The sequence below is a fragment of the Dasypus novemcinctus genome, chromosome 10 (genome assembly GCF_030445035.2).
Source record: "Dasypus novemcinctus isolate mDasNov1 chromosome 10, mDasNov1.1.hap2, whole genome shotgun sequence".
Taxonomy (NCBI): Eukaryota; Metazoa; Chordata; class Mammalia; order Cingulata; family Dasypodidae; genus Dasypus; species Dasypus novemcinctus.
In genome coordinates this window covers 38,649,465-38,721,553 of record NC_080682.1, presented here as the reverse complement: position 1 = coordinate 38,721,553, position 72,089 = coordinate 38,649,465, and the positions used below count along the sequence as shown (strand labels likewise).

General features: G+C 37.9%; 2 protein-coding genes and 1 pseudogene across 2 annotated transcripts; 1 reads left to right on the top strand and 2 right to left on the bottom strand.

The window, feature by feature from the left end:
- Positions 1–31,508: 31,508 nt before the first annotated feature.
- LOC139439926 (olfactory receptor 5I1-like) lies at positions 31,509–32,420 on the top strand (annotated as a pseudogene).
- A 4,900-nt stretch (positions 32,421–37,320) lies between these two features.
- LOC101416341 (olfactory receptor 5AR1-like) lies at positions 37,321–38,259 on the bottom strand. Its single transcript, XM_004483936.3, has one exon. It carries the CDS (start codon positions 38,257–38,259, stop codon positions 37,321–37,323), a length of 939 nt encoding a protein of 312 aa, XP_004483993.3.
- A 21,256-nt stretch (positions 38,260–59,515) lies between these two features.
- Positions 59,516–60,448, bottom strand: LOC101417209 (olfactory receptor 5W2-like). Its single transcript, XM_004483937.3, has one exon. The coding sequence runs from the start codon at positions 60,446–60,448 to the stop codon at positions 59,516–59,518; it is 933 nt and encodes a 310-aa protein (XP_004483994.1).
- Positions 60,449–72,089: the final 11,641 nt, after the last annotated feature.

The following is a 72,089-nucleotide window of genomic DNA, read 5'->3' as shown; positions in this document are numbered from 1 at the left end:
GGGATGCAGAGGTTTGTGGAAATCTCTTTCAACATCTGCATGGCATATGGGCTCCCCAACCCGTCTTCCTTGACTGCCTTTCTAAGGCGTCTAATGTCCTCCGGGTCGTGGGGATACCAGGGGAGTGGGCGCTGCAGGGAGGGAGTGACATTCATGAGGAAGCCGGAGACGGGAGGGGGTAGGGTGCTTGGGGAAGCGCCACCGGCCGGCGGGGGTACCTGTGCTGGGGCGGGAGTGAAAGGGCTGGTGCTCACCACGGTAGCGGGGCGCTGAGGGAGGGCCGTCATTGGCGCCCAGGGATTGGGCGGAGGACCAGCCCAGGGGTCTGCGGGGGGGGCACCCAAGCGGATGTGGGCGCAGGGCCAGCCAGGGCACAAAATGGCCGCTCAGACTCACAAGATGGCCGACCAGGCGCACGCGCACTGAAGGCATCACAAAATGGCTGCTTGGGCTCATAAAATGGCTGACCTGACACATGTGCATTGGTAGCGTCAGAGGGCCAGCCTGCTCTTCCACCCTCGACAGGGAGGGGCGGGTAGAGGGAGGTCACCGCCCTATGGGGCGGGTCTGGTTCCTCCTCAAACGACTTCCTCCTTTCTGGTGGGGAAGAAGGAGGAATTTCGCCATCTTGGCAGGGCTTAAGGTTGGTTTGCTTGGGCGGGTCTAGGTCGAGCGCGTTGTTAAGCTGCTCGACAAGAGACTCTGCGTCGGAGTCCTGGTCTGAGTCGGAGCCAGACCTGGGGCAAGAGGGAGATGCCTTTCCCTCCTTATCGCGCAACTGAGAGGACAGAACCTGCGACGTGGGAGGACGAGAGCCCTGGAGGCAGGAGCGGATGGTAATCAGTGTAGGCACAAGGCCAGGGGGGAAACGCTTCCCTTCGTGCTCCATGGCATTGGTGACCCGGTCGATAAGGTGTTCATAAGTACCGGGGTCCCAAAGGTGGCAAGTCATGAGCCAAGGGTTAAAAGGAAGGAGAAGGTCCCAATAAACTTGCAGTTGGCAAACAGAAACTTTGCACTTGTGGGTGTCTAAGAGTCCGGCAAGGGCACGGACTTGGGGCTCTTGGCAAGATGACAGCCTACCGCCCATTTTAGGCCTAGGGAGCCGGAAGGGATGGGGCCCTACCTAGCGAGTGCGGCGATCGGGTAGTGGCAGCTACCGGGGGTCTCGGACAGGGCGGCGAGCAGGAGGCACCCTACTCAGCGGTAAAGGAAAATGGCAACAACAAAGGCAATGAGAAGGGAGGTAAGGAGGCAGAGAAAGATGGCGGTCGGAGCGGTTGAGCGTGAAAGTGAGGGGCAGTAGTGGTGTAATATGGCGAGGACGGCAAGGAGGATGATCGGGAGCAGGAGAAAGACGGGGAAAAGGGAAAGAAGAGCAGGGTTCATGGGCAGGGAGGGGCCGGCAAGTTATGGAGCGAGGTGGAGTAGGGCCTTACCCGTTCACGGCGGGCAGTGCCCCACGTTGGGCACCAGTTGCGGTTGGTACGTCCTGTCTGGTGGACGACGGGGCAGGAGAGGCCTAGGCTCCTGTGGGGGCTCGCAGGCGTGGAGGGCACGTGGCGGAGAAACCACCACGGAGACAAGGTGAGCACGCAGGTCTAATTTATTAAGGGAAGTACATGTGTTTATATAGGGTTATGGGGGAGTGAGCAGGGGACTGATTGGCTGTGGCCAAAGGGGGATTGGATTGGCGGTGGTGAGCAGTTGGTGGGGGGAAGAGGCAGATTCTAGGTTGGTGAAGGGGCGGTACCGGCGGGAAAGGGGAACGGGGCTGGGAGTGATTGGTAGGGACTAGTTCCTTGCCTTTTATGGTGCGGCTTGTGCTGCGGCTTGACAGTGCGGGAGGGGGGATGTGAGCATAGGCAGCTTCTGCTGGCTATCAGCAAGCCGGTGTCGGTTGCCTGGGCGGGGCCGAGGGCAGTGCACCTGTTCCATGGCTGAGGGCAGTTCACCCGTTCCAGCCACCCTACACCCGAGTGGTGGGCTGCGCATATCCCCCACTGGGCGCAGCTATGCTTGCCAGCCAGACTTCAGCCTGCCTCACCTCACAATGTAGTTTTCATTGACTTCAGGAGCAGAACCAGAGGCTGATATAGCAAATGTTCCTATTTGAGGAGTCAGTGACCAGCCTAACTAATAACTTACATGGAGAAGCAACCTGTAATGTATTCAAGACCTGGCTTGAATGCACAAGAGATTTTGACAATGTTAAAGTTTATCTCTTTTTATATATATATATTAAACATTTTTAATGCAACATATTATATTTCAAATGACTGTTTATTTTTTACACTTTTTTCATGAAGATACTAGCAGGCATTTCACCTTAGCAGTAGAAGGAAAAATCTATTTTTCATTGTTAAAATAAAAATGGAAGATTCCCAATAGAATTAAAGTAACTTTTCATTACCATTTACTTAAATATGCATTTTGCGGTGATCTTCAGAAAGGTTTTATTATCATGAAGTTATTCTTTGCCATCAATAAACTCAGTCCAGGTTTTAGTTAACAATGGCTTCTAGAACTAGAACCATTTAAACATTTTAGTTTGGAAGATGCTTTTACAAACTCTTTATACTTGACCATAACCACATAGACTAGTTACCTTACATTTAAGTAAACTTACTAAATTACAATTACCAACCAAAGAAGTTTACTTTATTTATTTAAGAGAGCATATCTACAATTTTCTTCTTTATCTTAATTTAATTAACAAGAACTTATGATTTTTATTACTCTAAAAATTTTGTATGTAAAATGTTAATTTATTTAATGGGTATTTTATAAACTAAGGGAGATTATACCCAAGCTAAATAAAATTGAATCCATTATAGTTTATGTAAGGAATGTTCTCTTTTTTTTCTTTACAGGTACCTAAAACTTCTTTTCTTTGTTTAAGTTCTGAAACTGAATAATTTTTAAAAGCATACTGATTACCAGGTTTCAAAACACATTACAATTACATAATTTGTTTAATCATAATCCAGGAAAGATCTCTCCATAGTTTTTATGAACTATTCTTACTGAAATTTGGCAACAGAATCACTAACCACCCTTTTTAAGGCTGTTAAAAGATTTAAACTGGGAAATTACAGGGCAAACTAATTTTTAATTCTGTAGTCGAGTAGATGGAAGCTTCCACACCTAGTCCCGCCTTCAAAGCTCTTGCAAAGAGAAGGCCTTTTCCCAATAGGTCTATAATCAGATTTCTATATGACCTTTCCATCCTGCTGAGTCTAATTAGGGGTCCAGGAATATTTATTTACATATAAAACTGCATATTTAATTTTAATAATTTGAATAGAGCTCTTTTAAGAATTTTCATTTGTTAATTTGATATTATCATCCTGATGTATACTGATATACACTGAGCAAATAGGTAGAACAAATAGAGTTAGACACAGAAACCCAACTCATTAATGTTACTTATAATTTGCATTATTTTATATACTGTTTAGCTTAATTTGTGTTTCAGAAATATATACTACTTAACCAACAGCATATTTAACCCCAACAATTTGAGCAAATAAGCAGACATGAATAGTTTGACACAGAAACATAACTTAGTTACTTAAAACTTTCATTTTTACACAATAAGTGTGACTGCAAAACATTTCAAAGACTCCTGAAAGTTTTTCTTAATTTGCACTATGACCATGCAGTTTTGCACAAGAATTTTGTTTCTTAACTAATGGTTTAGAGCCAAAACGTTCCCAGTGCTTTAGCACCATTTTCTTTTGTTTCAGAACTTTAATTTTCACTTTGAATTTAGCAGAATTTTGGATGAGCAACATGACTAATTCTATGTATATTTACCGAGGCTACTGGAGCCTCAGGGAGACTGGTTTCTCTCAAGAATTGCCACTCTTAGGAACCCTGACAGTCAAGGCAGGAGACCTCCTTTATTTTTGCCGGTCCTTGGTGATAATAAAACTCCAGTGGTAATTCAACTCTGAGGGCTAACAATTCTACCAGGCAACAGTTTAGTTTACACTTGGAATCATGAGAGAAAGCAGGGTTACTAATACCAGTAAGACATGAGACAAGGATTTCCCCATGTCCACATTTCCCTGGACTATAGGGGCACAAGCTGTTATGAAATATCCATAATCAAAGGCAAGGGGTGAGGCTAGGCTGAAAGTGACCAATAAACAAAGGTAAGGTTAGTTTAGAATTTACACTTACAATAATAGGTTCAGGCTAAATGAACCCAGTTATAATTTTAGTTATTATCCTACTGCTTTTTTTATAAAACAAATGCATCTATAAATGATCTTAACTCTTAGTTACAGTTTTCATTAAGTTTTAACCTTAAGGTGAATTGGATACCTTTATTAATTAAGCTACAAGAATTTTATTAGTAACAATCCTGTGAAGGTCTACCTTTTCCTAGTAACAGAACAAATTCTTATCTGTGAGGTTGGCATTTAATTCACCATCAAGAGAGTATTGGCATTAAAATATTCATTTTTACTGTGAATTCTTAGGCACCAGCAACTGACAAAGCCAAACAGATTATTTTCCTCTATAGTTTTACAACCTTGATGTTCCCAGCCAGACCATTGAAAAGGCTGTCAAGTGATTAGAGGTCTATTGTTTCAAGCAACAGCCTCCTTTCTTCAGACAAGCTTACAGTTCTAAAACATGTCAAAGCATTTCTACAGTCTCAGAGAGAGAGAGATTCAGAAAAGTAGAAGAACCTGGGCAGAATGCAAATTTATTTTGGCCTTTGACACCCTAGGGAGGGAACTTCACTGCATTTATTTTGATTCTGCTTTTCATCCCCTTCATCTCCTCCCTTCCAGGCAGTCAGGTGCACAGTGATCAAATAGGAATGCTGCTTATGAATAGAAGGCATGGACTCACTGGAAAGGGGCAAGCCACTCCCCCTTTCCAGCTTTATGCTAAAATGGGGAGATAGAACCTACTCAAATTTGGCACCTCTTCTGGGGACCCAGCCACCCTGACTGGGGCAACCCCAACAAATCCGGGTGTGTGGTGAGGACATGGATGGCCCCCAAGCCCCAGCAAAGGGGTGGGCCAGAGATAGCAGAGCATGCACAAACATCCAGACTCTGCAGTTTTGCCCCATAATCAATTCACCTCCTTGCCAATGGCAAGGGAGGGTTACAGCTCAACCAAATTCCACAGCTTTACATAACCACACAACTCCAACACCAGCATTGCACTGACACAGACAGTAGCACAAAGGTCATTAATCTGACCCACAAGTTCTCTCTCTATATTCTTCAGCATGGCTGCCCCCACAGCCATTACAAACTTTAGAAAGACAGAACTCTTAACATTAACATCTAATATGAAGCAAATTCATTTGTAATTCAGCACCACAACAAAAGATTCCATCTAGAGCTTTTTATTGTTTAACTTTACACCCAGACCAAGCTCCACAAAAAAGCCCAATCCAGTCTCTTGTAGCCAAGTTTTTTAAAATCCAGATAAATTTCCAGGATGTTGGGACTCAAACCTATAAACATCTCTTCCTATTATAATCAAGCCTCCACTCCTTCTGCAGAGATAAGACCAGCTACCAGATTCTAACACGCAGTTAGACAAACCCAAAACACCAAGCTTTTTCCCTTTTTTTCAGACCTAGAGAGAATGTCTTCCCCCCAAATTTCTGGAGGTACTGGGGTTCTTTCTTCTCAGGAGGTGATCAGACTCCCACCCTAGCAATTAAAGCTAGCACTTTCCTGATAAATGCTCCTCCAGGGTGTTTTACCTTCCTCTGCATCTGTAGTTATTTTTGTCCCCTGAATTTTCTCTTCAGACCTTCCAATGCCCTTGATTTTTGTTGAGAAGGCTCCGGTGGAGCCCACCTCTTTTTCTGGATTAAATTTAATCCAGGGACACCCAGATTTGGGGTTCACCTGAGTCCTCCCAGCTTCCTCAGGGATTTGAAAGGGACAGCAAAATGCTACCATCTCTGGCCTTTGTTTGCAATCCCAGATGAGCCCCCCAAAATGTTGTAGATTTTGAGAGAGGTTCAATTATTTGTGTATAGAAAGGTCAGGAATCAGGGATAATTTTGGAGAAGTTAAAAAATGATTTACTTATGACCAGCTGGGCTCGGAGCATCTCATTCCAAAATCTGAGCTCTGATCAGGAATTTTGAATTCTTTTACACAGAGAGGAAGGGCCAAAATTTTCTTTTGTTTCAGTGCTCAATAGGCTTGAATTAGCATATATCTTCCACATCCTAGGTAAGCTTTTAGTATGGACTTTATACATTCTAGATAAGCTTTTAGCATGTTTGGTTTGCATTTTCCCTGAATATTTAAAGTTTATAAAGTTTGCATTGATAAACTGTTTCCCAGGCCTGGAATCATTGCCATGGCCAGCAAGGGCAGGACTGCAGCCTTTTACTATCCCACACCCACAAGTCAGGACACAGAGAGCTTAGGTTATCTATGAAGAGATGAACAGTCTCCTACCCATAGCCCACATCATTAGTACTATAAAAATTAAAGGCAGTTCCTCCCAAACGGTAATCAAAAGTTACCTTAGAGGAAATTTGTTTGAAATCAAGAAGGGCTGGAAACCAAATATGGCCACTGAATAATTGGTTAGGATCAGTGAGTTCTTCAGAAATTCCAGCAACTGAACATTGCTTGCATAAGAATTTGTTTTCAGTCTGGTATGGAAGACCTACTGAATAAAGATAGGTTATTGTTGAGGTTACCTAAGATGGATAAATAAAAATTTAAAAATAGCATAGTGCTTCACTTCAGTTTAAACTGCCTAAGAAATAAAACTGAAAGCATTATATTCTAAAAGTTCTTGAAAAATCCCTTAATATACTTTCTTAGTTGTTCTTTAACTCTGAGTTAACTTTGAAATTCTTCAAAGTTTATTCAAAATTTCCTAGAAGTATAATTTGAGAAGTGTACATCAGAGAACAACATCACAGGCAAAATATGGGAGATGATTTTCTAGTTTACAATAATCATGGTCTCTGCTATGACCAACAAAGCCTTGAATTTCACTCTGTTTCAGTAGCTCTAGCCTCCAAACCAGCCAGACATGTATTACTGAAAAATAAAACATCAAAAATTAATACAGATGTTTCTTTGATTTCTACTCTTGTAATAAAAATTTTGAATAGGAATTGTTAAAACATCTGAGCAGAAGATATTAGAAATAGCAATTATTAACAAGGGAATTCCAACTTCAACTCCTTCATTTATGCACCAGATTTCTTCCTGCAACCTTTACTTCATTTTTTTAAGATTTCTTTATTTCTCTCTCCTTCCCCCTCGCCCCAGTTGTCTGTTCTCTGTGTCTATTTGCTGCATCTTTTTTGTCCACTTCTGTTGTTGTCAGCAGCATGGGAATCTGTGTTTCTTTTTGCTGCATCATCTTGTTGTGTCAGCTCTCCATTCCTGGGCAGGCTGCACTTTCTTTCCCGCTGGCGGCTCTCCTTACAGCGGGGAGTCTCTGGCTTCTTGGAATGCTGCAGGAGCAAATGTCTCTTTTGATCTGTAGAGTTTTAAAGGGTTTGTAAATAGTGAAGGTTTCTGTGTCCATCTCCCTCTGATATGCAGGTAGAGGTAGTAAAGATCTCTATCTCCCTTTACTCCTGTCTCTGTGGGGTTCTTTTGTTTAACCTGTGGGAAAGTGCCACATGGGGGTGGGGGTATACCTTTTTCCCAGTGCATATCAGGGGAGACTGTGGTACAGACTGTTAATTATTGCAAACATTTAACAGTATATGAGAAAACAAATACTCCAGAGTTCTTATTTTTCATTTTACTTCACATGTTTTCAATGGCTTACCCAATCTCTACTTTTTTATTACTCTCAGAACCCTGAGATTGTTTGTGCTGGCAGTTCCCATTCTCCTTTGTAACCAGGTTAGTGATGTAACATTGTTGTATCAATGAAACCTAAATGAGAATCTGTTGGTGAATTCTGGAAAGTTTTATTTCCTGATAAACATTTTTGTTCTTTTTTTATCTTTTTTCCTTCTTCTATCCTGAAACATAGACATAAACAGCCATTTTGCAACTATAAGGACAAATACTTCATGAAAAGCATGGTAGAAAAGGGAGCTAGAAGAAGCCTGTCTGTCTGTATTAACCTTAGCTTCTACTATTTTTTCTGGTCTTATTTTTACATTAAAGAAAAACAACACTTATTGTTTGCCTAAGTTCCTAAATTGTTTTCCAATGAGGGTTACCCCAACTAATAAAAACACATTTATGCCTTTTCTTGGGTATTTTTTCTTCCATGTAAAGTTTATGGTTATTTTATTAGAAACAAAAAGTTTGGAATTTTAATAGGTATTGCATTTAATTCATACATTAATTCTTGAAATTGTGCTTTTTATATTAACTCCTCACTCAAACATTTGATAAATGATTATATTTGTCCATGATCATTTTACAGCTTTAAAAAGGTTTAATTTTTCTTCCTTTTGGCCCAAAGTATCTTTTATTAAAATTTACTTGTAAATAACTTTTGGTTTTGTAATGCAATTCTTTGTCTTTTCTAGTTTTGTCCTTCCTTGGTTAGATACAATCTATTTATTGTTTATTTATTTACTTCTATTTTATTTTATAATTTTAATTTTAATTTTTTATTATCTTTTCTTAAATAATACATAGATCACACAAAATGTTACATTAAAAAATATAAGATTTCCCCTGTACCTCCACTCCCCACTCCCCCACATTCCTCCCACATCAGCAACCTCTTTCATCAGTGTGGCACACTCATTGCATTTGATGAATACATTTTGGAACACTGCTACACAGCATCAAATACAGTTTCCTTTGCAGTTTGCACTCTATCCAAGTTCATTCAGTGGATTATGGCAGGATAAATAATGTAATGCCTCTGTCCCTACAATATCATTCAGGACAATTCCAAGTTCTGAAAATGCCCCATATCACACTTCTTCTTCCCTCTCCCTGCCCTCAGTAAGTCCCATGGCCACTGTCTCCACATCAATGATACAGTTTCTTCTATTGCTAGAGTCACAATAATTCTATAGAAAATTGCCAGTAAGTCTACTGTAATCCATATTTTATTCCTCCATCCTGAAGACCGTGGGATGGTGATGTCCACTACACCTCTAAATTGAGAAGGAGCTTAGATCCCACATGGCTGATGGATCAAATTTTCCTGCTTGCAGTTGTAGACTCAGTTCCCTGGTGTCATTGTTGATCCTCCTCACTTTTCTGTTAGTTGAACTGGGTAAGTCCAAAGAACCAGCAAGCAAGTGTTGCAACTCTGCTAAAGCTCAGGGTCCAGCTGGCACATAGACAGTCCAGAGATTCAAGACTTCTGGGCATACACCAAACCCCAGTGCCAACCACAGATTTAGTAAAAATGTCAGAAGAGGCAAGTGTAGAGAGATTACATCTGAGTCTAACTCCATCACACTCAGGAGCACAAGTTCCAAAGTAAGACCCATAATCAGGGCTTTGAACTCCAAAGCCATCTGTCATGACCATAGGGACTGGGTATCTCCATAGCCTTCAGGAGCAGCACCATCTGGGGTTGTATCTACTTTGGCTGTCTCTAAGAGCCTGCTGAGACATGCATAAGTACAACTTCTCTGATGATCTCCCAACTCATTTGGAAGTTTCTTAGCCATATAAACTCATTTTTCTTTACCATTTCCCCCTTTTATTCAAGGTCTTTTTCTAGTTACATCACCAGCTTGATCTTGGTAGTAATCCTTCAGCACCAGGAAAGGTCATCCCTGGGAATCATGTCCCATGCTGGGGGGAAGGTAATGTATTTACATGTTGAGTTTGGTTCAGAGAGCAGCCACATTTGAGCCACATGGAGGCTCATAAGAGTTAACTCCTAAGTACCCTGAAACTCTAGGCCTAGTTGAAATTTCAAGCACACAGCTTTGTAAGCATAGACATCTGCATCAAGGGCCCATTATTAGACCATCCTTCTTCACTGCTCTTTGTTCTTGCACTTGGGGGATTGTTGCTGCTCTACTGGTGAGTGTGACAGGGTTCCCCAGAATGGAAACTCAGCACTTTCTCAGTTGTCATGTGAAACTCTACCCACTATGTCAATACCCAATGAACATCTGAACATATCTATACATCTTATATGCATGCCCTGGAGAACTCCCTCCCAGCCATGCATCCTTCATCAATGACACTCCATCAAAGCACTCCTCCTGTGCCATAGTTAAAATCCTCCATGATACAAAATTTCTTCAAAAATGAAGTCTAATCTATGGCCAGATTCAATTAAAAGGGAAATTAATTAGTAATTATATGTTTAAAGATTAGAAATAGAATACACAATAATTTTTTTAAAGTAAAGTAAAAAATAAGTTGGGGTATTAAAAAATGAAAAATACCATAAAATTTTTTGACATTTTGCTGTTCTTCACTGTAATAGGATGTGGATGAATGGAAACCCTCATCCACTGCTGGTAGGAATGTATAATGATCTGGCCATTGTGGAGGACACTTTGGCAGTTCCTAAAAAACAAAACCAAACAAAAACCTAGCTATATATTTTCCATATGACCCAGCATTTCCACTGCTGGGTTTATATCCAAAAGAACTGAAAACAAGGACATGAAATGATATATGCACATCAATGTTCATAGCAGCATTATTCACTATTGCCAAAAGTTGGAATCAACCCAAATGTCCAACAACAGATGAATGGATAGACAAATGTGGTATATACATACAATGGAATACTACTCAGCTAAAAGAAGGAATACAGTACTAACACATGGGATAATGAGGATGAAACTTGAGGACCTTATATTAAGTGAAGCAAGCTAGGCGTTGAAGGACAAATACTATATGACCTTTCTGACATGAATTAAGCAAATCAAGCTGTCTCAGAGAGCCAGAGACTATAAGACAGGCTTACATGAAATATGGCGGTAGAGGAGGGTTGTGAGCCAATGCCCACACAGGCAAAATCTATGATAAAGTGAAGGTAAGCAGTTGTGCAGTGAAGGTATAAGATGGGGGTATAAGGATACTATTAGGTTGGGCTTTCCAGGCTTGAGGGGGACTACAGTTGAGAGGATAGTTCAAATGGTCCAGGGAACTGGTTGCGGTGGGAGCAGGTGGATATGGGAGATTGTCAGATATTTGGTTGAAACTGTAATTTTCAGAAAGCTCTTTAGAAAATATAATAAGGGTTACTGGTTTAAGGTGTTTGATAGGGAGCATCTGGCACAGGGTGCACCTTGAGCTGGTTTCTAGGGAGTGTGTGAGTGCTCATCATGTTATAGTGTGTTATATCAGTGGGTGGAAATCCATACAATGAGAGGGAAGGTATTATACCCTCATCCTGGGGAGGTCTGATGTTCACAAACAGAAGTGAGTGTATTAGATCCCACATGGCTCTTGAGAGTAGGGGTGGCTTCCAATGGGGGAGGACAGACTAGTGTGTCAAGCCCTCAACATTGTTGCAAGTATCTGTGAATCCCTGTCCTTCAAGTATTGAATGAAGCTTGGTTGTCACTGTGGGCCCTGAGGGGAGGGGGAGAGCGGAATAGAATAGATGGAAGAGGGGACAACTGGGAGGCAATGCAAGTGTTCTGCATGATTCTGCAATAATGGACACAGGCCATGTTAAATTTCACCAAAAATTTATAGAAATATATAGCCTAAAATGTAAACCATAATGGAACAATGGTTACTAGTTATGTTTCAATATCTGTACATCAGTTGCAGCAAATGTAGCACCTATGTGTAAAAAGATCTTTGTTGGGGAAGGGGAAAATGGTTTTTATGTTGGGTATTTGGGAGCCCCCTATATTCTACATGTGACTTTACTGTGACTTAAAACTTTTCTGAAGACATAATAATTAAAAAAAAAAAATGGATGTAGACACTGAGGAAAAATGGAAAAAGATTACCTTGTGACTGTACATACAGAACAATCTATTTATTTTATGCATATATATCTTAGATTTAAATACCCTGCCAATTTCCTGATTAATTATAGACATTTTAATCATATTCTTAAAGATTTTATAGGTTTACTCTCTATCCCCATGTACAAATGAATAAAGTCTCATAGAATGTTCGTGTCCTCATTTAGTAAATGGCAGCAAAATTTTCTCATAACCTCCAATTTGGTGTATGTTCCCCCAAGCCATACTCTCCTCTGGGTTGATTTGAAAAAAGATACATCTGAAATGAACTGTTTCCAAGCTGAACATATAATATCATTATTATATTAAGTTAATTATTTGTGAAACATATAAACATATATAAAATTTCACCAGGAAAACTTCAACTTTAAGGAAATGGGCTACATGCTAAATTGGAATCAAGAAAGGAGTTTTTGAAACTTGTTAGGGAAGTGGGGTTAGGACATTAAACAGGACATTATCTTAGAAGGATAAATGGGGTAACATACTTCTTGTTCCCTGTACTATTTGCACATAATAGATAATTTAGGACACTTGTTGAGGGATAATATCGCAGGCTTCATCCTGTCCTGAGTCCTGTCTCATTCCTAATAGTAAAGTTTCATAATAACAGCTCCCAGCTTAATCTCTGTGAGTATGATAAAAGTATTTTATCTCAAAATTTGAAGCTATTTGTCCCTCTCCAATTCATTGCCTATATAATGATAGATCAATGTCTCTAAAATTTTGGTTTCTTTTGTTACATCCATATTCAGAGAACAACACTTGCTTCTACACTAATACAGCAAGCTTTCCTTAACCTTTTAAGGTCTTAAGTTCCTGTAACATTCTCTAAAATACTTTCAGATATCTTATCAGTAACACTTGTTGGAAACTGAGTCACAGTGGCCTCACAAGGAGAGACATGCTGTCTCCATGGCTATGCTTGCAACCTAAGGAATGCAGTAATTAAGAGTTCCTGGCAAATGGGATGAAGCTGTTAAAGGTTGAAAGAAAAGATGAGCACATACCTTTTGTAGTAAATAGAAACTTAGACCTTCTAACTTGAGGTAAGATTTTTTGAGTTCCTTAGTAATGCTGATAGTTAACTGCATGTTGCTGCTTGTTGTCAATAGACTGGGATATATAGAGAGCCCCTTGTAAACAATAAAGATTTCTGAGGAGTCTCTACTCACAGAACCCCTGATCCCAGCTCGCTCCTTCTTTCTCTTTGTTTCCTTCTCCCTTTTCTCTTTCTTTCATTCCTGATGGGTCCAAATCTCCACAAACACTTAATTGGAACAGCCAAGAAATTGATAGTTATAATATTTTCTGTTTCTCCAAATATTTCTTCAGAGAGTGAGCCACAGCTCCTTGTATTCTTCTTGCCATTTTAATTTAATCTAACAGTCTGTGCATAGACTGGATTTAGACAAAAGATCAGTAAAGAGACAAAGCCCTCTAATTTGGGGCAGGATAATAAACTTGCCTGATACTCTGTTGCTACTCTTCTGATACAAGCATTTATAATATCAGTGTCCCTCAGTTGTGCAAGTTAATTTATAAGACACATACATAGTGTGTAATAGTCTTTATCTTTTCTTTCTCTTTGCCTTTCCTTACTTTGCTTTGTATACATTACATAGCCAATATGTATTTACCAAAATAATAAGTAAAATCACACTAAAGATACAAAATTAGTATAAAAATGAAAGTTACTTTAATTCATATCTAATTGAATGTCACTATTTGAGACTGAAAAGAGAAATAATGGTATGATAGTGACTATTTATTCGATGCTTACCACCTCTTAGATGTGACTCTCAGCATTTTACATGTATTGACTGATAGTACTAACAAAGACCCAATTTTCTTCTTAAAAGCCCTGTTTTGCAAATGAGGGAACCAGACATTTTTTACAATAGGGGTAAATACTAATAATACATGGAAGTTATTTTAAGATATATTTTAATTCTTCCTCTATAATTTTGGTATTGATAAAATAGTTTTCACATCCAAATAATTCTTGGAATTATTTTAGGAACATATTCCCATTTATGTTGCAATCCAAGTTTTCTCACTCGAGAAATTTCTCTCAACACCAGCTTCAAAGTTCTCTCCTATCTCTAGTACCAGTTCACAGAACCAGTCTTATTTCCTTTCTCTTTTACTGTTCACATTATACTGTCCATCTATAATTTATTCTACATTGAATTCTAGGATCCTCTGATATTAAGGTGTTCTAAACCTACACAACATTCCATGCTCTTAATTTCCCTTGTGTACATATCACTTACAGTGTAGCAAAAGGTGAAAAGAGTAGTGAATTTCTACTCTAGTGTATCCCCTTAATCTGAGCCTCCTATTCTTTTCATTTATATTTTTCTTTATCCCTAAAACACATGTCACTTATTTGATTAATCTACCAATTTCCTTTTCTCTAATTAGAGCCCTGCTGAGACCAGCTTAGCAATAGGTCTGCATGAAGGGAAGATGATGCAGAACTGAAGAATACAAGGACAGAAAGAAAGACACAAGAGAGGAAACAAAGATGGGACCAGGGAACTTCACAGCTTTTGAAACCAAGAGCCTCAACCCTAGTTTCCACATCATATTTATTTGGAAGCTAATGAGCAGCTGTTTGCTACAGGAAGCAAATTGCAACATCTTCTACAATAACAGGAAGCAACAAATAAGTAAACCAGTTTCCCACAACATATCCACCTTTCTGTTTTTATAAAAAACCAAGGCAAATTAGGTGGTTTCTTACTGCCTCATACCCTGAAGGACTCATTGTGTTTTTATCATTTAAGTGACAATGTCAAACCAGAGAAGAGCATTTTATACATAATCCATAACTACAGCAGATTACACAAACTTCCAAATAGCAGATGATTTATTTCTCATTGGCTTAAGATTTCCTACCAGCAAGGCTATATTGACCAGTACTCAATTAAAAAATGACCTCATTTTTCCCAGTTTGTATAATGCTCTTAGCATCTTCTCTGAACCTGGGGTCACATCCATTTCACAGGCTGTCAATATCCACCTTCTCCATCTCTTATTGTTTTTTAAAGCAGACTGCTGGAGGTCCTCCTACTCCCATGAAGGACCTTTCCTAATTAACATATCTTAGTGAGGGAAAAAAGATTTTTAGTATTCCAACAATATTACAAATTCTATTAATCATGAGAAAACATTGTACTATATCAATTACAACAGAGAATATAGTTTTATCTTACCCAGTCAAATAACATTTAAGAATTTGATAAAGCAGCAGTGACCTTGCAGACTGTCCCAATTGTTTGCCTATTCCAGGCCCTTAAAATACCATTGTCTCTGTTGTTTTTTTTGTAGGGTCACTGCCACAGGTTTCTTCTATGCAGCCAGATTCTTTGCCACCAGGCCAAAGCAGAAGGTTGAGCTATGCACACAGTCTAAGGAAGACACTGCAAAAGTCCATTGTTGACTTTTCTATAGGTAGGAGAATGTGGGCTGGCTTGACTTGCCCAATGAAATACTAAAGAACAGCTTAGGAAGTTTTAAAGCAAAGTGATAGTGACACAGTTGGGTATTCATTTCTTGCAACAAACTAGCAATATTTGGGAGTGCAGCATACTACAATGGTGTTACTTTAATTTACGATAAGAGGTCATTTCTGTGACACATACTATTTGATACAAAACCTTTTAACACTTTATAGATAGATCCCTTACATCTTACTCAACTTTAACCACAAAAGTTCCTTTTCCACAAACCTTCTGCACTTTCTGTATTCCTTCAGGCTTTTGTCTTACACCCTACTCTTTCTTAATAACCAATCATTCTATTTTAGGAAGAAATTATTTTCTCCTTCTTTAATAATAAAAAAACACTCTATACATCGTACATACATAAGTTACCAAATTGGTTTTGGAAACTGTCTCCAGTCAAACCTCTTACAACATACAATTATAATTAACACTAAACAAACTTGTTAAAATAATAATTCAGTTTAGTTATATGCAAATATAACTTTTATTTATTTCCAATACCTAGTAGAATACAATATTAGAAACTGTCTTTTAGAAACAAATTGGCAGGGGAGGTTGTTTGCCAACAAGTTTTTCTTTTATAAAATTACCTTTTGTTATTATTATCAATTCAGTTTTGTTTTTTTTAAAGATTTTTTTTTTAATTTAATTCCCCCCTCCCCCCGTTGTCTGTTCTCTGTGTCTATTTGCTGCGTCTTGTTTCTTTTTCCCCTTCTGTTGTCATCAGTGGCACAGGAAGTGTGGGCGGTACCATTCCTGGGCAGGCTGCACTTTCTTTCGTGCTGGGCGGCCCTCCTTATAGGCGCACTCCTTGTACGTGGGGCCCCCCCAAGCGGGGACACCCCTGCGTGGCAGGGCACCCCTTGCGTGCATCAGCACTGCACATGGGCCATCCCCACATGGGTCAAGGAGGCCTGGGGTTTGAACCGCGGACCTCCCATGTGGTAGACAGACGCCCCAACCACTGGGCCAAGTCCGCTTCCCATCAATTCAGTTTTTGTTCAACAATGACTTCCTGGATTTAGCCATTTAAACACCTCACTTCAAACAATGCTTCCACAAATGTCTTACAATTATTTATAACCATATAGATGATAATTATATTATTTTAAGATGAATTTCCCCTTTACAGACCACATTCCCTTACTTAACATTACAATACCTTTTACAACTTGCCATTTGCATTCAAGTTTTGTCCTGCATATTTCCATTTTGATTTTATGAAAACTAGCCATATTCTTTTAGGACAAAACATACTTTTACTTTTTTTTTTAAAGCAGACATCAGATTTCAGTCAGCACTCCCATAAACTTTTTACCTTTTTAAATATTCATTTAAGTTTTACATCCTTCATCTTATCCTGTGAAGAAAATGAACTATTCATTTCAATTTGAGCAAGAACTATTCTTTATGCAGAGACTTAAAGAAACTTCACTAATCAAGACTTACAGTTTTTATTATTATAGAGATTAACATTTAAAATTATGTATTAATATAAATGCATATATAATTTTTGGCCATTTGAATAGAGCTCCTTTAGAAATTTTTATTTATTAATTTATTTTTTTATTTTTTTAAAGATTTATCTATTTATTTATCTCTCTCCCCTTCCCCCATTGGTTGTCTGTTCTCTGTGTCTATTTGCTGCATCTTCTTTGTCCGCTTCTGTTGTTGTCAGCGGCACAGGAATCTGTGTTTCTTTTTATTTGCGTCATCTTGTTGTGTCAGCTCTCCATGTGTGCAGCACCATTCCTGGGCAGGCTGTACTTTCATTCATGCTGGGCAGCTGTCCTTATGGGGTGCACTCCTTGCACGTGTGTACTATGCGGGGGACACCCCTGCATGGCAGGGCACTCCTTGCGCGCATCAGCACTGTGCATGGGCCAGCTCCACATGGGCCAGGGAGGCCCAGGGTTTGAACCACAGACCTCCCATGTGTTAGACAGATGCCCTAACCACTGGGCCAAGTCCGCCCCCCTATTTATTAATTTATAACACCATGTGGAGTTATCAAATATATACTGACATTGAACAAACAGACAAATGAAAAACAATTACAACACATCAACGGAAATGTAAAGCTTACTAATTTGACCCATAATTCTTACCCTTTTGATATAGCTGTTTCCAAGCCCTCCATCATTTCACATCTTAGATTTTACTACTTTTAAGATCTCTTCTGGAACCTATGTTGCCTGTAACATGTAAGCTTGTTCTTGGAAACACTTTTATTAGTATGAGTAACCAGTTAGGATAACATGAGCAGTATAAATGCAGTTAAGCTCTTATTTAGCAGTTTAGACAGACAGTACATATTTTTTTTGGATTACTACTTTTTAAGACTACACTGAGACTTGAAGTTCAGAAGTAAGCTATTGATTCAAAATTAAAAATTTCTTTTAACACCTTGATAAAAATTTTCAGTTTGGTTAAATAGGCCCAATCAGAATCAGCATGGAAACAAAACAGAACACCAATGTTGTTGTGTTTTCCTCCTCTTCCAGAGGTTTAATTCTGCTAGCCCCCACTAACCCACAGCCCCATTATCTTTTAGGTAGTAAGGGGTTTGCACAGTTGCTGCCAGAATATTTTCCTTATCTTAGTCAAAACTTTAACAGAGATTTTTCTTACAAGCATGATTTCACTAACAAGGGCCTAATTTAGCACTTTTGCCTATATGGGACATTATATTTATGAGTTAACCTTTCCTTGCATGAATGGTTCAACATCATTTCCCTCCATTCTTGTCTGCAAGATGCCCTGTTGTAAAGCTGACAACTTTGGGTGAGCATCTTCAGGCATTGGAGGGGAGGAGGTGTCGGCAGGTGGAATGTGACTTTCTAAAGTCAGTTCATGAAGGACTTAAAGGGATAACAACTTTAGATTTAGTATCAAAACAGATTTAGTAATAATTCAAGTGAGCCATATAGTAACAGGGAGCAAAATAACATGTACCTGTAAAAATTTTAACTCTTTTTCCTACTCTTTCCTAATCTCCTAATTCTAAACTTTCTATTGCTGGGAACTATAGGCAATATTTTTCTGTAATCTCTAAGAGTTCTGAAATATGAGACTCAGCTCCTATTGCCTTGAGGAGTTGTTTGAGGAGACAGACATACAGGTGATATTTTGCTGAACTGTCTCCATTTCCCATTGTAACCCTGCAAGAATACCCAAGAGTGTCCTTACTCACCGAGGACTAGTAAGGCCTTCTAAACCACTCAAGGCTCTGTGTGGTAACAAGAACTTTAATTTAGCTTGAAGCTCTTCTTTCCCTTGAGTCCCTGTTCAGGCACCAGTTGCTGAGACCAGCTCAGCAAGAGGTCTGTACAAAGGGAAGGCGATGCAGAACTGAATAAATAAAAGAACAGAAAGAAAGACACAAGAGAGGAAACAGCAATGGGGCAAGGGGACTTCACAGTTTTTTAAACTGAGAACCTCAAACCTGGTTTACTAATTGTATTTATTTGGAAGCTAACAAGCAGGTGTTTGTTACAGGAAGCCACTTGCAACATCTACAATAAAAGGAAATAACTTGCAACATATTTTACAATAACAGGAAGCAACTTGCAACATTCACAATAACAGGAAGTAACTTGCAACATCTACAATAAAGTAACATTTACAATAACAGGAAGCAACTTACAACATCTTTTACAATAACAGGAAGCAACATATAGGTAAGCCAGTTTCCCACAACAGAGCCCAATATGTTACACTGAACAGTAATACTATTTTTCTTAATGAATTTTCTAAAATCATAAAAAAGTCTGCCTCATTTTAACATCTTCTGAAGGATATAGATTTAATCATTCATTGCATTTTACATAAATAATGGGAAATTAATATTTAAAACATTTGCACAAGATTGAAGGAAACAGGGAAAACGCACATCTCAATAAAATTAAATCAGCATATTTATGGAGCAAAATATAATTTGTATTATATATGAAAAGTAACTTTCTATTTGAAAATAATACTTGTTTCTTATAATCTGTTGGATTTTTACTTACTGGGAGATGAACTCATGAGATAATTTCCCTTAATTCTGAATCAAAGATGGTATTCAGTGTTAGAATGCAGTCAGAATAGATGTTTAACTTCATTCATAAAGACTAATGAACTTTACTATGCATTAAGGGTAAGTGCTGTGCAGTTCTCAGTTGTAGGACTTCCCTCATTTCTCTGCAGAGGGGAGTGGACTCTAATGTTTTTTGAAATTCAGATGAAACAAAATCATGATTGTCATTTATGCTGAAAAATGTTTTTTTTATTATCTAACCAAATGTTGTATATCTAATATTCTATTTAATTTCCATGTGACATTTAAAGTGGATTATTAGGGAGATTATAACCCTTGGCTGCTTCTGAACACAGATACCTCAACCTGGGCTTCCTAAAAAATGGAAAATGAGCCAAAATTTATAAGTTATTGTTCAATGGTGAAATAAAATGAAAATAAGTTAGCTAAGAAGACATAAAATAATAGTGTGCATTTTTAAAGTGTCCTCTGAAATGGTGTTTATGTGTGATGAATCTGGACTCAGATGGGATCTCCCTTCATAAGACTTTCATGCTAATGTGCTGGAGGTGCAGTTAATGTTGGGGTTTAAGATATATTTAGGGGATTTGAATCTCTGGACTGACAATGTGATAGCCAAATCCTGAGCCTCAACAGACTCCAGCACCTACAATCTGATTTATTGGACTTACCACACTCAGCTAAGATGGAGTTGAAGAAGGACAACCACCACACCATGGAGCCTAGAGTGATTACAACTGAAAATGGGAGGATTGCATCCAGCATCCAGGTGGAATCTGACCCTCCTCTTGACATAGAGGTGCAATGGACACAACCAATCCAATGTCCACATAGAAGAGGTGGCATTGGATTGGGAAAAGTGGACATAATGGACAAAGGGTATGGGGAAAGGCAGGAAGAGATGAGAGGTGGAGGCGTCTTCGGGACATGGAGCTGCCCTGGATGGTGCTTCAGAGGTAATCACCGGACATTGTAAATCCTCACAGGGCCCACTTGATGGAATAGAGGAGAGTATGGGCCATGATGTGAACCAATGTATATGAGGTGCAGAGGTGCCCAAAGATGTACTTACCAAATCCAATGGATGTGTCATGATGATGGGAACGAGTGTTGTTGGGGGGGGGGGGAGAGGGGGGGGTGGGGGGGTGGGGTTGAATGGGACCTCACATATATATTTTTAATGTAATATTATTACAAAGTCAATAAAAAATAAAAAAATTAAAAAAAAAATAAAGTGTCCTCTGTATGATGTCAAGGACAAAAGTTCCCTCCATTTTGCCTGATTGTCTTCTGAGCAACTGTATAAATTACTGTGTCTCAGACAATCCACTTGGAAGGAGAAGATAAACAAATTTCCTACATTTTCTTAACTCCCCTCACATCTGGATTGTGCGTACAGGGCTCTAAGAAGGAGTATCTCACTTATGTTAACAAAAATGCCATGAAAGCAAATGATGAAGGTTTGGGATTTGCAATGACTGTGGAGCCTGGATGGAAAGGATGGAACATACAAACATAAAAACTTTTGATGGTTCCAAAGCTGACATAAAGGAAATGGTTGCATATTTGGCCTTAGGTTGCTAAGGAATGCTATGAAAGTCAGAGCTCTTCTCTTGGAGTTCTGATATTCAGAAGACAAAAAGCAGATCATGCTGCAAATCAGACCTAGAATTTAGTTATGAGGGTAGCAGGGCTTTAGTTTTTAGGGACTCTTATGTGAATAAGAAACCCCTGGAAAATTAGATGCTGAAATCTGGGATAATGACCTTTAAGGTTGAGTCAGAGAACTTTGAACACCCACATTCCTGGGAACCTCTGGGTGAAGAGAATTATCCCCCTCATCTCTTCTAGAAGAAAACAAATTATATTTGTCTGGAAGATGTGCAATAGGAATACAGTATGCTCAATTTTAGTCAATTGTTTTCCTAATTGATATATTGGTTGTATCATTTTTCACTCCATCAGTAATGCATATGATTTCTAATTCTCTAAATCCTTGCAAGCATTTGTTACATTTAGTCTATCCATCTGCTGGCTAATACTTGAAAATCATCCAATAACTTAAGTACGGGGCAACACTGAGTATCAGCCTCACTTATACATACTTTTCTCTGGTAACTTGGCTACTCCAGCCTTGGTTACTTTTTTGGCACTGTGATGCTTCAGTCATTCTACCTCAACTGCCCCAGTTTTTCTGGATGTCCTTGTTAAAAGTTCTGGTCAGATGCAAGTTTTAATAGCAAAAACCATGAATTTATGGGATGCCTCATTCATCATCTTGTTATTAACACAGCACTGAGTCTGATTATCTTATTTCATAGTAAAAGAAATGTGACAGTGCCCACACTATCAAGGAATTCACTTTCTTATCATGTCCCATTACTCTGTAGTAGCTTGTATAACAGAATGGTGGAATACCTTACTATTAAAGATAACACCTTGAAAATCTGGAGCTCAATTTTTAATGAAAATTGGCCAGTATATAATGCTGTTTCTTCCACAACCAGAATAAACTGTTATGGGAATCAAGAGATGTAAGTGCAGGTAACTCCTTTTACGACCAAACTTCAACCCACTTACAAATTTTTGCTTCCTGTCCCACCATTTCTAGATAAGTAAATTTGTAGGTCTTAGATATAAAGGGATTATGCTTTCATTAGGGAACACAGCAGTGATTTTATTGAATTGGTAATTGAAAACAAACCCTGGACATTTGGACTCTTCATACCTCTATTAAACCAACAGAAAAGAAGGGGCAGAGTTCATTAGTACTAATGATCAGGGGAAATTTGTTGGTTGCATCACAAGGAGGGCACAGGTGAACAATATTTTCAATCCATAGAAATCTCTTAAACATCTCTTAAAGAATTCAAGTGAAAAGGTGCGTGTATAATATATTAGATCTGTTGATGAGATTTTAAGAAGATAAAATGAGTGAAGCTTTGCCTACTATTTAGGATAGTTTCAAGCACATAAAAGTGCTCAATAAGTGTAATATAGTTTTTTTGATTAGGAGATTTTTTACCTTTCTCATGTGTTTTTCGAAAGTATGGCAGGCAGAAAGATAAGAAATTTGTAATACTATGAGAAAGGGAAAGTTTATAAGAAATATTCATGTAATTTCAGCATGATATTAGCTGTAGCTCACATATACAATAATGGCATGTAGAATTTCATAAGGCACCAAGAAATTTGGAAGGAGACATTTAGTTTTAAATAGTTGTTACACAAATTACGGTATTTTTAAAAATTCCTCATGATATACCAGAAAGGTCAATTATTATTTGTTTTCTTCTACCATTTATAGAATTACCTTTATTTTTATTTTTTTACTTTCAGCATCCCATAGAGAGACATAAATGTTTGGGTATACTAAAGGGATCTATTTCCCAAGAGCTTAAATTACAGTATAAAGTATTACCGCTATTCTGTACACTTCCTGGAATCTTCAGAACCATTAGGTTTGTTAGTTATATCTAGACTTAGGTTACTTGAAAATGGAAATAAATATATATTATGAGCAAAAAATCCTGTTTTTAAAAAGTATACCTAATTCAGATCACTTCTAATTAAAATCTTTCAGCAGAACACATATTTCTGGACAGTTATGGCTTAGAATACTCCTGTCATGTAGTAATAAGAGATAGTGGATGGGAAATTGAACCAATTTCTTCTCTAATGCCAAATCTATTAGTGCATCTTTTTTACTCTCTTCCCTTTCTTCCTTCTTCCACACCAATATTCTTCATGGAATCTAGTAAAGATGACCATGGAGATGCTCTTTAAATGTTACTCTAATTCTGATGGTTGAATTAATGTGCTTATTACATTTATGGGAAGTCATGAACATGTGAATTATCTCTGCTCAACAAAGGAAAAGTATTCTTTTACCATTTCTAATTGATTTAACATAGTCCGATTTCCTCATATCAGCCTAGAAAATTGGGAAGAACATTTCCAAGTTTATTTTCTTTTTGCTCTGAGGCAGGAAAATAACTCTTTTTTTTTTTTTTTTAGAATACTATGACTAGAGGATGACAATTTATTCATCTTTTTAAATTTAGTTCAACATATGTGGAAATTTTCAGGTTGGGTGTGTTTCTAGTCCAGATTCTCTTCACTTGATTTCCATTACACATCTGTCTATGAAGTCAGGTATGTACACTTTCTGCATCTAAGAGGGAGGATAGAGAGTAAAATTCCTCAATTTCTGTGTACCCTTTCTTTAAAAGTCTGACAGCAACCCTCACTTATATAGAATATACAACATTCCCACATCCTATTCTTTGATATAACTGGGGAGAGCTTTCACTATTTCATTTTGTGTGGGTAAAATATTTATCAATATGGGTTGTAGCCAAATAAAAATGATAGTGTATGTCTTTCTCTATTCAGACATATACAAATGCATCTGCATCAACATCTCCATCTCCATTTATATATCATATCTGCTATTAGGTATCATGTTTGAAATAGCCATCCTCAAAGCAATTTTAATTAGCATAACATTCCATCAAAGATATGGTAAACCACAGCTTAACAATTCCCTCTTTCTATCCTTTAAGGGTTTCTTTCTGTGGATATCATAAATAAAGGTACAATGGCACTTTGACCATGTTTTTATTATAATTTTGTCAATATATTTAAACCATTCTTATACTAGATTATCATAATCTCTCCTCAAAAAATATCACTTAGCTTTTATTGTTTTGGGGGTCAAGGCTTTGAGTATACCTTGCCTAACTACTTTCCAGTTTATACCGAAATGATTGCAAATTCTGAATCATTGTTGGCCTTGACCAATATAGTTAGTAAAATCACTTCATTTATTTGATAAGCAAAAGTGATTGTCTTTTAGTGTGTATTTAACTATCTTTTTTTTCTCATTTTGAATCATACTAATGTACAGACACTTCATCTTCATGAATTTCAAATAAGATCTCACACTTCCCAACAATAAAGTTGTAGAAAACCAATTCATGGTTTTATGTGTTTTTGTGGCTTTATATTTTAGTCGTATTTTGGTTGTTACTCTCTCAGTTACTACTTTTCCACTGCAAGATTTACAATAATAAATTTTAGAAATTTCTATCAAAAATAGAGATAAAGTTTACGTATCATAAAGTATCATGAATATTAAATGAATATCGTATGTTAAATTGTTGGTGTTACTTATGAAATACTGCAATTGATTAGATAATTATCAAACATTGTTACTATGCTTTTAACTTTTTTTTTTTTTGGCTCTTTATTGTTACTTTAATTCTTCATTACCTGAATAAATCATATCTTTGGAGTAGTCACAATCTACATTGTTCTTGTTATTAAGACTTCAGGGACACTCAGTATCTCTTTAGTGTGAATAACTATGTGCCTCTTTATCCTTCTGAGAGATAAACATGTAATCAGTATAAAGACTCATTTTTAGGCTGTTAGGAAACAGACCATCTGTGTTAGATTCAGCTTCACCAAAAGCTTAAAAATACCAGGTTTCTCCTCAGACACAAAGTCGCTTCACAGGTAAGGCCTCCACTTTTCTGAGATTAATGAATCCACACTGATTGCACTTCAAAGAAAGAATATATCTGTTCCTGCTTGCATGTCCTTAATCAATTTTACCATATATATCATATATCAATCACAATTACTCCATTAATTACAAACTATAACAAAAACTTTATTCATAAACTTACTATAGGGGACAATATGCATCCCCAGGTGCCTTGGGAATGGAATCTCCATCTCCCTAGGGGAACCGACCCTTCACCTTTTCCCAGTAGGGATCTGCCTCTGCACAGACTCTGGGATTTGACAAGAATCAACAGCTGCCACAAGAATCACAGTGACTGCTTTCTGGTTCACTCCCCACTGAGCTAGTGAGTCAAATGTGGATTTTGCTTAAAGTATTGGTAAAGAAGAGCTTCTTTCTGCCGAGGCTAATTCTCTGGAATGATTTAAGCAAAATTGGTTTTGTTTCTCTTTGCCAAGAAGAGGAGAGCATCTGCTTCAGAATTAAGTCATTAAAGAAGAAACAAGACTGAGGACTGTCGAAAGAGATGTACTTGATAACATATTTTTTGTACATTTGGATTCTCTGTTAACTAATCTATGTCCAGATTTTAAAGTTATATCAGGAATAAATTCGTATTTTATTTTTGTTCAAGTCATTTAAAAAAGAGTTTGGCATCTGAATTTTCTTTTCAGTCTTCTAGCTTTTCAGTACCTATCACATTTGGATAGACACCAAAGTAAATGTTTCCTACTATTTCATAAAATAGTTGAAACCTACTTTGTTCTGTTAATTTTTAGAAATGCTTTCATGATTTTCATAGATGTGAGGTCTAAATGTTTATTACATGTTTCATGTATAATCACTTCTTAATATTTGTAAATCTCTCATTTATTTTAAGAATAAAATGTCTTTGCTTTTCTGAAAGAAAAAAAAAGAGTTCGGCACCAAAAGATGTCTGATACATTTAAGTATCTTCTTTATCAGAGAATAAAGTTCACTCCCCATGAAAACAAATGCAAGTCCTAATCAGTCTAAAACAAATATATCTCTGCAGACATATATGTATTCATTAGGCAATAGCTATCTCTAAGTTTTATTTTCATATCCGCAAGCATGACACAGAGTTTGCTATCTCCTTGTAATTGCTTTTTTTCTCTCTCTTCTCTTATTCGCTATTCTGTACTTGACAAAATCATTAATGCCCAGGTTAAATCATCCGACTTTTCTATTTTGTATTTAGGACAGTGTTGGGCCCAATATGTTAAGACACACACATATAGGTTGAATGAAGACTTCCTGATCTCTGCTGGCCTTGGATTACAAGAAATCACTTTGAACACAGCTAAAAATATATCATAAAATACAACAGTGATTAGCTTCCTTTCCAATTTGTTCTCTTTAGACATGCTGAGTGACAGGATCTTTTTATCTCTTGATGGTTAGCTAGGTAAATTTTTGTTTTCACCCAGTTTATTTCACCATCCCTTCATATAGAATATTCCAATTCTTCTATAACCGATTATTTTGAGCAGGTTAAATCGAAATAGATAACAAATATTATAATCTAATTTTCTCTGAAAGCCTAGATATATTTCTTTGGGAAACTCTCAAGATGTACAAGAACACACTACATCATTTTGCTTACTGTTTAATCAGCTCCTAAGTAAAACTGTTTAATTGTTTACCCATCTTTTCCCTTTGGAGTTTGGATATTAGTATTTAGGGCCTTGAAATCTGATGTGGCATCATGAGGATGATCTTAACTCTCAAAGCAATGATAAATATATGTTCATTTTCCTAAAGAACCACAGCCTCTCTATGGGAGGCAAAAATTTCTTCTATGAAAAGAAGAGATTTTCCACAAGTAGATTGTGATAATGTTACAAGCAATTTTTTTTTTTTTTTTTTACATTCGTCTCTGTGTTTCAAACTTGAGTTTCTCACTAGAAAATGAACTGAGGCTTTGGACAGTATAGTAAGAAAGTGGATACAAGAGAGGTATCAACCTTGTAAGTAAACTGACAGAATCAGAATAATAGCACTAGGTTTGTGTTTTGAAGGCTCATCTCCTTTATTCGCTTAGTTTACACAGAGAAAACTGATGTCCTGAAGAAAACTGGTGTGACAGGTTGTAAATCCTCGGTAATTGTAATAAAAACAACAAAAACAATCAAACACATTTAACATGTTTTCATTCGGCAACTGTCAGTATTAATGGAGTCTGGTTAGGAATCTGAATCTAAACACAATTCTCATTACCTCTTATTAAAACTAAACTGATTTAAATAATAATCAAGGCTGACTCATTTTTTTATATCATACTATTTATTCTACACTATGGTAATATACTGATGCCAACAATTGACAAACAAGTAAAAGGTCTGGGTTTGGGTTGGAGCCTGGCTTTAAGGAAATAACAAAAGATGAGAACTTGCTGCAGGAGTATATTATTTTGCTGAACGCATTCAGAAACATTTTTTGCAAGCTGACAATTGCATAGAACATTAACTGACATCGCTTTTTTTTCTCAATCTTGGTTTCATTTCATTGTTCTATTTGACTTCTCATATGTCTTTTCTGCATCCTTCAAATTTCTTTCAGTCTTGATGTTTATAACTTCCTTGAAACATCATTACTAGTAATACTCTATATAAATTGTCTAAATGATTTCTTCCCAACATTCAATTCTATGATAAGAAATAAGGGGTTTTGGTGGAAAATACCTTCAACAAAGAGATGGGTGTTCCCCATGTCCCAGGCCCCAAGCTTATTTGAATATTGGTCCTAAAGATGAGCCTCTTTCTTACTGCCTACTTTTTCAAGGTTTGTTCTTCACAATTACCAAAATAGAGAATGGCACAAGAGAGAAGCTCCTCTTTCCACCCCTTACTTTCTGGATACAGAGTATAATTTTATTTCTCTCTTACCTTCACAGCAGTGGCCATTGCTCTGCTCCTGGTCAGTTTTAAGTCTTCAAATAATGTGTTTATAGACAGGAATACATGGGCTTCCAAGTCGATATTTTCTAAGGAGGAGATCATGCATTTCAGCAAAGTATTAACTTTGATCTCAATTATGCTCTCTCTCTCCAGTTAAACCTTTTTATCAGAAAACAGTGCATAATGTAGTTGTTACAAAATTAAATAAATATAACCCACTGAATGGACTGGGAGAGAGTGTACACCACAACATAAACTATATCCATGCTTTGTAGCAATGCTCCAAAATGTACTCCTCAAATGCAATGAATGTACCACACTAATGAAAGAAGTTGTTAATGTGGGAGAGTGGGGGGGGTGTGGGGAGTGGGGTATATGGGAACCTCTTAAATAATTTAATGTAACATTTTATGTGATCTATGTATCTTTTAAAAAAAGATAATAAAAATAAAAGTAACTTAAAAAAAACGAGAAAAAAATTTAAATAAATACTAAAGTCTAGTGAAGTTCTAACTTCGCCCAACCATTGAATAGTAATAGCTATTTTTTTTTGAGCATTTGGTATGTTTCAGGCACTTTTCAAAATAATTCATATGTATTATTAGCTCATTTAATCCTCATCACAACCCTAATGCTACAATAATATACACTTTATGTATCAGAAAAATAAGCAATAGGTTATTAATAATAAGCCCAGGCATTCTACCTCTAGGGTCTATACTTTTAATCACCTCATCATAAGCCACTAGTACTGTGATGAAAGAAATAAACTTGCCTCTTCTTGCCCACATACCCTAAATGAAAATTTAACTTAGTTTATAACTAATATTTCTTATCAAATGAAGCACATTGAGCTGCCAGGAAATAATGACACCTACTTAATCATTTTATATTCTGTTATACCTGTCTCAGTTTCATATTTTAGAAAGACAAGTTTTAGTGGAGATATTTATTATGCCAATGCTATGGTATTTCTAGCTTCTACCCCCTGCAATTTTATAGCAGAACTGTGCAACCCAATGTTATCACCAGTCCACATTTACCTAAAATACACCTATTTTAGCAAGTCAGAAAAGAAACAAAGGTAGAAAAATAAACTGGAATAATATTTCAGAATTCATAATCATTATTGGATTATATTTTATTCTCTGTCCCAGATAATAATTCCTCAAATATTCTGTTTATTTGCTTTAAATTTATAGACAACTTTTTGAATGTTACTGATTCTGGTTTTATTATATATGATTGGTTTTAAAAATGGTAACTGAGGAAATGTATGTGATATATAGACTGATTAAACATATGGAAAATATGTTACAGAAATTAGAAGAACTTGAACAATTATAAACACTGTGAAAGAAATATTACGTGAATTAGCAATATTAATAGGGGCTTTTTGATTTATAAAGAGCCTGTGGCAAATCGGGGTGATTAAGAGTTGGTAATGTTGTAAGATAAGATTTGGGATGGTATAGACAGATGAAAAAGATGAAATAAATATAAATATATCTCATAACTGAAAGTGTTTAAATTCTGAGCTTGAAGGAGACAGAATCACTGAAGGAGTTAAGTAAGACGGTAACGTAATAAAAAATCTGTTTTATACAGGTCTTACTTAGACAGTGGTACATGGATAGATTTTGCTGGATTTTTGGAGGTAGGACGGAGAGAGCCTAGAGGTAATGAGGCCAATTAGGAAGTTCTAATGAGGATAAAGAACTATAGTTAAATAATGGAGTGATAATAAAGAGGAAAGTTTGCATATTTGCCATGTTTACAAGAATGATTCAGTGGTTTCTTGGCTAGGTTTTAGTTAGGAGATGCTTCTTATTTTTACCAGTAGTGTGGGTGGTAGAGCCATATTTCAAGATAGGGATTGCAGAATAGAATAACTTGTAAGAAGTGAAATCTTTTTATATATAAATCTTTTTTTAGATATGCTTTAATTATATGAAATTTGCATGCATCCAAATGGATACTATCATTTAAATATCCCCTGACATAGAGAATATGATTCAGTGAAAATATGAAATTTTTCATTGTACATATGGTACTGTAAGAAAAGACAAAATAAACTAAAGATATTGTACATGGTGAGGAGAGAAGTAGGTAAATAATGAAACCCTGGGAAAGTGCAACCGTCTGGGAAGGAGACTAAGTAAGGATATATTGAACTATAGGGGGAACTCAAGAGAGGTGTTTAGAAGCCAAGAGAGGTATGAATTTAAGACAAAAGGTCCCAAACTATCTTATAGGATGGAGAAATCAAGTGCATTACTTATGAAATAACACTCTTTAAATTTGGCAGCTATGGCGGTTCAAACCCCGGGCCTCCTTGACCCGTGTGGAGCTGGCCCATGCGCAGTGTTGATGCATGCAAGGAGTGCACTGCCATGCAGGGGTGTCCCCTGCATAGGGGAGCCCCACGTGCAAAAAAGTGTGCCCCATAAGGAGAGATGCCCAGCGCGAGAAAAAGTGCAGCCTGTCCAGGAATGGTGCCACACAAATGGAGAGCTGACACAACAAGATGACACAGCAAAAAGAAACACAGATTCCCAGTGCCGCTGACAACAACAGAAGCGGACAAAAGAAGACACAGCAGATAGACACAGAGAACAGACAACTGGGGTGGGGGAAGGGAGGGGAGAGAAATAAATAAATAAATAAATCTTAAAAAAAAATTGGCAGCTATGGCGTAGTTTCAGATATTGAATAAACGGGCTTTAATTAAGTTGGTATTGAAAGTGTGGCATGAACATAATAAAAGTGGGAAGATGTTTTGTCAGAAGAAATTGCATGTGCAAAGGCTCTGAAGGACAGGGTTCATATAACAGCATTATAAAAACGTACTACTGTAGGGGAGGTAATGGGAGTTCAAATCCTATTGTGTTTCACTAGCTGAGTTGATCTCTGTCAAAAAGCTGATATAACTGAATAATGGAATAACTTTTCCTTTGCACAAAACCAACAGTTGGGTGTGGTTGCATCATTCCAGGGGTGGCGACTTTCCTTTAGATCCAGTAGTGCTAATGGAGGCAAGATCTTAATGTGTTAGGAATTTGTGTTACTGGAAGATGGCAAATGTGAGCAAAATGGATTGGATCAGATCAGATTTGGACTTGGGGAAGATCATAAGGAGGGTATGGCAACAGTCTAGGGCGAAGGTGAAGAAAACATTGACTGGTATGATGGTAGGGATTGTGAAGAGTGAATAGAGATGGGATAGCTTAGTTGTGGAATTGTGATGCATTGGATGTGGTGGATAATGCTGAAAAAATTACGGGTTTAGAGTTCAGAAATTTGCTTGATGGTGGTGCCATTTAACATGGAAACAAATAGCTTAAAGAGTAAGTGATGCTAAATTTAGCAGTTTATTTAAAAATTGCATATTTCTACCACTAAAATATTTGAAAACCTATGCATTATCCCACACCAACTATAAACATGCCTTGGTGTTATCTGGATGCCCAGGTGAATTTAGGATTGCTGCTTTATTTCTTTTAACCATTTTTTGTTTGTTTTTGGTCAGTGTCTAGGTTATTACTAATGTCATCATCATTACTCTGCCATAGCTCCAAAAATCCAGGAGCACTGCAGAGATATGGAGGAGGAGAATGGCACTATGAAGACTGAATTCTTTCTCTTGGGATTTAGTGACCACCCAGAACTTCAAAGTCTTCTTTTTGCTGTGTGTTTTTTCCATCTATGCTATGACCCTGATGGGGAACTTTGGGATGATCTTTTTAATCATAACCAGTTCTTACTTGCACACCCCTTTGTACTTTTTCCTCTGCACACTGTCCTTCATTGATACATGTTATTCTTCTGTCATTACTCCCAAATTACTTGTAGACTTGGTTTCTGATAAGACCATTTCTTACAATGGATGTGCTGCACAGTTATATTTTTTCTGTTCTTTGGTTGATACAGAATCTTTCCTTTCGGCAGCCATGGCTTATGACCAGTACATAGCAATATGCAACCCATTACTTTATATTGTTATGTCCAAGAGAGTTTGTTGCCAGCTTGCAATTGGAGCATTTTTGGGGGCACCATGAACACAATTATACACACTATTAACACTTTCCATCTGTATTTCTGTTCCAAAGAAATTAAGCATTTCTTTTGTGATGTCTCTCCATTATTCTCTCTGTCCTGCACTTACACTTACATGCATAACATGGTTCTGGTGGTCTTTGCTCATTTGGTTGAAACTATCTGTCTCTTAACAGTTTTCTCATATCTATATCATCATAGCTATCTGCAAGACAGGCTCTGCTGAGGAAGAAGGAAGGGGTTCTCCACTTACGCTTCCCAACTGATCATTGTCACTTGTTACCATGGTACCTTCATCTTCATTTATTTGTGCCCCAGCACAGGTCACTCACTGGACATTGACAAAGTGACTTCAGTGTTCTATACATTGATCATACCTATGTTGAATCCTCTGATTTATAGTTTAAGGAACAAAGATGTCAATAATGCCTTTAAAAAAGTGATCAGATTGAAATAGCTCTCTTAGGAATGGATAAAACTGGACCTCACAACCTTTTAACAATGTCCATTCCTTGTGTAGTTAGAATTAATGGAAAATTCAGTTTAATGTGAATATTTCCCAAATCTGCAAGTAATGAGACCCCAAGCACAGAAAGGGGTCAGGGACTAATATCCAAGTCAGGGTACTCTCACATCACTTGTGGTATGTCTTTTTATAATTTTAAAGTTGAAATTCTAAATATTTATTTTAGAGGCATATTTAAACATCATTTTATCTCTTACATTTCATATTCTTACTCATTGTATCTTTTCACCTTAACTTTCCATCACAATAACAATATTGACTAAACCATTGACATACCTTAATCCCTTTTGTGAAAGAAAATAAATACATTACCGAGTCTCTTTTCTAATTAATTTTTGTTTCTATGTACATATGTGTGCATTGTAGCTATTTTTTTCAAATTCTACTAACACTAACAATGGCTCAAATAGTAACTCCACATGATTTTTTTCTGAAACCTCCTTTAATTTTCAAATGATAGCTTGTATTCTGAACTTCATTGGAATCTTAAATACACTTTTTTAAGACCCTCAGTATTTTCTCTATAAGAGCCTTATAGCTCTTTGTGACTGTTATATATCCCTCTAATACACTTACTCATTAACTCCTTATTCATTATATGATCCCTTGCTTCTTTATCACAAGATCCAACCTAGTATAGATACTGATTGAATCTTCATGAAATAAACATGAGTAAATTTATTATTGATTGTTTTTAACCTGGATTTCATACCTCAACTAGGAAGAAATTATTTCTCTCTCTTGTAGTATTTTTGGTACATTCTCAATTGCAGTGAATACCTAATTGACTTAAAATAGGTTTCCTTGTTTGGTAGCTTTTTTTGGACAACAATATGTCAATTGACTAAATCAAAGAGTAGTTTATCAAAAATACAGTCTGGAATTCCTTGGTAAGCAAACTGCACATTGTTCTGTGGAATGGTTTGCTCTTGGAGCCAGAGACTGAAACTAGAACCTATGAAAGTTGGGATATAATCTGGTGTTTTGTTAGGGTTTATTGCAAGTCTATTCAAATGCACATAGAGAAGGAGTAGATGGAAATTCTAAAGAAAGTGCTAAACCAGAAGGTGAGGAAGACAGGAAGAACTAGAGAAGAAAGACTTCTGACAATGAAAATGTATGCTGGATTCTAATTCCATGCCAGACTTCTATTCACTGCAATGGGATCTATTTGCACAAGATCATTGAAAGGGCAGAGCTCTGGCCAGTTTTTGCTTTCAACAATGAAGATTGTAATGAATTGCTGCCTGAGGCTGATAAAAACCAATAATTTATTCCTAAATACTGAGCAGGCAATATTCTCTGAAGTGCATGGTTCAGTTAAAATAGATAACTACTGTTTCATTTGAAGCTAAAGGTGTCATTTTGTTCACAGATCTGAGGATGGAGTCGCATGGTATATCATAAATTATCTAACTCACTTCTTAGGAATGGGTCAGGAAGAAAAAGCTGTAAAATAGCTGAGCAGAGAGTTATAAACCTGGGCTCCAGGTAGGATCTACAATAGGAGTCTGCAGAAGTGAGCCAGTTCTAAAAAGCATAGGAGATGTAGCTGGAAGGATCCTTTTCATGAGATGATGTCATGGAAAACATACTTTTTCTTCCAGCAGTAGGGTTAGAGGCCCTGGATAGGGAGATCATTATTAAGGGCTCTATATACTCTTGGAAACTCTCTTTGAAAATACGTGTTTCTGTAATAATAATTAGCATCTTTTGATCCTCTAAATAATGTCTGACATCATAATTAAACAGATTTTTTAAAATCTCTTAAACAGATGAGGGAACTGAGGTCTAATAAGGTAAACTTTTTTGACTAAGGTCACACAGCTATCAGGTAAATGGTAGCATACATATTTTGGCTCAGATCTGTGTCACTTTGAAGTCCAAGTTTTTATCTTAAACACTTTCTCATCTTTATCAATTTTTACAAACAAAATAACAAAAACAAACAAATAAAAATGTTCCTGACTTTCTGCCCATGTCAAGGTTATTAAATGAATACCTTTAAAGGTGTAGAAAATGTGAAGAATATCTTCTTCCTGAACATACGTGTGAAAGATAGGCAGTGTGTCAAATTCCGATAACATAAGTTTAGTATTTATAATCAAGAATGCATTTAATAATTACTTGTAATAGAGTAAATTAAATTGGGAAACAATTTAAACAGTGACTGTGATGTCCTTTAAAAATATAACTTTATCAAAAGTTAAGACAAACATCTTTAGTTTATCTATCAAAACTTAAGACAAAGATGATAGAAGAAAACAAATTTTTAAAAGGTAATATTTTTGGTTTTAAAACCATACTCAATCTATAGTGTAACACAAGTAAACTGTCTGTGATTATATATTTTTAGTGAATTATTTGATCATTATGATATTTTCTATACATAAAACTCAGCTTAATTTATAAATAAAGAATATATAAAATTAGTGGAGAGAAACTGAATGAAAAACCTCATGTAACTCCATAGTCTGCTACCCTGGGATAAGTGAAGAAAGCCTCTGTGCTCCTTTCACAACAACAACCAAATGAAAAGAATGCTTTTGGGCACCTGAAAATGTGCTATGTTTTTCATTATGGATTAATTGGAAATTGATTATAATAAGAACAATATAAGCAATTAACTTGTCATTATCCTGAAGTGTTTTATAATTGCAAATTTACGTGAAAAAATCTGGCCCATGAAATGAATTACCGAAACACAAGAATGAACTTATTTTGAATAAAGTCAATTTTAATAAATTTATAAATATATCCACTATACAGCCATTCATATCTATACACATATACACGTACACACAAAGAAAATGCACATTCCCAAACTCCTTTCTCGTGGTGGCTTACAATTGTCAATATCGCCACATCATTACATCTGATCTTCAGAGTGAAAGCTTAGAGTGTTATGCACAATAATAATTTACTGAACTTGGGGATTTCATTCTTTGAACTGAAAAGGTATTGCTGGGGGAGGTTGATGGAGAAAAGAAGGCTCTTGAAGGTCTTTACATCAAATGACCTCTTCCTCCAATTTCATACTTCTGCCTAAGCCAATAGACATGTGGTACAGACAGAGTTCATCTAAGGTGAGCATATAAAGGAAGGACATTCTTTTTTGGTAAGTTTACAAAGACTCTTTTTTTTTGTTTTGAAACATAGCAACAAAAACCTGTTTTATTTTCTCCAAAACAGATAACAGAAGTTTTAATATTTTTCAAATATTGCTTTAAACCAACATTTCTATATACAGCGCCTTTAGTGCAATAATGTGTAAATATTGACATGTGTCCACAGTGTAGTTTTGGCTCATCAAAAGTCCACCTTACATATACTCATTACTTAAACAAAATGATTAGTCAAACCAGAACTATTTGTGTTAAGGCAGTTTTTGTAGGTAGATTGTTTTTCTCAAAAGACAAAACTTCGATAGTGCACAAGTAATGGTAAGAGTAATGCTTGCAAATAATTTGCAGTGCTCCAAATTGGGGTTAATTCAACTTGACCCAGAAACTAGGGCCTTCAAATTAGGGAAGCATGTTAAAGTCCTCAGTGCTTAGTGTTTTGAGAGTCCTCGCTACTCCCCTGCCCCCAGACCTCCCTGCTTCCCTAAGGGCAAAATTAACAATGGGTGAAATGGGATTATTTTCTTTAGAAGACTTAAACAGTAAATCCATATAATGGCCTTTGACAAAATTAGCATGGTTCTGTTTCAGCTTCAATTTTTGAAGGAAAAACAAAACAAAACAAATTAAAAAAAAACCTGGCTACCTTAAAATTTACAGTTTCTCCAGACCTGATAATCAAATATTTTCTAATTATAACTCACAGTTGTAGCTACAGAAAGTCATCCTTTTTCCTCCCTTTTTGAACAAGTGTCACAATTCTTCTGATATGGTTGATTACACAAAATGTAGATCCATGCAAACTCCTTGAACCTTTCTTCCCATACCACAAACACTGTTGGCAGTGGGGAAAATCTTCTGGCAGAGGAATTGTGTTAGCTTTACTCCAGATTTTACACCCACATGTATTCCTTCTGATAGATAAGCTACAGAAGGTCAATTTATACCTGTTCTATAATTTGTTTTATACCAAATTTTGAACAATTCACTAGATAAAGCATTCATTGAAACATCTTAGTTCAGAAGCCTTTAGGATAACAATCACCAGTGCAAAGGCTCCTTTTATATTGAATTTGCAGATGTTCACTCACTCATTTATTTATAAATGGTTTTGAATGACATCTTGGAGCTGAGCATTGTGAAAAACAAAGCAGAAATAATGGTGAACTAAACAGAGAAGAGCCTTTCCTTTATGGAACTTTGAGTCTAGTGCAGGAGATTCCTTCACGTTGCCTCACACCTGTTTATTTACAACAGAGTGTTAGGAGAGAACATTTATAGGGACCATACCAGTACATGGGAGGGACACCAATGCAGCTAAGTTTTGCACATTAAAACTCCCTTCTGTCTAAGCACTATTTTTTTTTCAACACTTTTTTTTTATCAGAACTTTAAGTAGGGTGTGTTGAATTGGTGTTTTTGTAGAATTTAACTCATGAACGCTCAGTGTGACATACTCAGGGACAAATATTACAGGTATAAAAGGATTTTGGAAATAAAATAGCACGGTGAGTTCACTCCCATATGCCTTAGTTTAGAGGGAAGACTAAGACCGGTAATAACTGCTCCCTACACTCAGTTAAGGCACAATGATAAGTGAAGGAAATACTTAGAGGGATATTTTGGTAAGGCTGCAGGACCCTGTGTTAAAACTCTTGAACTTTAGCTCTCATAATCTTTAAATAAATCCTTTGGGTGGAAAGATGTTTTTACACAGAACACAGGTTAGTGCCTATTGTTTTTTTCAGGGCATCTTTCATATCGTTATTCCTCAGGCTGTAGATCAGAGGGTTTAACATAGGGATCACAACTGTGTAGAAAACAGAGGCCATTTTGTCTGTGTCCATTGAGTAACTTGAGCTTGGCCGTAAAAACATGAACAAGAGTGTACCATGGAATATAGCCACAGCAGTTAAGTGGGAGGCACATGTGGAGAATGCTTTCTGTTTCCCTTTGGCTGAATTCATTTTAAAGATTGTAGTCAAGATATAGCTGTAGGAGAAGAGGACAGTGACAATGCTGCACCCCAAAATGCAGGTAACGAACGTGAACAATACTATCTCATTGACTGTTGTATCTGAGCAGGAAAGGGCTAGTAAAGGTGGGATGTCACAGAAAAAGTGATTGATGACATTGGAATTACAGAAAGACAATCGGAATGTGCAGCAAGTGTGGATTGCTGAATCCACCAAGCCTATAATGTAGGCACCCGCCACTAGCTGGGTACAGACTCTCCTGGACATGGTAACTGTATAAAGAAGTGGATTACAAATGGCTACATAACGGTCATAGGCCATGGCAGCCAACATGAGACATTCCACATCTGCAAAGGCCCCACAAAAATACATCTGGATAGCACATGCATTATATGGAATCTTTTTTTCCTCAGATAAGAGATCAGCCAACATTTTAGGAGAGACAGTGGAGGAGTAGCAGACATCAGAGAAAGACAGATTGCTCAGGAAATAATACATGGGTGTGTGAAGTTTGGGGTCCATCTTAATCAGTAGAATCATCCCTAGATTGGCAATCACGGTTGTGCCATAAACCAGAAGAAAGAGCACAAAGATCAGCTGCTGCACATCCTTTCTGACACAGAATCCTAAGAATATGAAGTCAGTAAACAATGTGTAGTTCTCATCCGCCATCATTCAGATCTATGAAATCTCTGGTACTGAAAAAAAGGAAATGGAAGCAGAGGATTAACATTATCTTATTGTCTTAAGATTTTAACCACATATCCATTCTCATTTTCAGTACTTAATAAGAAGGAGTATTTTGACTGCTTGAAGTCATGAACCAATTCAACTGAAAATATATCCAATATAATTCAAATCTATGAAATGATAATGATAACCATGATATGTCTTCTATTTCTCTAGCACTGTACAGAGTTTGCAGCATTTTCACTTATGTAGCTGTCATGATAATTACTAAATCTGTTTTATAGATTAAGAAAATTGATATTACAAGTGTTCAAGACCATAGCTCTTAAAACAGTTAGTCCAGAAAATCCACATCTTTTGACAAGAAATTATTTTTTAAAAAAGACACTTAGTTAAGTTAGGAGAATAGGTATATTGCCATATTTTTCCTACCAGATCATCCAAAATTATGAAGCAAGCAGAGTTAAGGCATGTTCTTCGATATAACATTTCTTCTTTCCCTCATTAACCTGTCAGGTCCTATTAAGCCTCAATAAACTACCTTGGGTCCCACTGTCCCAAGGATGGACAGAGCCTAATATTCAGGATGCACAGAAGTAGAACAGCAGTTTTTGCCAAAGAAGAGGGTGGTATCCATGAGTGATAGGCTGCAGTGACTAACAAGAGTGTGCCAGGGTAACCAAGTCTCTCTGAGAAAGTTGCTATTACTCATGGAAAATTCTGAAGAACATTTTGGACCTAATGACAGAGATGCTGGTAGCATGGGTTCAGAGAGGCAGGAAAGGAGGTGTGGTTTACTGTGTGCTCCCTCTGCCCTAGTCTACTAGAGCTTTCGTGATTTCTCTTCACAAACAGACACAGGATAAAAATCTTCAGAGTCTGCTCCCATAACTTCAGACAGAATCATGTCTGAATTATCCTCTCCATTCCAATTTTTATGTTGTTTTGTTACTTTTATTATACCCTTTGATCTCTATTTGCCTTTGATACCTCTGAAATCTGCCAGCTCTTGGCTAAAAAAAGAAAAAGTTGGTGGACCTTGGGAGGCCAATGAATTTTATGCCCTGATGTTATGTTTTACCCAAACCGATTAGATCATACATCATAGTACACATGTACTCTTTCTTTCTGCAGGAACATAAGAGCAGCAGAGATTGAAGGTTAGATAAAGAACAAAAAAGCTCCATAATCATCTAGAGATCAAAGCACAAATCTCCTATTTCCAAAAGGATCTATTCCTGTAGACACACCTTTAAAAATAATTCCTTTATTGAAAAAGAGTGTGTTAAAAAATATGTAAAAGTACCCATAAGAGATTAATAATAATAATAAATATCTTGACTATGTTCCCAATTACGGTTTGCATTGTGTTGTATATAGATATATGTAATTAAAATGAAAGTTTTTATATAAAGTTCCATACCCTCTTTTGGTTTTGTAACATGATTTTATTAGAAATGGGGAAAAAGAATAAAGAAACCTAAGATATAAATCAAAAAAACAACAAAAATTGTTAGTACCTGCTCCAGAACCAGTGCCTTATTTCTTGGATACAGCTCTATCTGCATGAGTGTACAGCATTGTCTCCTGAATGATCCGGACTATATACTATCACTGGGTTTGGTCCCTGGGGGTCATTTGGTTTATATATAATTTCATACCACAAATAATTTTGAAATTAGTAAAATCATGCATACATAAGGTAATATAAATAAGTTCTAAGAAATTACCCTTACAGACAAAGACATCTGACTTTAAAGTCACAAAATTTTGGCATTCTTACCAAATATCTGGTGCTTTTCATAAATTATTACCACATATTATCTTACATTTCATATATTATCTCATATGTCCTGATTTATCTCTGACAACCTAACAACCTCATTTTACCGATGAAGGAATTGACATTTAGGACTGATAGTTAAAACTATAAAGACTTTTTTTATTGTATTTTTTTGAAGATACATGTTTTTCTAACTCCAAGGCAATTTCCCACAATATATTCATGAATACTAGGTAATGAAGTATACTTTTTTAACATTTAATTCTCTTTGATATTCTCATAGAATGTTATAGAGTGTTTATGTTAAAGTTTTTGTTTGAAAATTCAAGAAATTAGTGACTCATAGAATCATAGAGTTCTAAGAGAACAGAAAGGCCATCCAAATTTTACTTTTAAAGCAAGGCAGAATTCCAAAAGTGATTCAGGACAGAGAAGAGTGAATAGCAAGTGCTGCCAAATTGGGAGATGGTCTGTTTTATTTATGTCAGCTGGGCACATGCACATTATTAATTTTGGTATAAAGGAAAAATGACATGGAGGACTGCTGCATTGTATGTATATTTCCAGGAAGCAAACAGAAAATAAGAAAATTAGTGCATCTGAACTTGTACAACCAGTGACAGTGTGAGAAGCTCTTTGTATTGGCCATATTAAGAGCAATAATTGATAACTCATAAGCCTTTGCAGTACAATCATATGTGTAGGTGCTCTAAGTTCTTTAAGTATCTACAGTTAATTTATATTTAAAGATAATATATAATCATAATACACATCAGCTGGACATGCTTCCTCTTATCTTTTTATTTTTTAAAGATTTATTTTTATTTATTTCTCTCCCCTTCCTCCCATTGTCTGCTCTCTGTGTCCATTTGCTGTGTATTCTTCTGGATCCACTTGCATTATCTGTTGGCACTGGGAAACTGCATCTCTTTTTACTTGCATCGTCTTGCTGCATCAGCTCTCCATGTGTGCAGTGTCACTCCTGGGTGGGCTGCACTTTTTTTTTTCATGTGGGGTGGCTCTCCTTACAGGGCACACTCTTTGTGGTTTGCACGTGGCGTGCCGCTAGGCCAGGGCACCCCTGAGTGACACAGCACTCCTTGTGCACGGCAGCACTGCACGTGGGCATGGGTCAGGAGGCCCTGAGGACCAACCCTGGACCCTCCATATGGTAGACAGATGCTTTATCAGTTGAGACACATCCACTTCCCCTCTTAACTTAATTACCTCTAAACCAGTCAAAACGAGATTTGCATTTACAATAACAGTTAAGGGGAGCAAATGTGGCTCAATGATTGAGCGCCTAATTCCCACATATTAGGTCTGGGGTTCAATCCCAGTACTGGTACCTCAGAAAATTAAAAAAGGAGTGAAAAGTAATGTGTCTAGTATGTAGTATTTTCTGCACACCAGTGCTCCAGATAATCTCGTTCTTCTGAAACTTCATCTAGGAGTAAAAGGTTCACAGATTGTGTTTTTTTATTTTATTTAGTTTGTTGTGGTTGACTTTTCTCTTGCCATCTATAAATCTAGAACACACAGACTAAAATCAGGGAATTTAGCATATTTCTGCTTTAGGAAAAAACAATTTTTGCCACAATTTTTAATGCCTTTTCATATTTCATTGTCATTCTTAGTGTGATGATCCTAATACTAAAATACCAAATGTACTCCCATGGGAAATTTTGTTGAGACAAACCTCAAACCACCTAAATAATTGTAACATTTTCCCACCAAGTATACTGAAGAAACCTATCTATTTGTGCTATTCAACAGCTTTATTAATATTATCTACTTTTCTGGTATCTATTTGAAAGAGATGGAGTCATCCTTCATCACTTTCGGATTCCTTTTCTAACAAGTTTTCCCCACAAGTGCTTCCCTGTGTCCAGGGATGCCTAATTCCCTCAGGCTATACTGAATTTAGGTAGGACCCAGACTTTTCCCCAAAACTATTGCCCATCCATAACATGTATCATGTAATATAACTCCCTCTCCCATTAACATCTGAGTTTGGAGAGTAAATACTGCTGAAAATTGGATAATCTAAATTATCTCCAAATAACTTAATGTTTTAGTGTATTTTAATTGAGAATGATCATCAAAATCACAAGAATAAAGCAGATATAAAGTATAATTTAAGACATCTGAGACATAAAAGGGAGAAAAATAAAGCATACATACATAAATAATTTCCTATTGTTACTGATGTCCTTAATATAATGTCATGTTGACAATTGTCTATTTATAAATTCCTTCCTTCAGAAAATCTTTGTCTGGCTTTAAGGCATGGGCATTGTGAAATAAGTAGAGTGCATGAGAAGGAGGTTCATTGCCTCTGCTGGAAATAAGACTAAAATGCCCATTGGTTGATAATGAAAGCTCTGTTCTGTAAGAAATGCATCACATTCTTAGTAACTTAAAGGATAATTATTTAATGAAAATATTCTATGAAAATTTCATGCTTTATTAGCTTTACAAACATATTTTGGAAACATATTGTATACAAGAAACTGCCAGATATATTTTTTTAAAAATCATAATAATGATCTGTGGTTGGTTACAATCTAATAGTGTATAGACTTTGTCTTCCGAAAATCTTTTAAAAATAAGATATACATATAAAATGATCATAAAATAAGTATACATCAAGTGAATTTTCAGAAACTCAAACATCCCTACAACAGACCCCAGCTCAAAAGACAAACCTTTACCAGCACTTTTGTGGCAGTTTGAGGGCCCCATCATAATTGATATCCAGTATGATAGACTAGTATTTGTTGTTTTTTAACTATATAGGAGTTAAATAATTTTCTGATTGCTTTTGCTCAACAAGATGATTGAGAGATTCCTAAACATCATTGTGTATTAGCAGTTCACTTATTCTCATTGTGGTATAATATTTCAATGTACAAATACAACATAAATTATTTCTCTAATCTAGTGCTAGGAGAGGCAAGGTATGAGCCATAATGGTTTATAGGAGCACAGACAAATGTTCTCATTTATGTATGATCAAGGCTATTTTAATAATAAAAAGATGTATTTGAGCAGTTGTGGCAAATATTTTAGGGCCTGCAAAACCTAAAATATACTATATAGCTCTTTAAGAAAAAATTGTCCAACCCCTAATTTAATGTGTTGATAGAAATTTGAGTTATTTTCCATTTTATGCTATTACAAATAACGCTACTATGAACATTTTGAACATTTTAAAAAACATTTTGGGTAGATATATTCATTCACATCTCTTGAATATAAAACTAGGAATGGAAATTTTGGGTCACAATATATATACATGTCCAGCTGCAGTAGAGTCTTCTTTATAGATTTTTTAACAACTCAGTTTTATTGATACATATTTGTAAAGCATACAATTCATCCAAAGTGTGCAATCAAAGGTATTTGGTATAATCACATAGTTGTGTATTCATCACTTCAATCATTAGAGCATTTTCATTATTTCAGTAATAATAACCTAAAAAAAGAGAAACAACAAAATCGCTCACCTTAGTGGGATGCCAATTCCCACATCTACTTAAAATTTGTGAGACAAGTAGTTATACCACATCTGTACCAATATTTGATATTGTATATTGTTTTCATTTTAACTATTCTTACAGAGTCACAGTACATTACAGAGGTTTTAATTTTTATTTACCTGAGCACAAATATGTTGGATAACCACTTCTGTGAAGTTTCTATTAAAATCTAAATGTGGAATAAGAAGTCAAAGGACCATACTTAAAAATACTTGCTTTTCTGCAGTTTGCAACTTGTACTATCTAACAAACTTCATTGTTACTGTCATTTCAAGTGAAACCAAAACAGAGATGCAACACAGTCCTTTTGTGTGAAACTACCCATTTTTTAAAAAATATCTCCAATAGTTGGAAATTTATAAAACAATAAAATCATCGACATATAGAGAAAGAATGTGACAACTGGAAAGGACCTTAGAAATAATCTAATTTGAACTACTCCTTTACAAAGGGAGAACCAAAGTCCAATAAGGAAGAATGACTTCTTGAAGACCATAATAATTTAGAGTGGCATTGGGTAACTCTTTACAGTATGCTTCTAAAGGAGGGTTTCTAGAGCAGATAAAAGCTGCTACTTCTGACTTTAACAGAAGGCTTCCCACTTACTGGGTCATTATTATTACTGTTCTATTATCACAATGGTAGTTAAACCATCTAACAAGTATATACCTGCCTATTTGCTCTTTTTACATATGCTAAAATCTATCATAACTATGCCATTCTTATATTTTAGGATTTCAGTGTCAAGCCTTAAGGAATGAGTCAAAGTATAGAAACACATATAATTTTAAACTGCTATAGTCATTGATAATATTTATTTGGACAACAATATTTGTTATCAGTCATTGATAAATGTGTGAAAAGGGTAATATGGAGAGAGAGAAAATGGTAAGGAAAGATAAGGATTGAAAGAGATAAACTAGAATAGATAAAAAAATTTATGGTAAATTTTTCCAATATTTTGTAGAATCTCCAGATAGAAGAGTTAGTTTGGACCATCTTTATCAAACTCCAATTTGAGTTATGAATTCCCAAAACTAAATCTTGCCACTGGTAAGGATAGAAGCAGTCACAGAAGAAAACACAGTGAATGGACACAGAGAGCAGACAATTGGGGGATGGCCAGGGAAGGGAAGAGAAATAAATGAAAAATAAATCTTTAAAAAAAAAACAACTAAATCTCAGTAAGTTATCATTCAATTTTGAATTATACAATTTCAGGGAGAGGAAGCCTGCATTTAATTAAATTGATTCATTCTACTTTTAAACATCCATTTATTGAGTTTTAAAAACCTTGATTATTGGGTTTAAATTTTCTTTCTCTTTAGTTTCACACTATAAGATGTGATTAAAAGGAAAAATAAATACATCAATCTAGTCTGTCATATGGAATGGAGATGAATTAATTATATGACGTTTGTATCTTCCAAACTAGGGATAATTCACTGACCTCCCACTTTCTTTGGAATTTAATATATTTCAAATGATGTTTTCTACTATGCTGATGCTCATAAGTAAGATTTCCAAAAGACTGTGGATGAACTGAGAAAATTAAAGCTTTCATTAACATCTTTTTCCCCCCAAACAAGCATTCTCATACATATTCCACCATCATACTTCCCCCTAATATGTTACAGAGTTCCACTAAGAAATGCCGTGTTGAAAAGCACTGCTGCTTCTTAGGTGTTATCTCCTTTCTGAAATGTTTTCACCAGGACATTTTACAATGACAACTAAATGACCTAAGACATTTGTCTTTTAGCAAATGTCCTTGAGTCCTTGGCATCCTTGAGTCTTGGCAGTTCCTTCAAATATGTGGGCATATTCATGTCTTCTAAATACTTTTCTTCCCATATTTTGATATCAGAAAACTTGAACAGAGACAGATGAAGTAGATAAATTCCAGGAAAGTACTGTATGAATATTTTATAGATCCACTACCTTAGTGTTAACATTCAAATTATGTACTTTTATTTTCTTTTTTATGAGCTATGAAAAAATAAGGCACAAACTATATTCAGTTAATTATATTTTTACTGACATCTAATAAACAATTGAAAATATTTTGGTGGATGTGGTTCTTCTGCTGCTTCTGTGTGAACCTATAGTTAATTCTAGAGTTGAGAGGTGTAAGTCCAAGGGACTTAAATCTTTGGGCTGTCCACGTGCCAGTTGGGCACTGATTCTCAGCAGAGATGCAACATCTACTCTCCAGGACATTGGACTCACACAAGACAGCTAACATGGAGATGGTGATGGGCAATGACCACACCAAGGAACAGAGAGCATCTGAAACTGAGAACATCCCATCCATCTGCCCCATGGAATCTAAGCCCCTCTCAATTAGAGGTGAAGTGGGCATCACCCTCCCAGAATCTTCAGGATTGGTGAGTAAATGATGGACTAGTGTAGACTTTCCATTATTCCATATAGACTTATTGTGATTCTAGCAAAGGAAGAACTTTTATCATTGATGTGGAGGCAGTGGCTACTGGAGGTTCTGAGAGGAGGGAGAGGGAAAAACAGGCATAATATGGTGGTATTTTCAGTACTTGAGAATTGTCCTGCATAACATTGCAATGATTATACAAGTCATTATTTATCTTGTCATAACTTACAAAACTGTGCAGGAGAGAGTGCAAATTACAATGTAAACTATAATCCACACTCCATGGCAATGCTCCAAAACGTGTTCATCAGTTGTAACAAATGTGCCACACTAATGAAGGATTTTGTCAATGTGGGAAAATGTGGGAGGAGTAAGGAGCAGGGCATATGGGAATCCTCTTTATTTTTTATGTAGCATTTATGTGATCTAAGTATCATTTAAAAATAAAAAAGGATATATTAAAAAAAATTAAATGTATTGGGGGATCAGATGTGGTTCAAGTGTTTGAGCCCCTGCTTCACACATGGGAGGTCCCAGGTTCATTCCCGGTATCTCCCCCCAAAAAACAACAACAACAAGGAAACCAACAAAACAGCCAACTCAGTGGAGCCAATGTGTCTTAATAGGTGAGTGCTGACTTCCTACTTAAAATGTCCAGGGTTCAATGCCCTGCCTCAGGGCCTCAAAAAATAACAACAACAAGTAAAGTATAGAGAGTGTTGGTTTTGTTATTTGTTTGGGTTCACATTCTGTATCACAGATGTGATACAGATGCTTGAGATAACAAGGATGAAGCAATTGAGCACAGAATGCTCACAAACTCAAAGTAGGTAATGATTTAACAGTAATAGATGCAATGATTCTTTGAGAAGGGTCCTTTATGAACCCCAAAGAGGGAGCATTTAACTAGGACTAAGAATGAGGAAAGAGAGAAGAAAAGCTTCCTGGAAGAAATGACTGTGTTAGGAATTATAGCAAAAGGACTACTTTGCCAAGACTTAAGTTTTGCTATTTTTAACCTAGTCTTGTTGGATTTCATTTCCTCTACAAATGCATAGTCCAAACCATCTTAGGATATCTAATTAGCAAACTCTCTAACTATAACTCTTTTGTCTCACAATTTGTTTCTCTATTCATTATTTATATTCAAAAATAAGAGTCTTCATTTCAAATTTTTCTTCCATGCACACTAGATTTAGACATGTTACTTTGAATTCTGATGTTTGACTTTATGGTGTATTGTATTTGGTGTGAATTATTTGTATGATTTAGTTAATGTTTTTCATTTCCAATAAATTATGTGACTTGTTATTATAGGAACAATTGGATTCACCATGAAATAGAGAGCACCTAAAAGTGCAACAGGTATGTAGTAGACACTACGTAACCCTTAGGAAATTCAAGTAAGATGTGAAAATCAGATTGAACAAATGAAAATTTGGCAAAATAACAAGGTTGGAAAGTTCTCTGGAAAGAGAGTAACTTACTTAAAGAGAAGGAAGACAAATAATGATGCATGACATATAAAGGAATCTATAAAATATTAATATCATTAGAGGTTAGTAATAAAATTTTTATTAAATAATTTGAGACATTGTATAACATTTTATGATTTGAGGACTAAAACTGTATGCATATGTGTCTGTGTGTACATATATATACACATGTGTGTAAATATGTGCATTTAAAATGGTGTTTATTTTTTAGTCTTTCCAGGGACTCTTTCCATCCTTGATCCATAGGCTAAAAAATAGGGGGTTGAACATGGTAATCATAAATGTGTAAAACAAAGGGATCATTTTGTCATCATCTGTTGAGTGGGAAGACTGGGCCAAAAATACATGAAGATCATAGTTCCCTGGAAAATTGCAACAACAGTGAAGTGGGTGTGCAGTGAAAAAAACTTGGAAATTACCCTAAGCCAAATGGTCCTTAAAATTGAGAAGATAATATAACAATAAGACCCCAGAACTCCTGATATGGTAGTCAGTTCAATGAGGCCAAAAAGGGTAAATAACAACAAATCACTGATTGTGTATCTGAACAAGAAAGGAGGTAAAGAAGAGGTAAATCACAGAAAAAATGTATAATCTCATTTGACTCATAGAAACATAAACAGAATGCTAACTTCATATGTGTCAGATCATCCATTATTCTCACCAAGTAAACCCAGCCATGAGCATGGAGTTCGCCCTGCTGTACATGTTGACTGTATAGAGCAAGGTGTTGCTAATGTTCTTGTACCTATCAAAGGCCATCACTGCCAACAGGAGAACATTCAGAATCTGCAAAGATACAGAAGATGAATAATAAAAAACACAAACAAATAAGAAACTGATGTTTTCTTGGCAAAGAGGTCCATGGGCATCTTGGACCCAATTTTTGTGCAATAGCAGAGGTCATAGAAGGAAAGCTGGCTGAGGAAAAAGTACATTGGTGTATGAAGCTGGGAATACAATCTAATTAGAATGATCATTCCAAGATTTTCCAGGATATTAATGAAATAAGCAACTCCAAGTATGATGAATAAGGTCTCTTTGATCTTAAAGTTAGTAGTTACTACCAAGAAAAGAAATTTAGTCAAGGCAGAGAAATTTCCTGTGTCTATTCTTTATTCTTGTTCTAAATTTTGCAAAAATGATCAAGAAATATTTGACCCATATTTAACTATCTGGCTATCCAAATGCTGTTATCTATAAAGCAGAAAGTATTATGCTTCTCCAAATTTTCTTATTTATCCGCAAAAAATACCCAGACAGTGTGATTTTTAAAGAGACATTGTTTTCTGGTTGAAAATTGTTTTTAAAAGTCTGAACTAGGAAGTTAAGGCATTTTGATTGCGAATCTAGGTGTCATTCATGAGATATGTGATGTGCTTGCCTCTATTGTCTTTCATAGGCAGAAAATTTGATTGAACTGAAAGCTCATTTCATACCTAAAACTAAACTAATGTGAAGTAAACACTAAAGCTAAGTAGACAGGGCACGATGGTACAGTACTAAACATCTCATATATTTGAAAATAAACAATGGACAATAAAAGTGATCACATTTATTTCATTCTTCAAGGAACAAGAAGGATTTTAAGGCTTCAGCAAAAATGAGTATATGACACAGGAAAGCCAGTGAAGGAACTTTATTTTGAATTAACCAGCAAAAAAAAAGTTTTAAATAACTAAATGGTGTTTCTGTATCAAACTAAAAAAAAAAAAAAAAAAAAAAAAAAAGAGTATATGACAGTGATGTTGTATATAAATTATTAAATGTAATTATCATGTCAAAGTTTTTATTTTATGGTGTTTTAGTGTTTACTGAAACATGAGGCATGCTTCATTGAACTTTACTGTCACTTTATTTTTCTCTATTTTCCCCTGCACTCACTTCCTCATCTGTTTGCTTGTTGTCTTCTCATTGTTTGCTTGTTGTTTTTATTCATTGTCTGCCTCATTGTCTGCTTGTTGTCTGTTTTGTTTTGTTTTTCTTTTAGGTGGCACTGGGAATCGAAATTGGGACTTGCCATATGGGAGGAGGGCGCTCAACTGCTTGAGACAAATTAGCTCCCTACTATCACTTTTTGAGCTTCCAAGGCCAAAGATCGAACCCAGTACTATGTATTCAGGAAGCTGGCACTTAACCACTGAGACACATAGCCTCTCCTGAATTGTTTTTCTTCATTTGATTGCTTGTTTTTTGTTTTCAGGAGGCACCAGGATCAAACCCAGGACCATGAGCCACATCTGCTCCCAACAACAGGATTTAACACATATATTTGTATCTCTTTGGATTTTACATTGATGTTTCCAGTAAAAACTAAAATAGGCGAGGAACAATAAGTATTTTGTAAATATATGGGATTCTATTTCTTGTATGTGTGTATATTTGTTTATATGTTTGTGTGGTATGCATGCATCTTTCTGTAACTATACGAAAATTAGAATGTAGGCTTTCATCTGATTTTAATTAAATATTATGATATGTAGCCTATACGGACTTGAATTTACACATATTGTTTCTTTAAATGTGGAACCTCAATTTAAAAACCAAAACAAATCATATTAATAATATAGTGATATCACTTTCTCAGAGGTAAAAACAATGGCTTATTTAGGAATCTTGGTTGAAATATTACTTTGTAAAATCTATGCTTCACACAAATGAGGTCAATCAAATTCATACAGCTCCAATTTAAAAAAAAAATGTTGTTTGGTCATTAGATTTCAGAATTTATTTAATGGAGTAAGTAGGCATAAGACAATTTATTAAAAATTCCTCAATAGTTGACCCCACATTTTTATTTAATATTTTCCTGTATTTTTTAGATTTGGCAACTCAGAACTCAGTACCTGAGTTGAGCAAGTCTTTCTCTCCATGCATCTGGTAGGTTAACAAGAGATATATCACATTTTACTTTTACCTAATGACATTTGGGACTTAAGTCTCTAAAGACTCTGCCTGCCTACTTCTGTGTTAGACACACATGAGATTAATTAGATAGTTGGTTCTGTATTTTCCCCTAGTGAATGCTGCAACAGCTTTAGCAAATACTGAACTTTTAATTTTTCACTCTTGTCACCTAATCGATCCAACTCAGGAAGGGAACAGACTAGATTTTAATGTGATGCTTCATTATATTAAATCTATACTCTCATCCTCCAGTCTAAGGAGACATATAATGAAATTCATTAGATTCTCTATTTAAAGACTTCAATTTTCTTTGCATTGTTCATCCTGTTCATTCTATTTATAAAAGAGTTTCCTTCACATTCTCATTTAGAAATCTTACAATTCCATGTTCAACTTAAATACAACATTTTCCCTTAAGTGTGTCTGATTGCATTTTCCCAATCATGTGTAATTCACACTTCAATGATTTAATGAAGGCATAGCATTCACTACTGTTTTAATTTCCCACATGATAAAATCACATTAAAAAGTTTGTCTTTAAAAATGGTTATTTATTGGCTCATGATTTTGAGGCTAAGAGAAGTGCAAAACTGAGGTGTCAGCAAGGTGATGTTTTCTTTCCAAAGACTGTGGCATTCTGTGACTGGCTGGTCACAGGAGAAATTTGGTCCTTAGCTTTTTTGTCACATGGCAATACATATGGAAACCTCTCCTGGCTTCTATGTTTTTTGATTCTCACTCTTTCAATAAAGGGCTCTAGAATTTTGGGTTAAAACCCTAAATGATTCAATGGGGCCCTATCTTAACTGAAGTAAAATTTTTAAGAGATCTTACCAGAATGTGGACCAAGATCAAGAACATATCCATGTAGACCCAAAAGGACAGGTTCTTCTCACAGCAAAATATATCAATTCCATGACAATAGCCCAAAAGACTTGAATCACTTCAGTATCAATGGTAAGTGCAAAGCCTCATCAATATCAGTTATGAATACGGTCTGGTCTAGGGCAAAGTAACCCTGTGTGGCCCATGACTCTTAGAAAATAAGTTATATATTTCCAAAAGGGCATTGTGGAACAGATATAGGATAAACTTTCCCATTCCAGGAGGAAAAATTGGAGGGAAAACAAGGGTCCCAACATGTTTTCAACATGACCCAAAATTTTGAACTGAGAAGTGCAAACTCCATTGATTTCCAGGTCTCAAAGCCATCTATGCATCAATGTTTTTTCCTCCAGGCTCATTGGAATGGCAGCCCTACCCTTCCAATAGCTTAGGCAGCAGTAATGCTCTCCCTGACTACTCGGATGAAGGCCCTCCCTTCTCCAAGCATTGAGAGAGGGACTAGTCTCCATAAATGCCAGTACAGGCCCCATGAGCATTGAGTTGGCAGGAGAGCTCTCTGAAAATGCTGAGGTGCAGGTCCTACAATTTCTGAACATTGAGGTTGCAGCACTTGCCCTGACAAATGAGGCAGAAGATCCGATGCCTCCAAGCACTGTGATAGAAATGACCTGCCCAATTTGAACACAGGAGCAAACCTGTCCTTTCCACACACTGGTGAGCCCAATGTCTTGGCTTGAGGAAATCTCTTGTCAAGATCTTGACTTCCATAAGTTTGCTTTTGAAGTCATTCTTTCTTCAATTCATTCCTTCTCTGTTCCTTTCAGCCTAGGCTGGCAGTGGTTCTACTTAGACAAATTTTGCAAAAACTTTCTTGGTTTTGAGTAAAGTTCACAGGAATCCAAACCATCAGACAAAAGGACTTTTCACAGATCCTTTCTGGACTTACACCAGTTCTGGCTTTCACTGAAATAGCTGACCAGATCCATGTCCATTCACAACCTATTTGGCAAAGGGTATTTCAGTTAAACCCTCACATGGAGCCATGTCTTCTGGGGACTATCTTCCTGAGAGCCCAGGGAAATCCCTGATAGAGTTGTTTCCCATTGTTTAAGCAAAGCTATTATATGCTATTTGATTAGCAGCAGGAAAAGTAAAACAATTTTTGGTACTGAAAGTGGGGTGCTGCCATTACACTACTGGGCAAACTCAGAAATTTCCAAACCTCACTTTCTGGTTTCTTTGGGCTTAAGAATTCAGTTCTCTCTTTATCCCCTTCTTCTTGCATTTTACTATAAGCTAGCTGCAAGTAGAAGATGGAGTACAACTTCTGCAATTTTAACCCAGAAATCTCTTCAGTTAAATATCCAAGTTCATCCCTTAAAAATTTCACTTTCAAACCAACATCCAGAACACAATTTTGCCAAGTTCTCTGCCAATTTATAACAAGTATTGCCTTCCTTCCAATCTACAGTAACATATTAATCATTCTCTTCTAAGACCTCATTGGAAATAACTTTATTACCAAAGTTATTTCCACATTTTTAGGTTTTTACAAAACTCCCTACAATTCAGTACCAAAAACAGGTTTATTTTCCCAACTGCTAAAACAAATATTATACAATAGATTTGCTTAAACAATGAAAACTGGTTCATGATTCTGTGGCTAGGGAAAAGTCCCAAATTAGGGTATCAGCAAGGAAATGCTTTTTCTTATGGCACTCTGAGGTTGGCTATTGACAATCCTTGGTTGTTCATTTTTCTTTCACTTGGCAATGCACACAGCAACCTATTTTGGCTTCTAAATCCATTTGATTCTAATGCTAGCATACCTTATCTGAAGTAATATTTTGAGGAGATCTTATCTACAATGAGTCCACAGCCACCACAACGCAGAACAAGTATAAGAACATGTCTAAATGGGGCACACAATTCAATTCACCAGAACTAAATTTTGAACACTCTCCAATTTTGTTCATTTTGTTCACAGATGTGTCTTGTAAGTGAATTCTAATGACTTCCTCAGAAATAAAAATAGATTTGTCTAAATATTGTAGATCTTGCAACCACTAAAAATGTGGACTTGCACAATATTAGGCTATTCAATATTTTTTCAAAACTCTTTTAAGTTGTGAAGCTGCTGGGTGATGGACAAAAAATAGACATAAGATGATTTGGATGATGCTTAGACTAATATATTTTGAAAAGTAATCAAATAAAATTTTAATATTGCTCTTATATGATGCCTTTAAAATATTTTAGACAGAAGCCTCCATTGCAAATCCTTTTCTACCAAACTCAGGATTAACAAAGACTTGGTAAATTACATTCAACATGGTGATACACAAATTTTTAATTATTGTGGACCGGTCCATGTAGAAAGGCACTGAGGAAATCGAAAGTGAGTTAGAAACCCAGGCCCTCAATCTGACAGGCCCTCAATCTGACAGCACTTGAGAATTAAATTCTGCCCAACAACCATATGAGTTTAGAAGTGGGTCCTTCTCCAGTAAAGCTTCTAGATAACATCCCAGACTTCGAATATGCCTTGATTGTAGCCTCGTGAGCAACCTTGAAACAGATGACACAGCTAAACCATGCCCAAATTCCTAATCAACTGTGAGAAAATGGATGTAGTTTTAAGGTGCTAAACTTGTGATGATTTATTATGCAGTGTTAGAGAATGAAATCAGACGTTGGTTTTGGAATTGGGCTGCTGCAAGAACAAATACTTAAATATGTGGAAATGGCTTTGGGAGCCAGAAGTAGCCAAAGGATTGAAGGGTTTTGTACAGCATGATAGAGAAAATCTAAAGTACTTTAGACAGTTCATTATAAAAAATCTGAACTGGGTGCACAATGCTCATGAGAGCTCAAAAGGAAGTGAGAAAATTGTTATTGGTAACAGGCAACCCAGAGTAAGTGACTAAATCTGTGGTAATTTGTTAGGCAGCAAAATACCACCAATACAAAATCTCTTTTCCTCATAATCCCTTCAGATCCAATCTGGCATCAATAAACACCCCATCCCCCAATATACAGGATGGAAATCACTACATTGTCTTAGCACTTTAACCTCTTTTTCCTTTGTTCTCATTGTAAGTAACTAAATTTACCTGTGTGTATGTGTATTGCAAGGATTGCTTGAAGTAAACTATTAAATGTATACCATCTAATGCAAATCTATGAAATCATAATATGAAAATCTCATATTTGTACAGCAATGTTCAGAAATTGCAGCATACCATCACCCAAATTAAATCACATTATTTTTATATCAATCTTTATAGTCTTCATGATTATATTTTCAACCCATTCCTGTGGCTATGAACGATTGACAGTAGGACCTTTTGATGAAGTTACTTCAGTTAAAGTATGAGCCGCCTCAGTCAGGTTGCGCCTTAATCCTGTTACTGGGATCCTTTACAAGAGAATGGACTTCAAAGAGAGAGAAATCCACAGAAGAAAGAAACTGAAATTAATGAAACCCAGAAGAGAAGTAAGAGACCAGGAGATGCTGCCATATGCCTTGGCTATTGGCAGAAGAGCCAAGGATCACTAGCAGCTTGTCTTAGAGATGAAAGCATTGATATGGTGATGCCTCTATTTGGATATTTTCCTCAGCCTCAAATTTGTAAGCCAATACATTCCCATTGTTTAAGTCAACCCATTCCGTGGTATTTGCTGGAGCAGCCTAGGAAACTAAAATAGCCACTAAACCAGTCAATGCAAAATATGTGTGTGAAAACAAAAGTACTACACCATTTTATGCACTCCAACATTGACATATAATTTCCTATGTTTTTTAAAAACCCCTTGGAGTAATCCAGAATATAATTTTGTTCTTCTTATTGTCTACATTGTTTTTCATAAAACTAGGAGACTTATCAGACTAAAATGAGTGAAACAAATATATTTTTAATTTTGAGACAAGTGATTTAGGTAACAAATTTAATTTTTTTTTCACATTTCAATGCTATTCTTCATGTGATGATCTAAATACTAAAATACAAAATGTACTCCTGTGGGAAACAGTACAGAGTCAAAGCTCAGACAACGTAAGGAATTGCTAATAATTATCCCCTAGGTAACCACAAGAAGCTAATGCATTTGGGTTACCCAACATCTTTACTATCTGGAGGATGTATATTCCTCCTTGCTCACCTTCTGATTCCTTTCCAAACTCATATTTCCTTTAAGTGTGTTTCTTTCTCCAGATGTGTGAATTCCTTCAGGGTAAACTCTGCTTAGAAAGGACCCAGAATAAGCTTCCAATACATGACTGCCCACACAGATCACATACTCTAACTTCCCTCCAGTGCTCTTCAGCATCAAACTCCAACATCAAAATTCCAACATCAAAAACCCTCAACTATGTCTTTTGCCATGCCTTTTATCTGTGAGTCCCCACACACCCAAGGGTGGGGACTCAATGCCCTGAAGACATGGCCCAATCAAAGCCCTAATCATAACTTCATTACACCCAGGTATGGACCAGATTACAAACATAATCCAATATTTATTTTTTGAATTCATACCCATGTCAAACTTCTTTAATACCTAACATCTTCCATTAAAGTCATGTTTGTGAAATTCCTCAAGTTTTTGTTTATTGTGGTAGTTTTTTATTTTCATTGCTTTGGTGTAGGCCAATTACAATATAATAGACATTATTCAATCTAGAGCTGGGATTAGCAATCTATGGACCATAAGATTTTATTGGAACACAATCACCCCAATATATTGTTTCTGGGTTTTGAGATTCAATGGCAGATTTGTGAATGTGTGATAGAGATTTTATAACCTGCAAAGCCTAAAATATTTTTATGTGACCTTAAAAAATCCATTGATTCTGATTTAATGTTAATTTCTGATAAACTTGAGTTTATTTCTTTTTCTTATGTTACTAGAAATAATGCTACTATGAATATTTTTGTACATGCTTTTGGGTGGATATTCATTCATATTTCATATGTCCATACAGTTTCACAAATAGAGATGATAATTGTCCCTTGGACTACCAAAGTGTAAAAGCGATGGTTGATCCACATACTTATCAATAATTGTTGGTTTTGATTGTCATTTTAGTCATTGTACAGATAGGTGATTCATGATACTGCATTGAGTTTTTAATATTTATTTACTTGAGCTCTAAAAAAGTTAGTTGTTTAACTAATTCTATGAAGTGTCTATGAAAGTATTTGACTTTGGGATAATTCTACTATCTCAGCATTATCATTGCCACTGTTATGCCAGGTAAAATCAGCCTAGATATACAGTGCTTTCCTTTTTTAAAAAGACAAAGCAAATTGTTTTGTTTTGTTTTGTTTTTCAAAATTACTACAATAGTGGGGTGGGTTTAAACAGCTTTAGAATCATATCTACACATAGAAACAAAATTTAGCAGCTGGCAATAGTCTCAGTGATATTGAAATTGAGCTCATCTTTTACACAGAGAGAACTGAAGTCAAGCAAGGAAGAATAACTAGTCAAATGGTACTGTGATTTGTGTGACACTGGGCACTTGGTTCATAATATATTCATAAGATGTATTTCTTCAAAGGAGGTCAAATCTGCTGGTACTGACTTTAATGCTACCTTCTCACTAGTTGGGTCACAGCATTATAACTGCTCTAATCTTACAAATGTGGTTAAATGGACTATCACCAGTATTTATACATCTACTTGCTGTTTATAAAAATACCCAAATATATCATTACTATGCCATCCTCATGTTTACACATGTCAGTAAAAAAGTTTAAATAAAAGAGTATATATATACGAAATTCCTGGAATATTAACCCACTATACATGTATTGTTACTATCATGTTTAAAACAAAAATGCTATTAGTCATTGGTAGATGTGTGAGAAGGTTGAGAAGTAGAGAAACAGAGGATGAAAGGACTACTGAGGAATGAAGTAGGCAGTTTAAAATAGATCAAAGTCTTTTTTAAAATTTAATTTAAAAAATTTAAAGATATTTAGATTATACAAATATCATATAAAAAATATAGGGTACCCATATGCCCTGCTCCCCACACCTTCCACATTTTCCCATATTAACAACATCCTTCATTAGTGAGGTACATTCACTGTAATTTTTGAACACATTTTGGAGCATTGCCACTAAGCATGGATTAAAGTTTACATTGTGGTTTACACTCTCTCCCACGCAATTCTGTAGGTAATGGCAAGAATTATAATGGCCTGTACCTGTCATTGTAATGTCATTCAGGACAATTCCCAAGTCCTAAAAATGCCCCTGTTATTACACCTGTTTTTCCCTCTCCCTGTCCTCAGAACCTCCAGTGGTCACTGTCTCCACATCAAAGTCTTTTTTATGTTATATTCTCAATATGTGTATAGAATTCCAAAGCAGAAGTGTCATTACCTGCAATCTTCTCTCTGTAAAAGACGGGCTCAATTTCACATCTTATTTGAATCATGAAATCCTAAACAATATTTCCAGGAATTAGGTATTCAACTTCTACCAATAAAAGGAATAATATGGAGATCAAATCAAGTCTCTAGAGACAGGAATATATGATGTCACATGGAAAGGAGACATTTAGTTAGATGCCATGATTCCATATTCCAAATCAGTGACAATCCATTGAACACCTTCATGTTGTTGGAACTTTAATATTTCAATTTTAATTTCAAACACAGTTTTCTGCTAATCTGCTGCTTATCAGTAAAAATTCAAACACAGTGTGGGTTCATTGAGAAAATATGGTGAGGAAGGAAATCCTTAAAGCTTTTTGTCTAGACAAGCATTCTCCATAGGTTTTTCTACTTCTACATTTTATCCTTAATTTATCCCTGTGTTATATAAAGATACAACAATTAAAATGTAGAGTAGCTTCTTGGGCTTTACTCCATACTGAAATGTTTTCACACAGGGCATTTTACAATTACAGCTCCTAAATCTGTATATTCAATAACTTTTAGCTTGTACAATTATGTAATTGGAAGTATTCTTGAGTCTTGTATGGGCCTTCAAATATATGACAATATCCTTGTTTTCTCAACAAGGTGATTCAGTGTGTTGCCCATCAGAAAAGCTGGAACAGAGTCAGATAAAGTAGGTAAATATCAAGAAATTCCATGAAAGATCTTTATTTCTCCCAAATAATTAATATGCATTTCTTCACACTTACATAATTTCCAGTTTCCACCAGTATATCTAATGTATTACAAGTTTTAAAAGGTTGTATTCAAGGCACAAACTATGCCTTCGGTTACTTCTGTTTTAACTATCATGCATAAGTACTTAAAATGTTACTGAAGTTTTGGTTATATCAATTATTTATTTCCTATTTTGTGCCAGTCTTTGGATAATAAGAATGAAAAGCTCAGACCTTGACCACAAAATACTCACAACACCATATTGTAAAAATGATTTAATAAGCAGAATATTTTTAAAATACTCTGAAGGGAAGATTATTGTGAATCCAAACGGAATATCTATCCGTAATTAAGAATGGGGAAGAAGAGAAAGAAAATTCTCTGGAGGAAATGATGAAAGAATTAAGAATTGCCCTTCAAGTATGTATTTTCCTGAGATCCTTCCCTTTGTTCTTTATAACCTAAGCATATTGAACTTCATTTCATCTAAAAAGAACGTCTTTCTTGTTTCCTCTCTAATTGCCAGTCCCACTGACTATAATGTTTTCTTATACCAAAATTTCACTTTTATTCATACTTCATACCTGAGACAAAATTTCTTCATTCATGGAAGTCTTTCTTCTCTGCATAACAAATTCAGATTTTTCTTTGGATTTACAGCACACAGTCTTTTTATTTTATGATGATTGCAGGTTTTAATAGTTATTTGGATGCTTATTAATTAATGTCTTTGTTACTTCTCCGAGATGTTAATTCCTTAGTGTAAAACTTCTAGATTCACCCTGAAATATAATACTAAGCACCTAAATATGCAAAAGATATTTAATAAACACTCAGTATATCTTAGAATAGCTTAAATAGTACATAACTAAAAGTAGAAAGAATAAAAATTTAACATGACAAAAAGGGTCAGCTAAGTTTTTTATTAAAAGGAAGTAGAATGCATTACTTCCAGATCTATCCATGCAACATTTCCATTTAGGAAAGGACAAAATTCTGCTATGATTGAAATTTGCACAAATACTTTTTTAAAATGAGTATTTTAGACTACATTTTTCTTCACGTATTAACAGTTGATTTTAACCCATAATGATTTTAACAACCATGTATGTATGTATGTATAAATATACATATATATTTATTAATATTCAAAAGCACCTTCTATTTTTCACTCTTTGCAAGGCTTCTTTCACATCTTTGTTTCTTAGACTATAAATGAGAGGATTTAACATGGGAATCACATGGGTGTAAAATAATGAGGCTATTTTGTCTTCATCTAAGGAGTAGGAGGAACTGGGCCGGAAATACACGAAGAGCATGGTTCCTTGAAAAATAGCAACGGCAGTTAAATGGGATGTGCAGGTGGAGAAAGCTTTGAATCTCCCCTCAGCTGAGTGGATCTTTAAAACTGATAGGAAGATATAACAATAAGACACTATAACTCCTGAAATGGTAGTAAGTTCAATGAAGCCAAAAAGGGTAAATACCACTATTTCATTGACCTGTGTATCTGAGCAAGATAGCATCAGCAAAGCAGGATTATCACAGAAAAAATGATTAATTTTGTTTGACCCACAGAAACATAAGTGGAATGTTAATGTTGTATGTGTCAGAGAATCCACCATTCCCACCAGGTACACCCCAGCCAAGAGCATGGAGCACACCCTGCTGGACATGTTGACTGTATAGAGCAAGGGGTTGCTAATGGCCTTGTACCTATCAAAGGCCATCACTGCCAGCAGGAGACACTCAGAATCTACAAAGATACAGAAAGTGAAGAATTGCAGAGCACAACCATTAAAAGGAATTGATTTGTTCTTGGCAAAGAGGTCCGCCAGCATCTTGGGCCCAATTGCTGTGGAATAGCAGAGGTCAGAAAAGGAGAGGTGGCTGAGGAAAAAGTACATTGGTGTGTGAAGCTGGAAATCCAATTTAATTAATATGATCATTCCGAGATTTGCAAGAATATTAATGAGATAAACAACCAGAAGTATGGTGAATAAAGTCACTTTGATCTCAGAGTTAGTAGTTATTCCCAAGAAAATGAATTCGGTCAAGGAGGAGCAATTTTCCCTGTTCATTCTTCTTTTCTCTTACTCTGAACTGTTGCAAAAATGATCAAGAAAATAGTGGATCCAATGTTAACTATTTGGACATTCACAAGCTATTTTCTGTAAAATAAAATGTTATTTGCTTCTGTAAAATTTCTTCTTTATCCTAAGAATATACCTTGTGTCACTTTTAAAGAGGTGTTGTTTTCTCATTGAAAAAACAAAAAAGTTTGAAACAAGACTTCAAAATATTTTATTCTAAATCTAGATATCATTCATGAGGTATATAATATCTTAACATCTTACCTTATCTCATGCAGATTAGACTGAACTGAAAGCTTATTCCAGACCAAAATAATGTCAAAGAAACTCCAAAGTTAGATAGAAAAACCAGAAAGTAATAGCATAAAACAGATCATATGTTTGAAAATAAACGCTGTAATGGACAAAAAATTGGCTAAATATATTGCATTCCGCAAGAAACACAATGGACTTTTAAAGTTTCAGCAACAAAGAACATATCACTGAATTATTCATATTGCATGTAAATAAATAAATAAAATCATTATGTTACTGGTTTCAGTGTATAGTATACGTAGGGTTTCCTGACATATGAGACATATTTTATTGACTTTTTCTATCGCAGGTCCTCATTTCTTTTTAACAGTACTTATAACTCATTGTATGACTGAACTGACAAAGTCCCCTGAGAAACCAAACAGATATGCTATCAAGAAGTGGGGACCACTGATTATAACACATACACTTGCATGTCTTTGTATTTTTAATGGACTTTTCCATTTAAAATGACAACGGGAAGAGTAACAACAAATATTTTGTAGATATAGAGTATTATATTTCTTGTATATGTGTGTGTGTTTAAGTGTATGTCTGGTGTGTTTGCATCGCTCTTTTACTATATGAAAATTAGAACGTGGTCTTTGTTCTGAATTTAATTCTTTCTGTAATTAAATGTTATAGAATGTGGTCCACATGGTCTTGAATTTATACATATTTACAGATATTGTTTCTTGTACTGTGATACCTCATTTGTTATTTGCATTAAAGCTAGAATAAATTAATAAGGAAAATAATACCACTTGCACAGTGATAAACATAATGACCTACAAATCTTGGTTAAAATACAAATAAATTAAATCTGTATGTTCTCTATACAAATTTGGTCTGTCAAATTATGGTTCACAATACATTTAATGGAGTAAGTAGGCATAAAATGATTCACTTAAATATTCCTCAATACTTGATTCTTCATATTTCACACACACACATACACACATGCGCAAAGGGTTTCTCTCTATTCTTTAATTGTGAAAGCTCAGAAACCTACCTTACATGAGGAAGTCTTTTTCACCATGCCTTTGGTAGGGGAGGAACAGACCAATCACATTTTATTTTATTCTAAATGGCTGTTGGGACTTAAATCCCTAAATCCTCTGCCTTTAGTCTGCTTTATTATGTATACATAATTTTAATTAGATTTCTGATTCTGTGTTTTCCCTCGTGAATGCTGCAATAACTTTAGCAAAGACTGAATTTTTAATGCTTCACTCTTTTCTCCAAATTGACCAATGCCAACAAGGGAACAGAATTGATTTTAATATTATGGTCTTCAGCTGTCCTGTATATATACACACTCCTCATACAGTTCAAGGAGGTGTCTAAAGAAATTCGTTAGACCCTCTACTTAATGACTTTAATATCCTTTCATTGTTCATCCTGTTTCTTTCATTGCTGAACCACTCTCCTTCACCTCTCCATTTAGAAATCTGATACTTCTTCAATGGTTATCTGAAATTCTGTATTTTAAATTAAGCATTTGTGATTGCCTTTCCCCAATCATATGCAATATACTAATGGTTTTATGAATGTAGGGAATCCATTATGCATAGTATAAAACTACATTTGTTTTGTTAACTTATGTGTCACTTTCCAGCATTGTAAACTCCTTAGTAATAAAATTCGGTTTGACTAATTTTTAAATATTCTGAAACCCCTAACAAACAGACTTGCATCATAGTTTTGTTAAAACATTTTGAGGTGGTCATGTTGGTGGTGGAGTTGAAATAAAGAGGCTTTGGGGGTTGTTTTAACTAACATAGTTCATTCATGCAAGGGTTTTTCTTACCAAAAATAAAACACCAAAAAAACCATTAAACCAACAACGGCAACAATGACAATAAAAAGCCAGCTGTGTGTTACCAAGCAAGTGGGCCCATTGCCTGATGTGCACAAATGTCAGTGCCATACCAACATATTGAGAAAGAAAGAGTTTATTGTGAGGTTGACAGCAAGGAGACAGGAGGCAAGGCTCAAATCTGTCTCTCCAGGTTGAAAACTTAAGGAAATTTTACAACATGGGAACAATGGGAGGTGGGGACTGTCTTGAAATATGGGTTGACATGTTCTGATTGGTTGTTTATTAAACATCTGATCAGGAGAGGAGAGGAATACAGCTCAGGTGCAAACATGGAGCACACGCAAGATGGACATTATTCTGACTTATGTGTGGCATAAGCTGAAAATGGCATCTTTATCACAAGTTTTAGCAGGGCAGGCCTCCTTAGGTTGCTTTCAGTCACAGTTAGCAGGGAATGCACACACAAGGTCTTGGAGAGTCTCCATAAGCTCAGTAGGGCTAGTTGGGGCTAAGGTAAGCTGACCTTTAGGGACACAGGTAACAGGGAAGCCATAGAGGGAGCTCTAGGTAAGGGGCCCAGGTTACAATAATGAGTAAGGGCTAAGGAGTCCTGTTGAAATGGTTTCATGTGCACTTATGTTTTTTGTTATTGTTTATAGCAATATTCTGTTTGTTTCTAAAGAATTTTTTTTGACATTTTTATATTTTTTCTTTCTAAATTGAAAAGTACTAAGAGTGTAAGTTTGTCTTCCCCCAAATCCACCCCAACAGCCCCTATGTAATCAAGCTTGCTGCATCGTAGTCTACTCTCTTGGTCCGTGGTTTGATTTGGCTGCCTCAACAAGAACCCGAGGTAAAAATACCTTCACACTGACCTGATGATATAAATTTCCTTCCACCCTTTCTTCCGTAATGTGATTTTTAAGTATCTCTTCAATCAATGTCCTTTTTTCTGTGAATGTATACACATACACTCTCCTAGATATTTACTTACCTAAGCTAAAAGCTAGTACAGATGCTGGACATTGTATGTCCTGCCATGGCCCACTGGGTAGACAAGGGGAGAGTGTAAACTACAATGTAAAGCATTATCCATGTGATGTAACAGTGCTCCAAAATGTGTTCACCAAATGAAATGAATGTGCCATGATGATGAAAGAGGTTGTTGATGTGGGAGGAGTGGGGTGAGGGGGGTGGGTATATGGGGACATTTAAAAAAAATAAAAAGAGAAAAAATAAAACAAAATAAAATAATTATTGCTGGGGAAGGGGGAAAATTGTTTGATGTTGGACATATGAGAATTCCCTATATTGTACATGTGAGGAAGAAATGAAAGAAATTTCCTTGCCACTGTACATATAGTGCAACACCTATTAAAATGATGGAAGGCAAAATGTCAAAAAAAATCGGAAATGAGAAATTTCAGGGTGCTACATCTTGCTAATGGTAGATGAGGCAGACTGATGATAGTTGCCAATTGTTTTGTCACTTCTACCATGGAGACATAATGTCCTTCCCTACTTCCTTTGAACTTGGACTGTTTTCTGACTGCTTTGATGAACAACTCCATGTCAGTTTTGTAATTAGCCTTCAAAATGATATTATTACTTAGACATTTATTGTAGCATAGATCATAGTGACCAAGAACTGAAAACAAAAGAATGTCAATAGGGGGAATAGTGAACAGGTTAAGATAGTTCCATAATGTGGAATGTTATATATTCACTAAGTAAGATACACTAGCATTCTTTCTATTGATGTCAAAGTATTTGCAAAAGGCTGTGGTTGACTGAGAAAATTAATATACAAATAATTATATATGCACCATTTTTTGAAAACACATAATGACCATACCAAGCGATAAACAGAGCTTAAAATAAAAGATAAAAAACAATCTTTAAATGGATTTCCTGGGGTGTGTCTTAATAGGAAAGATACAGTTTTATGAATGTAAGTTTGTGAAATGGAACAAAGAAGGGGTAAAAAGAATCTGCTAATTAAGTAAGTAAAATTCTATGCTATAATTTCAAATTAAAAAAAACATGAAATACATGTGGATATGTGTGTTTTCATTTGTGTATTTTAATACACAAATTTAAATCTTCTGGCATGGGGATATTCAAGCATATGCTTTATAAAAACAAAACCAAATTACATTATATGATTAATCAATTTTTTTCTAAAATAAATGTAATATCTTTCTATGTGGATAAATGATTTTATTTGCATGTATTCAAGGATATCATCTGAAATAATATTAAATAACCTTCTAATGGTTGAGAATGAAGAAGGTTAAGAAAAATCTTATTAGTGTTGCTTTTAATATGCTCATATTATACCTTTACAATTTGAAAGAATAATAACTTTCATTTAAATTTTGAAAAATAAATAAAATGTAATAGAGGTCTTATTCGATGCTCAATTTTTTTTTTTTTTAACAGAAGCCTCTGCTGTAAAAAGCCTTACACAAAAGTCAAGATTAGCAAAGCATTGGTAAAATTGCATTGGTAAAATTGCATGCTAAATTCTAATTCAGATTTTTTTAAACATTGTAGACTGGTTCCTTTTTCAAGGAACTGAGGAAACCCTCTTAGGGGGCTACTCAGTCTGCGGAGGGGCATGAGAATAGGGACAGGCAGGAGTGGGGGGAAAATCTGGATTTTATCTGTTTCATGATGAGACCAAGACCTCAGAAAAAACTCCAGGAGCCAGTTGGGGAGCAACCTACACTCAGGCAAGGGCATACACCAAATACTGGGTGAGGAGAGGCCTGCAGCAAGGAGGACGCTGTCCGCAGGGCATAGGTGGCCTTGGGGGACTCCTGCCTGGCGTTGACCCATTGTCCCAGGCCCAAGAGTGGCAGGGGGAGTCCAGTTGAACTCAGAGATTGGCAACGGAACACAGGCATTCTTCTGGCCTGCAATTGGGCTCCACTTAGACCTTTTGCCTGGAGACCCGCTCTCAGGCTCACTGTCTTCTGGGACCCCTGCTCTTCCCATGGGCCCATGCACCTGTTGCCACACCTGGGTGGACCGAGGGAGCTCTTGGGTCCTAAACTCAGATTCCAGGAAGAAAGTTTCACACTGCAGGCTCAGCCTGGAATTCCATCGCTTCCACAGGATTCCTAGGGGCAGAGAGGGCCTCCTGCAGTGAGCAGGGTTTGGGATTCCCTTCAGTTTCCCATTGGGCAGTCCCACAGGGAAGTGCTCAGCATTCCACATGGGGCCTGTGGCCTTGGCTTTCAGATGTGGCTGTGCAGCATCAAGCAAGCACTGCCCTGCAAGCTCAAGGCACATGCAGTGCTCCGAGGAGACAGGATGCGGTTCCCAGGGCAGCAAGTTCTGGAAGCTCTCTAGTCTGCAGGCCGTGCCCAATTCCAACCCCTCCACGGCTGAGGAGCCTATCCACATGTCCTGTGTGGCCCCAAAGAGGAAGACGTGCTGGAGGGCAGAACTGCCCACCATGGCGATGCGTCTCGGTCATAAGCTGGGCCCGGCTCCTGTGCCTGTAGTCAGGCTGCCTTCTCTGCCACCAGTTGTCAGGAAAGACCTCCAGGTCCGAGGAGCAGAGAGGGTGCACCACCTGAGCCGGAGTCGGCCAGGGCCACAATGCGGAAGAGGCCTCTGGGGCCGTGCTGTCGCCGTTTCAGACACCGAACTCGAGTCTCTCTTTGCTGGACAGGGAAGTCAAGCACTCAAGCTTCAGGGTGCAGGCACATATGCACCTCCATCTAGGCTGCCAGCCCGGCTGAGGTGGCTCCTAGGGCCAGTAGGGCTGTCACGCGATAGCACCCGAGCAGCACTTAGCGATGCACGGTGGTGGGGCTGACGATGCTCCCCTCCAGGGAACCGTGGCTGAAGTCCCAGTGCAATGAGTCCCTTAGCCAGGGGGAACTCACCTGGGGGGCTACTGGGTTGCCTGAGGCCACAGGTGTTTGGGGCACTCCAGGGCAGTCTACAGGTTGAGGTGAACTTGGTGGAGGAGGGTAGGACTTACGCAGTCGGGCTCAGGTGGCAGGAGGCCTGAGCAGAAGGGTAGGCAGGAGGTGGAGGGTTTGGGGCTGGACCCCATGCACAGGCACAGGCACCGCTCCCAGAGAAGTCCCAGGCCTAGGACAGCCTCAAAGAAGAAGGCAAGGCAGGTCTCAGGTGCCAGTGGGCCCAGTGGGCAACCGAGAAGGACCCTGGCGCCAAGGAACCCAAGCTGTTGTCAGCACACAAGCTCATACATTTACATATATCCAATGCTAGGAGAGTTAAAAGTAAACTAGGTAGTAAAGTTGAAAATCGTGGTTCTTATAGTTAGCTTTGGCAGGTAAGACAAGTCTTCAGACAAGAATTCTTTGTTAATTTTATATTATTGGACCCTGTAATAGAGAACTTTATTTAAGTGAGAAGTGCAGGTAGTAAATATATCCTTTTATTCTTTCTCCAAATGGTCAAAATGGTGGAGGAAACAATGCTATGGTGCGGTGGCTTGCTCGGTCGGTGGCGGTGGGGTCTGGCTGCGGACGAGGGGTCAGTCCAGCTTTGGACGAGGGGTCGGTCCGGCAGCAGACGAGGGGTCGGTCTCACAGGGGTTGCGCGGTTCAGCTGATGGGGTTGCCCGGAGAAGCTGGCGATGAACTGGGGACAAGGGAGGCCAGGCCCTTGTCAGGGGCTCTCAGGACTGGAGGGCACACGGCAGAAGAACTACCGCGGAGATGAGGTAAACACTCAGGTCCCACTTTATTGAGGAAGTGGCTACAGTTTTATAGGGGCTGGGGAAGGCTGATTGGTCGAAGTTATGCTGTGTTCTGATTGGCTGCCGCAAGCAGTTACTGGGGAGAAAGGTCAGTGGGAGGTACTGGAAGGGGGAGGGGTGGTTAGGGATTGGCTGTTGCTGTTGCTGGGGGAAGTGGCAGGGTTTAGGGATTGGTGGCTGCTGTTGCTGGGGGAAGTGGCAGGGTTTAGGGATTGGTGGCTGCTGTGGCTGGGGTAGAGGGCAGACTTGAGTTTCCTGCCTTGTGCCTGGCTGTTGCTGCTGTCGGGGGGGGGGGGAGGGCAGACTGGAATTTTCCGCCCTGCGCCTGCGCAGGGAGAAAGAAGAGGAAGGGTGTTGCCTCATAAGGCATCGTGTGGCGCTATCCGGGAGGAGGGGCGGCCGCGGAAGCATGGCTGCCGAGAAGGGGAGTCCCGAGGGCACTCTGCGCCCATGCCGAGCTCCCTTCAGGGGTGGCGGTGAGTCCGACCAGCCACCCTATTATGGGGGCAGCGGCTAGGATTTAGGCCTACCGCGGCCGCTCCCCTGCCAGGCCAGCAAACCACACTTCAGCCCGAGGGGTGACCGCATTTCCCCCTTCTTTTCAAATAAGGGCCAGGATGGCAGCAGCAACAAGTAGCTGAGGCCCAAGGGCAGTAAGCAATGAGGGAAGCAGGGCTGAAGAGGGAGGTGAGTATGACGGGCATATAAATGTACAATTTGGGGGGGGTGTTATCTTGCTGTTGCAAGCAAGGGTGGCCAATGTCCAATTCTCGTTGATCTCGGCAGCTATAAGGTCCATCTGCTGTTAAAAGTCCAGGATGACAGCGCATTACAGGTAGTTGATCTCTTCTTGGCGGCGAAGAGCGGCAGAGGCAGACTGTGTGATGGTCTGGATGATCGCAGCTGTGAGGACAAGTCGCGTCAGGGCACCAGCAGTGGTGGTGGCGGCAGCGTCGGGAGTGGTGGAGACGTAGGCGAGGACAACAAGAAGGCCAAGGTCTCCACGGGCACAAGAGAGGCCGATGTTAACGGGGTGGGCCGACATGGGACGGCCCAATCTGCAACGCAATGGGGGTTCAAGCAAAAAAAAAGGAGGGGGGCGGGGGACGAGAAAGGACGCTTTGGATGGCTGAGAAGAGGAGTGAGGTCGAGACAGGAGGAAGCTCCGCAGAAGTATGGGGAGGCAAAAGCAGAAACGTTATTAGATGCTAGAAAGCAGGCCGTGGGCCGGGGAAAGCAGGTTGGGGGCCATTTAGCAGGGCTGGAGCTGCTTGAGAGCGATGGCGGCATGGGGGGCCGTGGTTACAGAAGACTTGGGGCACCTGCGGGAAGAGTGAGCAGGAAGAGGTCGGGTAGGAGGAGGCTGAGAAGATGAAGTGGGGGGGGTGTCCTCGGCAGTGGCGAGTCGCTGATAGCTGACCTGTACGTATGTCCTAAAAATTGCATTAGCCTGATCCTTGGTGAGTTGGATGATCCTTCTAATGACCCATGGTCTGACTGCCAGTGCGAAGAGGACAATAATTAGGGGGCCTACGAAAGGGAGGATGTAGGGGAGGATGCCATTGAATCCCCAGGAGAAGCCTCCTTGGGATTCTATCTCCCTTTTTCGTTTTTCCAGGCCGGCCCTGACTTGGGCCAGATTGTCCTGAATGAGACCAGAGTAGTTAGCATAGAAACAGCACTCCTTGCCGAGAGCGGCACAGAGGCCTCCCTCTTTGAGGAGGAGGAGGTCTAACCCGCTACTATTTTGAAGAACCACTTCGGATAGGGAGTTAAGCGATTTTTCTAGGTGGCAGACGGATATTTCAAGGCGGGCGACATCCTCGTCGATGGCTGCCCTGAGAGATGAGAAAGCAGTGCTGTGAGTGGTTAAGGCTGCAATTCCGGTGCCAGCTCCTGCAAGACCTAGAAGAGAGGTGATAGTAATGGTGGTAATGATTTCTTTTTTCTGCACATGGACTGGAAGAAGATAGTGCTGCCAGGAATCAAAGAATTGGTTATTTGTATGATAGAAAACCCGGGGGAGTATGATTGCGAGCACACAGGTTTCACTGGTGGAGTTGAGGGTGCCGACATTAAGACACGGGGTGTGACCTGTGGAGGAACACAGCCATCTTGTATTATTGGGGGGTAAAAGAAATTTTGAGGTTACGTTAGGGGTGACTGTAAGGTTGCAAAGAGTCTTCATGGGGGGTGAACAGTGCCTCCGATTCTGGTGACGCAAAGCCCGCTTTGAGAGACAGATTGGATTATCAGTCCTACTTTCGTTTGGTTCCAATTACAAGAGGCGGGATTGCTGCTATCGGAAGATTGGTAAGAGGCATTGGTGGCTATGGCCTCGTAGAGAAGAAGTGAGGGGGAGAGGCATAGCCAACAGCTAACGGTAAGGTTAGAATTAGAGGAGTTAAGTGTACGAAAGGTAGCTTGGACTAGAGACAGAAGCGGGTTATGGATCTGTAGTGGGGGTAGAGGGGTAGGAGGAGTACGGACGGGATTAGAAGATTGACTGCTGGAGGTTATGTAGGAGGGAATGGTAGATGATGGAAGAGGAGAAGGAGAATTGATGATTGGCCTCGGCGCAGAAGAAGGAGGAGAGGGAGGGTTGGTGATTGCGTTGGGACCAACTGCAACTGAAGGGGTGGGAGTTATGTTAAGGGGAAAGCAGGTGGTAGGAGGCGGCAGGGAGGTAGGTGGAGGTGCCCCGGCGGGGGAGGAATATGGGTCCAAAAATAGGCTAGAGGGGGCCGCGCATGTGGCAGCTTGCCACGGATCGGATGGAGGGGGCTGCCAGGGGGAGGCGGAGCCGGGGGGGACTGCTGGCTGCGGGCCGTCCCCAGCGGTACTACAAAATGGTGGCGGGCTACAAAATGGCTGTGGGCTACAAGATGGCCGCGGACCGCTCTGAGAAAATGGCGGGGCGGAAGCTCCCGGTGCCCAAATGGTGCCACAAGATGGCCGCAGGCCACCCTGCGCGGAGGGGTAAAATGGCGGGGAGGGAGCTTCCGGCCCACCCAGGCAGGAAGTCGTCGGGGGGAGGGAGGGGTAAAGGGACCTCCCCTTTTCGAGCGAGGAAGAAGGCGGAAGTCCGCCATCTTGAGAGTGCCTTCCCTTTTTGGATGGCGAAGAAGGCGGAAGCCCGCCATCTTGGGAGTGCTTCCCCTTTTCGAGTGAGGAAGAAGGCGGAAGTTCGCCATCTTCACAGGCGCTCGGCACTGCAAGATTACACTGTTTAGGGGGACAATTTTCGAGCGTGCTATTAAGGTGCTCGACAAGCGACTCAGAGTCGGAGTCGGAGCCAGCATCAGGATCCCGATCAGGATCCCAGCTAAAGTCGCCGTCCTGAGAATCACAGCGGCGGCGGTGGCGCGGCCGGAGGGAGTTGATGGTAGGGGCGCCTTGAAGGCAGGAGCGGATGGTAAAAAGCGCCGGTAATAAGCCAGGAGGGAATCTTTTACCTTCCTGCTCCACAGCAGAAGTGACCCTATCTATAAGGCGAGTATAGGTATCCGGGTCCCAGAGCTGACACATGGTAAGCCACGGATTAAAGGGGAGAAGAAGGTCCCAATATACTTGGAGCTGTTTCAAAGAGATCTTACACCGGTGAGTGTCTAGGAGACCCGCGAGGGCCCGAACTTGCGGGGCTTGCTTAGCAGAAAGGATATTACCCATTGCTAATGGCCTTTTGGAGCCGATAAGAGAAGGGGCCCTTACCTTGAAAGCGCGGCGATGGGAGCAGAGGGGCGCGGTGAGACAAGGGGTCGGAGCCGGTGGGGCTCCAATGGATGTCACGGGCCAAGAGAAGGCCCCAACAAGGGGAAAGCGGAACTAAGAGCTCCTTAGGGGAAGAGGAGAACGATGAGCAGTGGAGCAAGGTGAAGGGGGTCCTTACCCAGCCAGAGGAGGGAAGTGAGGAGAAGGGCGCAAAGGGGCAAAAGGAGGAGGCAAGGGACGAGAACAGGGGAGGAGGCAGAGGTGAAGGGAGGGGTGGAGGTACTCAGGCACGCGCTCCTGAGAGTTTTATTGGTGCCTCTTGATCATAGCGGGTCGGTATAAGCCCCCGACATGGGAGGAGAAAGCCATCCAGCGATTCTCCCAGACCGCTGTGGATCATATGAGGTCGCCAAGGTTCAGGAGCAGCAATGTAGAGCAAAAAGATAGGGGTGAGAAGGGGGGGGGGATGCCAGGTTATGGAGTGAGGCGGCGGAGGTTCTCAGGGCCCCTACCCTCGGAGCGGCGCAGTGGTGGGGTTGCTTTTGCCCCACGTTGTGCTGTGGTGGGGTTGCTTAGCCCCATGTTGGGCGCCAGCTGTGGCGGCTTGCTCGGTCGGTGGCGGTGGGGTCTGGCTGCAGACGAGGGGTTGGTCCAGCTTTGGACAAGGGGTCGGTCCGGCTTGGGACGAGGGGTCGGTCCGGCTTGGAAAGAGGGGTCAGTCCGGCAGCAGACGAGGGGTCCGTCTCACAGGGGTTGCGCGGTTTGGCTGACGGGGTCGCCCGGCGAAGCCGGTGACGAAGGGGTCGCCCGGAGAAGCTGGCGACGAACTGGGGACAAGGGAGGCCAGGCCCTTGTCAGGGGCTCTCAGGACTGGAGGGCACACGGCAGAAGAACTACCGCGGAGACGAGGTAAACACGCAGGTCCCACTTTATTGAGGAAGTGGCTACAGTTTCATAGGGGCTGGGGAAGGCTGATTGGTCGAAGTTATGCCGTGTTCTGATTGGCTGCCGCAAGCAGTTACTGGGGAGAAAGGTCAGTGGGAGGTACTGGAAGGGGG

What these genes read in the sequence shown, in the direction of transcription:
- LOC101417209 (XM_004483937.3), bottom strand. Translation starts at nt 60,448, where the DNA reads ATGAACAGGGAAAATTGCTCCTCCTTGACCGAATTCATTTTCTTGGGA.
- LOC101416341 (XM_004483936.3), bottom strand. Translation starts at nt 38,259, where the DNA reads ATGGCGGATGAGAACTACACATTGTTTACTGACTTCATATTCTTAGGA.